This window comes from Podarcis erhardii (genome assembly GCF_964252035.2).
Source record: "Podarcis erhardii genome assembly, chromosome: 8".
Classification (NCBI taxonomy): domain Eukaryota; kingdom Metazoa; phylum Chordata; class Lepidosauria; order Squamata; family Lacertidae; genus Podarcis; species Podarcis erhardii.
The window spans coordinates 171367-237965 of record NC_138499.1 but is presented as its reverse complement, the minus strand read 5'-3'; the positions used below and the strand labels follow the sequence as shown (position 1 = coordinate 237965).

Here is a 66599-nt window from a genome sequence, read left to right as displayed (position 1 = left end):
ACATTAGTGATGAATAAAGTGAGGGTGGAATGCAGGAAGGCCTCACCCCCCCCCCCATTGGAGCAGTCATCTAGTCCAACCCCCTGCAATGCAGGAATCTCCACCAAAGCAGCCATGACAGGTGGCTCCCCCCCCAAACTCTGCTTTAAAACCTCCACGGAAGGAGAGTCCACCACCTCCCTCTGGAGACAGGAGGAAAGCACGGATGTCCCTGATGTGAAATCCAGATACAGAGAGGGAAATATGGGGATCAGAAGGCAAGAGAGACTAAGGGACGGATCCTGGCAGCAGTTGCTCACTGGATCAAGTTGTGGGAGACCAGCATGGACAAGCTGCCCCTGTCGCTGCTGACCAGTTCCCAGCATGCAGCACTGCAGAATCGATGATGGGAGAAGCCATGAAAGGATGAGCAGCAGCACAGCCACACGGAGCCTCCCAGGGGGTTTCATGTGGGTCATTTGCTGATGGCCCCACAGAGTTCCTTCTTCCATTTTAGTCCCTGCCAATAAAGATATTTCTGGACCTTCTACTGGTAGCCTGATTCTGTACCCCTGCCTGGGTCCCAGAGGTGCTTGGAGCCAGGCCCAGTTCCAAAGGGCTTCCTTTCACCCCACAGATTTCAATTTCTCTTGAGGCCAGTTATGCAAATGTTTCATTTTTGTAAAGGACGTTTCTGGGATTTCTACCAGCTGTCCCTGTTGAGCAAGGACTCAGCAACACAGCTGCAAATAAAATGTTTAAAATGTGCTATATACAAATGTGACACTAGATGACGACAATAAGCTATGCAAAATTCAATGTATTTTCCAAAAACATTTTTTTTTTAAAAAAAGCATTTCACAGCGTTTTTTATATGTGTGTAGATCCCACCCAAGAGTGATTCCTATTCTGAGTCACCTGCCCTTCTGTCCAGACCTGTCCCTTTGCCTTCTGCAAAAGCATTAGGCCTTGTTAAGATGTTGCTGACGTGCGACTCCCCAGAGTGTGAAGTGTGGAGTCATCCTGCCTCTCTTGGCTATGCACATAAATTCTTGCGCATAAACCACACAGTGCTGACTCTTTCAGACAGCAGCTGCAGACTAGAGTATGAATGTGGGGCAAATGACACAGTGCTAGATGGAGCAATGCCCCAGTTCTCTGAGTGGCGAGATCTCCAGGGCTTCTGTTTCCTTGGAAGGAGGAAACTAGAGGCAGAATGGGTGTTTTGTGATGTGGGTAATTTCCATGTATCTGCAGGCTGAGCACAGGTGCCCTAAATTCCCTGCTGCTCATCAGGTACCAAGGGGCACCCATAGATCCTCCAGAGAGCAGCTCAGCCCTCGGCCTTCTCCCCTCGGCCTCACCACCCTTTCTGGTTGCCATACCTCAGGCAGCTTCCTTCCTCCACAGCTTCCCTTTCACAGGCGAGAGTCAGCACCTGACCCAGCTGAGAGAAGAGGTGGGCAGGTGGGCTTGCTCCTTCCAGGCTTGGAAAGAGCCATCATCAGTATAGGGCAAAGTACTTGATCATCTCTGGCCACCCTGCTAGCTCCAAAAGCCCCCTCCTCAACCAACCCCAGTTCTAGAAGCATGGGCAGGAGGTCCATGGGAGACTGCTCAGAACTATCTTCCCATCTCATGACAATTGCACAGGAAGTTGCCTCCTATCAACTCAGACCGTTTACCTGTAGAAGCAGAGATGAGTAGAGTTGGAAGGGACCCTGATAAATGGCCTCCCAACCTCTAGTTAACAACCACCAAGGAAGGGGAATCCACCAACTCCAAGGGAGTCTGTTCCACTGTCCAAACAGCTCTTACCTTCAGAAAGGTCTTTCTGGTGTTCAGTTGGAATCTCTCTTTTTGCCACTTGAATCCATTGGTTCCGGATCTTCCCTCTGGAGCAGCAGAAGACAAGCTTGCCCCACCTTCCATTGAGAGGCCTTCAGATGTTTGGAGATGGCTCTCAGGTCATCTCTGGGTCTCCTCTTCTCCAGTCCACTCTGCCTGGTAGGTCTTTCCATCCCTGCCTTCCCCCCCTCCCCTCCCCCCCCCCAGAGGGGCCTGGGGACTGAACAGGGACCCTCTGCCTGCCAAGGAAGGGCTCTGCCACCGCCGCAGGCACTGAGCCAGATTCAGCAACATTTGGCGATGCGGGTGCTCAGGGCCTGAGCCTTCCTGTGAGAAGAGGGGGGTGTCCTGAGTGGGATTTGTGAGACGCTGGAGCGCACGTGCGCAACCAGGCGCCCCCTACTTCCGTCGGGGCAGGGGGCGCAACTCCTCGAGGGGACCCACACCTCCAACCCGACCCTTCCCTCGCTCTTGCCGGGCGGAGGGGGCCGCGGGCGGGGGGCTCCTGGGCGGGCTCGGGGTCCCCGCGGCTCCCGTCAGGGTTGCTTCACTCGAGGGTTTCCCAGAAGGGTCGGCGCCTTGGGGAAACCAGGAGCGCTGCCCTGTGGGGGGAAGGAGTCCGGCCCAGGCGCTGAGCCACGCCGCGCTCCGCTTCGGCCGCCGAGCTGCCTCGCTGGCCCAGGACGGCCTCGCCTGGCCGGCAGGGAGCCCGAGGGGCCCGTCGACCCTCCCCGCGGGGTCGCCTTTCCTGCGCCCGGTGCGCTGCAAAGCGCGCCTGGCCGGAGAAGACGCGGCGCCTGCTGCGCGCCAGACTCAGCCCGCATCCGGCAACCCCGGGAGGAGCGCGGAGGCCCGCGATTGGCCCCCCTCCGCCTCCCCGAACCCTAAACGTCTGGGGCGGCTCCGGAGCGAAGAGGGCGCCGCAGCGGTTGCGCCTCGGCTGAGCCCAGAATACCAGCGGCCGCAGCGGATTGACTCCGCACAGGTTGCAAGTTAGAAACCAGGCAGTCCTGCCTGCAAGTTTACCATCTGAAAGACAACACAAAATCAGAGTTAAAAAAATCCTTCCAGTAGCACCTTAGAGACCAACTGATTTCGTTATTGGTATGAGCTTTCGTCTGCATGCACGAAACTTTGTTGGTCTCTAAGGTGCTACTGGAAGGAATTTTTTATATTTGTTTTGTTAACGGAGAAATCTGAGGGCTCCCTTGGACAAAAAACAAGGACACCGGCCAGGAAGACCAGAGCAAAACAGCAGCCAGTAGGCTTGGTCTTTATTGAAGACTGTCGCGACAGGACTCCCACCTGCCACCAGGGGGAATGCACTGGGACAACCGATCTCAGTGATCACGGGTAGGAGGAGGAGTTACGCTAAGACCAGACCATGTCATTACAGAGGAGGCAGGTTTAGTCGTTGTCTGAGGACTATCCCTGCCTCTGGGTCTGGTCCTGACCGGATGAATACTAGAATCAGCAAGGGATACCCACATGACCTGAAAGTGTTGCTGTGCAATGCCAGGTCAATGATTCATAAGACCACTGCCATCCATGACTTGATCATGGATGGAGGACTTGACCTGGCATGTGTAACAGAGACTTGGTTGGATGAAGCAGATGGGCCTGTCCTTGCCGCTGCTTGTCCACCAGGTTTCTCTTACGCACAGCAACCCAGGTCATGTGGGCGGGGAGGGGGGGTTGCAGTGATTTTTAGGAAGTCATTAGTTTGCACCAGGCGTCCTATTGGGAAGACCCAGTTTTCTGAGTGCATGTTCTGGAAGTTGGGCAATAGGGGCAGTACAGGATTCCTTTTGGTGTACCGACCTCCCCGCTGCACCAAGGATTCCCTGCCCGAGCTGCTTCAGGTCGTGGCGGATGTTCTCCTGGAGACACCTAGCTTGGTCGTCCTAGGGGATTTTAACATCCATGCCGACACGACCTTACAAGGGGCCGCTCGGGACTTCGTGGAAAGCATGGCCTCCATGGGGCTGTCCCTGAATAAGTCTGGCCCAACCCATAGCCGCGGACATGCCTTGGACCTGGTGTTTACCTCTACGGATGTTGGTGATCTGACACTAAGTAAAAGCGAAACGAAAGAAGTGCCATGGTCAGATCACTTCCTGGTGCAACTGGACTTCTCCGCGACCCATCCCCTCTGCAGGGAGGTGGGACCGATTCGGATGGTCCGCCCCCGCCACTTAATGGATCCAAATGGTTTCCAGAGAGTGGTTGGGGATGCTTTATCCCATGTTGATGGCCTTTCAGCCGATTCCCTGGTGGCCCGCTGGAATGTGGAGTTAACCAGGGCTATTGACTGTTTGGCTCCGAAGCGCCCTCTCCGATTGCATGAAGCCCGGAGAGCCCCGTGGTTTTCCACGGATCTGAGGGCAATGAAACAATCGTTGAGACGGCTAGAGCGCCGGTGGCGGATAACTCATTCTGAATCTGACCGGACACGGATTAGAGCTCAACGTCGAGCCTACCAAGTGGCGATAGCGACGGCGAAGAAGACTTTCTTCACCGCCTCTATTGCATCTGCAGAAAACAGCAGCAGGAGACTCTTTCAGGTGGTTCGCAATTTAGCGGAACCACCTGTAACATCGGGGCCCAGTACGGGCCACATGTTCTCCTGCAATGATTTTGCAAATTTTTTGCAGATAAAATCGCTCAGATTCGGGAAGAAGTAGACTCCACCGTGGGAGCAGGGCCGGGGCGGGAGAGTGCTAGAGTCCTGTCTGGTCAAGTTGTGTGGGATCAATTTCAATCTGTTACCTCCGAGGATGTGGACAGGCTGCTTGGACGAGTGAAGCCAACCACCTGTCTCCTGGATCCTTGCCCATCCTGGCTTATAAAAGCTAGCCGGGAAGGACTGGGCGATGGGCTTCGTGGGGTGGTGAATGCTTCCCTCCGTGAGGGAGCCTCCCCAGACCCGCTGAAAGAGGCGGTTATTAAACCGCTTCTTAAAAAACCATCTTTAGATGCGGCCACGATGGCCAATTATCGCCCAGTCTCAAACCTCCCATTCTTGGGCAAGGTGATTGAGCGAGTGGTTGCTGAACAACTCCAGGCACGCCTGGAAGAAGCGGACCATTTGGATCCCTTCCAGTCGGGATTCAGGCCTCATCATGGGACTGAAACTGCCTTGGTCGCACTGGTTGATGATCTCCGGCGGGCTAGGGACAAAGGTGAGAGCTGTTTCCTAGTTCTGCTGGATCTCTCAGCGGCGTTTGATACCATCGACCATGACATCCTTCTGGACCGTCTTGAGGGGCTGGGAGCTGGGGGCACTGTCATACAGTGGTTCCGCTCCTTCCTCCTGGGCCGTGTTCAGAAAGTGGTGGTGGGGGATGAGTGCTCAGACCCCTGGCCGCTCACTTGTGGGGTGCCTCAGGGTTCTGTCCTCTCCCCCATACTTTTCAACATCTACATGCAGCCGCTGGGAGGGATCATCAGGAGGTTTGGGCTGGGTGTTCATCAGTATGCAGATGATACCCAGCTCTACCTCTCTTTTAAATCAGAACCAGTGAAGGCGGTAAAGGTCCTGTGTGAGTGTCTGGAAGCGGTTGGAGGATGGATGGCGGCTAACAGATTGAGGTTGAATCCTGACAAGACAGAAGTACTGTTTTTGGGGGACAGGAGGCGGGCAGGTGTGGAGGATTCCCTGGTCCTGAATGGGGTAACTGTGCCCCTGAAGGACCAGGTGCGCAGCCTGGGAGTCATTTTGGACTCACAGCTGTCCATGGAGGCACAGGTCAAATCTGTATCCAGGGCAGCTGTTTACCAGCTCCATCTGGTACGTAGGCTGAGACCCTATCTGCCTGCGGACTGTCTCGCCAGAGTGGTACATGCTCTGGTTATCTCCCGCTTGGACTACTGCAATGCGCTCTACGTGGGGCTACCTTTGAAGGTGACCCGGAAACTACAACTAATACAGAATGCGGCAGCTAGACTGGTGACTGGGAGCGGCCGCCGAGACCATATAACACCGGTCTTGAAAGACCTACATTGGCTCCCAGTACGTTTCCGAGCACAATTCAAAGTGTTGGTGCTGACCTTTAAAGCCCTAAATGGCCTCGGTCCAGTATATCTGAAGGAGCGGCTCCGCCCCCATCGTTCTGCCTGGACACTGAGGTCCAGCTCCGAGGGCCTTCTGGCGGTTCCCTCACTGCGAGAGGCCAAGTTGCAGGGAACCAGGCAGAGGGCCTTCTCGGTGGTGGCGCCCGCCCTGTGGAATGCCCTCCCATCGGATGTCAAGGCGATGGACAACTACCTGACATTCAGAAGACATCTGAAGGCAACCCTGTTCAGGGAAGTTTTTAATATGTGACATTTTAGTGTATTTTTTATCTCTGTTGGAAGCCGCCCAGAGTGGCTGGGGAAACCCAGCCAGATGGGCGGGGTACAAATAATAAATTATTATTATTATTATTATTATTATAAGATGGGAGCCCCGAACAAAAGAGAACCCCAACTTTTATTAGCTGCTAACCCCCATGTTGTTGTTGTTTAGTCGTGTCCGACTCTTCGTGACCCTATGGACCAAAGCACGCCAGGCACTCCTGTCTTTCACTGCCTCCCGCAACACCACACTGGACTTGTACATTGACTGCTTCCGCCACAGAATCCAAACAGATGTGACCAGAAAACACCATCGCTTACAACAAAATCTAAACCATGCCGAAAGGAGAGCCATAGATAATCTCAGAAACAACCCAGACATTATAATTAAAGAAGCGGACAAAGGTGGAGCGGTCGTCATCATGAACAAAACTGACTACATTCAGGAGGCTCACAGACAACTTTCCAATACCGCCTTTTACATAAAATTGGACTCAGACCCCACACAAGAATACAAAAAAGAACTGAACAAGATTGTTAAGGAGCTACCCCCACACATCCAAGAACAGATCCTCACAAACACACCAACAGAACCTCGACCAGGAACTTTCTATCTTCTACCTAAAATACACAAACCAGGAAATCCAGGACGCCCCATCATTTCAGGTATTGGCACTATTACAGTGGGTGTCTCCGGTTATATGGACTCTGTTCTGAAACCATATGCCATCAGTGCTCCCAGCTATGTACGTGACACCACAGATTTTCTGAGGAAAATACAATCTTTAAATAATCTTCCCAACAATACTATACTAGCTACTATGGATGTGGAATCTCTGTATACCAATATCCCACACAACGATGGTTTACAAGCTATAAGGAATACCATTTCAGATAAAACCACAGCGGACTTTGCTACCAAACTCTGCCAATTTGTCCTTACCCACAACAACTTCAAATTCGGTGATGACCTGTTCCTTCAGATCAGCGGCACAGCAATGGGCACCCGCATGGCCCCACAGTATGCCAACATCTTCATGGCGGATTTAGAACAACGTTTCCTAAACTCCTACCCACTCAAACCTCTCTTGTACCTGCGATACATTGATGATATTTTTATCATATGGACACATGGTCAACAGACCCTGGACACCTTCCACCAGAAATTCAATGATTTTCACCCCACCATCAACCTAACAATGAATCAATCTATGCAAGAAATACATTTTTTGGACACTACTATAAAAATACAGGATGGGCGCATAGACACCACCTTATACCGTAAACCAACTGACCGACAAACATATCTACATGCCTCTAGCTACCATCCCAAACATACCAAACAGTCTATTGTATATAGCCAGGCACTACGTTACAGCCGCATCTGCTCCAATTCTACAGACAGAGACTCTCACCTAAGAGATCTACAGCAAACCTTTTTAGAACTAAAATACCCAGCAGATGAAGTTAGACAACAGATCAACAGAGCCAGACTGATACCCAGAGAGAACTTGCTGCAAGACAGACCCAAAAAAGAAAATAACAGAACACCTCTAGTCATCACATACAGCTCCCAAGTTAAAACAGTACAACGCATCATCAGAGATCTACAACCTCTCCTGGACAATGACAGTTCTCTTTCTCAAGCTCTGGGAGGAAGACCTTTCATTGCCTCCAGACAGCCCCCCAATCTTAAACAACTCCTAACCCACAATAATACTATAACCAGACTTAACACGGACACTGGCACCAGAGCCTGCAATAAACCCAGATGCCAACTTTGCTGCCACATACACCCGGACAACACCATTACTGGCCCCAACAACATCACACATACCATCTCGGGACTATTTAATTGCTCATCGTCTAACATTGTGTATGCCATAAAATGCCAACAGTGTCCTTCAGCTCTCTATATTGGACAAACAGGCCAGACCTTACGCCAAAGAATAAATGGACATAAATCCGACATCAGGAACCACAAGACAGAAAAACCAGTAGGAGAACACTTCAATCTCCCAGGACATTCTATACAAGATCTCAAAGTAGCTGTTCTATTACAAAGGAATTTCAGAAATAGACTGGAAAGAGAAGCTGCTGAATTGCAACTTATCACCAAACTTAAAACTATGGAGAGACCTGGTTTGAATAAAGACATTGGATTCTTATCTCATTATACATGACAAAGCCATTTTTCACCTTCTCACCCCTTGCTTTTTCCTGTTAGACCTATTGCAGTCGTTAAGAGTCGTCAACAGGCTCATCGCAGCTATCTGCCAATCACCCATTCCCACCACCCTTCTGAGTAATACCCCTCCCCACCTTCTCACTATATAGAAAGGTCCGGTGACTTCTGTTTCAGTGTATCTGAAGAAGTGTGCATGCACACGAAAGCTCATACCTAGAACTAACTCAGTTGGTCTTTAAGGTGCTACTGGAAGGAATTTTTTTATTTTGTTTTGTCCCGCAGTTTGGTCAGACTCATGTTTGTAGCTTCGAGAACACTATCCAACTATCTCCTCCTCTGTCGTCCCCTTCTCCTTGTGCCCTCCATATTACACCCATGTTACACCCCCCAAAACTACATCACGGTTACATCATGAAAGGGGAGGTCTGGTGGCAGGAATCTGAGCATCCTGCCCCATGGTTCCCCTTGCCCTCCACCAAACACCCATCAAGTGAAACAATAGAGATGTTTACATTTCCCTGTTTCCCAGCCAAGTTCATCCCACCCTTTTGTCTTCATCTGGGTTTGTTATTTCTGGAATGGCTACCTGTCTGGCACTCCCGGTATCAGGATGCCAGGGATTATCACTCAGGCAGAGGGGCTGCTGAGGAGCTGAGCTCACGTCTAGATGAATTTCTGAAGTTTTCCCAGTCAGCCAGTACATAGATACATTTATCATTTGGTATCGTGCAGCAGAGGCCCTTTGAATAGATAGGAAGAAACTGTGATGAAGTGTTTTGTGGGGACAAGTCACAAAAGTGATTGTGCTGATTTTGGTAGTGGGCTGCATGTGCATGATATCTGCTGGAGGGGCAACCCCCCAACCTATACATAAATTCCTGCAACTGTTTCTACTACTACAGACCAACACTGCTACCTCCCTGTAAACAAAATGAGAAGGGGAGGGGGAGGGGGAGGGAGAAGGAAAAACCCAGACCTTGCCTGGGAAAGTTCCACAGCTGTTCTCAGGGTCAGATTTAGGTTTGATGAGCCCCTGAGCTACTGAAGGTAATGGGGCCCTTTATATGTCCAGCTGTCCTTTGTCAACAACAAATTGTCGCTGTTTTTTTTTTGGTGTGTGTGTGTACCATATGCTATATGGTAATTTATGGTACATGGTAATTTATGTTGCCATGCAACCAGTCCATGCAGAATGTAAAGTAAAGTAAAGGTACCCCTGCCCGTACGGGCCAGTCTTGACAGACTCTAGGGTTGTGCGCTCATCTCACTCTAGAGGCCGGGAGCCAGCGCTGTCCGCAGACACTTCCGGGTCACGTGGCCAGCGCGACAAGCTGCATCTGGCGAGCCAGCGCAGCACACGGAAATGCTGTTTACCTTCCCGCTGGTAAGCGGTCCCTATTTATCTACTTGCACCTGGGGGTGCTTTCGAACTGCTAGGTTGGCAGGCGCTGGGACCGAACGCCGGGAGCGCACCCCGCCGCGGGGATTCGAACCGCCGACCATGCGATCGGCAAGTCCTAGGCACTGAGGTTTTACCCACAGCGCCACCAGCGTCCCCCACAGCGCCACCTGCAGAATGTAGGCACCCTATATATAGAAATGAGCAAACCAGTGATATTTTAGGGAGCATGCTAGCAGGTGGGGCCCATGACGTACATCATAGGAGCCTACACAACACAAAACACTGTTGCTGTGTGTAGGTTTTTTTTATTTTTTTTATTCTGGCAGTTCCCTCACTGTGAGAAGTGAGGTTACAGGGAACCAGGCAGAGGGCCTTCTCAGTAGTGGCACCTGCCCTGTGGAACACCCTCCCACCAGAGGTGAAAGCAATAAGCAACTATCTTACTTTTAAAATACATCTGAAGGCAGTCCTGTTTAGGGAAGTTTTAATGTATAATGCTGTATTGTGGTTTTTAATATTTGGTTGGGAGTCGCCTAAAGTGGCTGGGGAAATCCAGCCAGATGGGCAGGGTATATTATTATTATTATTATTATTATTATTATTATTATTATTATTATTATTATTTCTTATATTTGGGAAATGGACATCCAGGTTTTTTCCCCCTTTGATTTTTTGGGGGTCCCCAAGAGTGTGGGGCCCTAAGCTATAGCTTGTTTAGCTTCTACGTAAATCTGACACTGGCTGTTCTTGCAGTGAGCAGCTGTGCTGTAAATAGGAGCGGGAGGAACCTGCTTCTCCCTCCTCCCGGGGTGAATGGCAGCGGCTGCTCTTTCTCCTGCACCTGACATGCAGCTTTCTCAATCAAAAGTAGCAGGAGTATTTCTGATGTTTTGCCTAGTGGAGGTTTGAAACGTGCCACATCCTTGGGCTTCGAAATACCATACCGTGTGGCTGGTGGGGGTGAAATGGGGGCTGGACTGAGAAGTAGGGTGGGTGTGGCTGTGCCTGGGCACCAGTGCCGGTGCCCAGTCACTGTGGGTGCCAGTCAGTCAGCTCCCCCCACCTGTGGGCTGCTGCAGCTTCTGCCAGCTTCTGCCAGGAGAAGAAGAAGCCCTCCCCCAGCCCCACTTTCTCTTCTGGGCCTTTGATGTGTCCCATGTGGGGCTCGGCCAGAGGGGGACAGGAGAGATTCTGCTGCCTTTCTACTTAGACTCTGCTATTTTAAAACTACTAAGCATTTGCTGGAATTGCATTATTTGTTCACCTGCCTATAAGGTGCCTTGTGAGAGTCTTTGTCTAAAAGGCAGAATATAAATTAAATATAAAAATAAAACAAGGGCTGCTTTCCTGGGCACGCCCAGCTGGAGGGGAGGGGCAGATGTAGGAACGTGCGTCTTTTGCATGGTTGGGATGGAGCTATGCTTTCTGCCCCCCCCCCTGGCCTTGGCCATCCTTGCTTCCTGAGGGAGTGAGTTCCATAGTTTAACTGCAGTCTGTCTCTTCCACCTTGCCTGCTTCTGGCTGCAGCCTCCAGCTCATCCTGCCTGGTGCTCAGTGCCTGGCCAAACGCTTCTGCCCCAGGATCCTGAAAACTGGTTTGGTCCCGTCTGTGTTATGACTCCTGATGGCATTTACCCCAATAAGTGCCTTGTGCATAACACAAGTCACACTCTTTTAGGCTGGCCAATTAGCCTAATTGCAAGCTGGTGGCTTCCTGATCTCAGCCTGACATGAACCAGGATCATCCTTCTGCAAATTCCTTTCTATTGTATGTAAACGCCCCTTCTAGGCCTTTGCTTGTGTGTAAACTTAGCAATTGCTTGAAGGGAATTGAGGCAAGGGGGGTGGGTGGGTGCTCAGCCTGCAGCAAGGATTCTGCTCAGATCCTGGAGGAGTCCCTTTCTGCTCCTTCCCTTTGCAGAACAGAGGACTGCTGCCGGCCTGTGATGGTGTCAGGGTGGACTTGCTCTTGCCCATAGCCCCCCCCCCTTCTTGCCAGCTGCTCAAAGGGCCCAAGGTAGGCTTAAAAGAGGAAGAACCAGAATAAGGCAGGTACATGTAGCAAAACAGCCCAGATGAAACGAAAGAGTTCAAAAGCATTGGCTTGAAAAGAGGCTTCAACAAATTCATAGGTTCCACAGTCAGAGACTGGAAGCCACAGGAGAGAAGATTGTCCTGGTGTTCAAGTCCTGCTTTTGGGCTTCCCATAATGGTCACCTGGTTGGCCACTGTGAGAACAGGATGCTGGACTAGATGGACTTGGGCCTGAGGCAGCAGCCTCTTCTGAGCTGCTGCTGCTGCTGCTGCCCCCTGCAGGAGGAACAGGCACTTTGCCAAGGCTGCTTCAGCCCATCCTAGAAATCAAAGGCTCCTTCATGGATCACTGCCTTGCCATGGCAAAGGGGCTAGGATAACTCAGAGAAGCTATGAGCTCTGCTGTCCAGGGCCACCCAAGATGGACAGGTCATAGTGGAGAGTTTTGAGCAAATGTGATCCACCTGGAGCAGGAACCGGCAAGCCGCTCCAGTATCCCTGCCAAGAAAACTCCATGGACAAAGACAGATGGTGGGACAGTGTTCTCGAAGCGACCAGCATGAGGGAGGCAGTGGAAGACAGGAGTGCCTGGTGTGCTCTGGTCCAGGGGGTCATGAAGAGGCGGACGCGACTAAACGACTCAACAACAACAGAGATCAAAGGAGCAGAGAGGCAAGCAAAGGACTCCTCTGGGCTCCTTCCAGGGCCTCCCACTGAGCAGGTACTGCCTTAGTTTGGGGCTCCCGTGGGGCAAATGCAGCTGGACCCAAAGTCTACAAGGCAGCTGCCATCACCCTTTAAGGTGACACAGCCATGCATTTCTCTGGGGGAGGAAGTGCACAGTCTCCCCACACACACCCCAGGCAGGCCTCATATTGACACCAGTGGTGGTGGTGGTGTGGTGTTTCTCACATAAAGGGAGGGTTTATTTCTGTTGTGGAGAAGATGTTTCAAACCTGAGTTAAACATACGTTATATAAACATTTTGGGGTTGGCTTTTACAGCCTGTTATGGAAAAAAATCCAGGGTGAGAGACTACGCAACAGCCCAGTTCATCGGAGTGCAAGTCCCCTGTGGGTCCACGCAGTCAGTAAAAGAAGGAAGTTCCAGCCAAGTAATTTGGGGCAAAACAGAGGTCTGTAGACCACAATCTGTATTGTTGCACAACAGGTCCCCACAGGAGTAAGAACCACAAGCATGGGGTGACATTGAAATAAAAAATTCAAGGTCTTATATATATATAATAAATGTTCATGAATATACCAACCAAGCATATGTGGACCACATGTCTGGAGCAGCACAGGAAGACCGTTCTGAAACCATTTTGACTCCCAAACTGACCAAATGTTTCCTCTGCAAGGAGGGAGGGGGTGAGGGAACCTTCCCATTGTCTCAGGAATTGGGTAATCACCATCTCAAAGGAATGGCCAGATTACCAGGAAAGGCAATCAGATAAGACATTATCAGATAACCTGGCAGACAGGAAAAACAACAACATTCAAATTTCTGTTACAGATAGGTAGCCGTGTTGGTCTGCCATAGTCAAAACAAAACAAATTCCTTCCAGTAGCACCTTAAAGACCAACTAAGTCAGTTCTTGGTATGAGCTTTCATGTGCATGCACACTTCTTCAGATACCTGTGTGTATCTGAAGAAGTGTGTGTATCAGATACACACAGATACCTGTGTGTATCAGATACACACAGATACCTGTGTGTATCTGAAGAAGTGTGCATGCACACGAAAGCTCATACCAAGAACTGACTTAGTTGGTCTTTAAGGTGCTACTGGAAGGAATTTGTTTTGTTTTTATTCAAATTTCTGTTGTAGACCACCTTTTCTGTGATGTAGGTATGATGTATCTGGGGGGTGGTCTTGGGTTACACCCCTTCTGTGATGCATGCATGATGTATGGAGGGGTGGTCTGGAGCTCCAGGGCAGGGCATTTAAAATGTCTATATAAGGGCAGGCACACCTTGGCTCTGGGTCCTCCTCCGTCCTCCTGTGTGTAAGGGGAGCACCCTGTTGCAACAGATCAATAAAGATCAGGCTTATGAGCTGCTTTGCTTCTCAATATTTTCTGGTTGGCCTCTGTTATTTTCTCCTACCGATAGGGAACCCACTTAAGGCTCTTGGATATACAGGCTCTTGGATACTCCATAAGGGGGAAAAGGCAGATTTTGTTTACAACAATAACCTAGTTTCTGAAACCATTGTCACAGGCCTCCCCAAATTGTGCTCTTTTGACTGTTTTGGAAAGGATTGCCCAGAGTGGTTGAGCTTTTTGAGAGGAGGATTGCCACCTCTCCTCTGTCACCTCACCAACAAAAGTCACAAATCACCCGCCCAATTACTGCAGCAACAGCCAATCAACACCTTATCTTGCTGCAGCAGCCAATAACACGATCAATAGCAGCTGACAATCTCCGGCTCGCAGCAGCAACCAATCACACGTTCCTAGAATCCTAGAATCATAGAGTTGGAAGAGACCACAAGGGCCATGGAGTCCAACCCCCTGCCAAGCAGGAAACACCATCAGAGCACTCCTGACATATGGTTGTCAAGCCTCTGCTTAAAGACCTCCAAAGAAGGAGACTCCACCACACTCCTTGGCAGCAAATTCCACTGTCGAACAGCTCTTACTGTCAGGAAGTTCTTCCTAATGTTTAGGTGGAATCTTCTTTCTTGTAGTTTGGATCCATTGCTCCGTGTCCGCTTCTCTGGAGCAGCAGAAAACAACCTTTCTCCCTCCTCTATGTGACATCCTTTCATATATTTGAACATGACTATCATATCACCCCTTAACCTCCTCTTCTCCAGGCTAAACATGCCCAGCTCCCTTAGCCATTCCTCATAAGGCATCGTTCCCAGGCCTTTGACCATTTTGGTTGCCCTCCTCTGGACACGTCCCAGTTTGTCAGTGTCCTTCTTGAACTGTGGTGCCCAGAACTGGACACAGTAGTCCAGGTGAGGTCTGACCAGAGCAGAATACAGTGGCACTATTACTTCCCTTGATCTAGATGCTATACTCCTATTGATGCAGCCCAGAATTGCATTGGCTTTTTTAGCTCCCGCGTCACACTGTTGGCTCATGTCAAGTTTGTGGTCAACCAAGACTCCTAGATCCTTTTCACATGTACTGCTCTCAAGCCAGGTGTCACCCATCTTGTATTTGTGCCTCTCATTTTTTTTTGCCCAAGTGCAATACTTTACATTTCTCCCTGTTAAAATTCATCTTGTTTGTTTTGGCCCCGTTCTCTAATCTGTCAAGGTCGTTTTGAAGTGTGATCCTGTCCTCTGGGGTGTTAGCCACCCCTCCCAGTTTGGTGTCTTCTGCAAATTTGATCAGGATGCCCTTGAGTCCATCATCCAAGTCGTTGATAAAGATGTTGAATAAGACCGGGCCCAAGACAGAACCCTGTGGCACCCCACTAGTCACTCTTCTCCAGGATGAAGAGGAACCATTGATGAGCACCCTTTGGGTTCAGTCAGTCAGCCAGTTACAAATCCACTGAGTGGTAGCATAGTCAAGACCGCATTTTACCAGCTTCTTTACAAGAATATCATGGGGCACCTTGTCAAATGCCTTGCTGAAATCAAGGTAGGCTACATCCACTGTGTTCCCTTCATCTACCAGGCTTGTAATTCTGTCAAAAAACGAGATCAGGTTAGTCTGACATGACTTATTTTTCAGAAATCCATGCTGACTATTGGTGATCACAGCATTCCTTTCTAGGTGCTCACAGACTGTTTGCTTAATGATCTGCTCCAGAATCTTCCCTGGTATTGATGTCAGACTGACTGGGCGGTAATTATTTGGGTCCTCTCTTTTCCCCTTTTTGAAAATAGGGACAACATTTGCCCTCCTCCAGTCTGCCGGGACTTCGCCTGTTCTCCAGGAATTCTCAAAGATGACTGCCAGTGGTTCTGAGATCACATCTGCCAGTTCTTTTAATACTCTTGGATACAGTTCATCTGGCCCTGGAGACTTGAATACATCTAAACTAGCCAAGTATTCTTGTACTATCTCCTTAGTTATTCTGGGCTGTGTTTCCTCTGTTGAATCATCTGCTCCAAATTCTTCAGGTCGGGCATTGTTTTCTTTATTGGAGAAGACTGAGGCAAAGAAGGCATTGAGGAGTTCAGCCCTTTCTGTGTCCCCTGTTTGCATTTCGCCATCTTCTCCTCTGAGTGACCCCACTGTTTCTTTGTTCTTCCTTTTGCTACGAACATACCCATAAAAGCCTTTTTTGTTGCTTTTAACCTCTCTAGCAAGCCTGAGTTCATTCTGTGCTTTAGCTTTTCTGACTTTGTGTCTACACGTGCTGGCTATTTGTTTGAATTCCTCTTTGGTGGTTTCCCCCCTTTTCCATTTTTTGTACAAATCCTTTTTTAATCTTAACTCAGTTAAAAGTTCTTTAGATAGCCACCCTGGCTTCTTTAGGCACCTTCCATGTTTCCGTCTTATTGGTGTTGCCTGAAGTTGTGCTTTTACTATCTCCCTCTTAACAAACTCCCAGCCATCATGAACTCCCTTTCCTTTTAGTATTACTGTCCATGGGATCTCACCCAGCACTTCCCTAAGTTTTATGAAGTCGGCTTTCTTAAAGTCAAGAAATTGAGTCCTAGTATGCTTGGCTGCTCCTTTCCGCTGTATAGTAAACTTCAGAAGAGCATGATCACTCGCGCCTAATGATCCTTCCACTTCTACCCCACTACCCAGGTCATCAACATTGGTTAGGACCAGATCTAAAATGGCTGTTCTAAGAGAGTTTGTGTACTGGTCCAGTAAACGCTTCCGCTGCGCAACCAGCAACAGTTCTCTTTGCAGAGCATTAATTAAGTCCAGTGCAGAGATTCTTGTTGCAGTACAAGCTTCAGAGTCTCAGCAGCAAAGAAATAACGACACAGGGAAGCCTGTCTTTCCAAAGACAGGTTTATTGCAGAAAGATAACAGAAACACCTCCGGAGCTTTCAGACATTTTTGCTTCACGCCCCACAGGCAGAGAAAACAAACACTCTTTATATACTGAGCAACTTAACAACTTAACGAGCTTGACTACTTAAAGTCACATGACATTGCTAACTTGCCAGCGTCTTAGGTTTCACACCCTAACACCCCCTCTCGCTGGCAATACAAAAACAAAATTACTTCAGACCCATTTCTTCACAAAAGTTTTCATGCCGCTGAAACCCAAGCGGTTTTGTAAAACCATCAGCTTGATTTTCATGACTGGGACAGTAATTTAATTTAACAATTCCTGCTTTTACCGTTTGACAAACATTTTGAAAACGAATATCCAAATGTTTTGTACGACCTTTAAACTGCCCATTTTGTGCTAACTTAAGACACGGTTGATTATCACCCCATACAGTGATTGGAGTGATGGCCTTTTCATACATCTCTTGTGCCAAGCATTTGTAAAATTCCAGATCTCTACATAACTCAGATAAGGCACAGAACTCAGCTTCTGTTGACGACAAAGCAATCAGGTTCTGTTTCTTGGATCTCCACCCAATCAGAGAGTTACCAAATTTTATTACACACCCAGACACTGATTTTCTATCCTTTAAATTTGCCCAATCACTATCTGCCCAACAAGTAATCTGTGCTTGTCCTTCAGAAGATAATTCAAGGCAAAAATCTTTGGTGTATTATAAATATCTTAACACTCTTTGAATTCCTTTCCATGCATTTACACTAGGTTTTGAAGCTTCTCTGCTGAGTAAGTTAACAGCGTAAGCAATGTCTGGTCTACTCCATTGCGAAAGATGAAGTAAGCTTCCCAGTGCTGACTGAAAGATTTCAGCACGCTTGAATTCAGCACTATCCTTGAACTCATTGTCTTTTACAAAACCCATTTCCATTGGTGTTCTAACACCTGCACACTCCGTCATGCCAAACTTTTTCAACATTTGCAATATCTTGCCTTTTTGATTCAGTAGAAAACTGCCATTTTTGGTCCTATCTATCTGAACACCTAGATAGACCTTTACATCACCAAGATTCTTAACTTTGAAGTGTTTATTTAACTCTTTGGCTAGTTTTTTTACTTGTTCTTGTGTCTTTGAAGTATAAATCAGGTCATCTACATAAACAAGCAAAGATTCTTGAGCATCTCCTGAACCTCTGAAATATAAGCAATTGTCAGCCTTGCTCCTGCTAAAACCAATGCCTACCAAAACGTCATTCAAACACTCATTCCAATTATGAGCAGATTGCTTGAGTCCATAAATAGATTTATGTAGTTTCCATACCTGATTTGATTTACCAACTTTCAATCCTGGCGGTAGCTCCATATAGAGCTCTTCAGCCAAGTCTGAATGAAGATAAGCTGTAGAGACATCAAATTGATTCACTTTGAACCCTTTCTGAGCAGCAACTGCTAATAGTGCCCGTAGGGTTTCACTCCTTGAAGTGGGTGCATAGACTTCGGAATAATGTAACCCCTCTCTTTGCGTAAAACCTCGAGCTACAAGCCTTGCTTTGTATTCTGGTTTCCCTGTCGCTGTTGTCTTTATCCTGTACACCCACCTACAACTTACTGCCTTGGTACCTTCTGGCAGTTTGGTGATGGAAAACACACCCAGTTCTTTCATAGAATTCAACTCTTTTTGCATGGCCTCACGCCACCTACTGGCCTCCTCCTGGGGTAATTGCTCAACCTCCTCAAAACTTTCAGGTTCGCAATTTGCCAAACCAGCCCAAACACTAATAGCTTGGTACCTTTCAGGAGGTATACCTTTGTTGGCACGCTTGGAACGCCTTAACAGTTCCTGCGATGTTCCTTCAGTTTCCCCCTCTGACCCAGAATCACTAGTCGTCACCTGTTTGTCACTAGTAGTTGAAGAACTTTCTGATTCTGACTTTACACGTCTCTCTTGCTGTACGGGTGAACTGTCACTAGTAGTTGAAGAACTTTCTGATTCTGACTTTACACATCTCTCTTGCTGTACAGGTGAACTTTTAGAGCTAGAAGATTCTGACTTTACAGACTTGGGTGAACTAGACGATTTCTCACCCTCGTCCTCAGACTCAAATTCCTCAGCCTGTTCTGGAACTAATACCTGCCCTGGGGCCTGAGTTTCATTGTTACTGTTCACCACATCAAATAGTATGTCAGGATTTCCATGAATTTTATTCCAGCCATCCTGTTCACAAAATTCCGCACTTCTGCTGATTGTGATTTTTGTTTGATTGCCTTCTACATTCACAAATCTCCAACCTTTTGTGTTTGCTTGATAACCACAGAAAAACATTTCTTTAGATCTAGGATCGCCTTTCCTACGTTGTGCCCTAGGCACCAGCACATAAGCACGACATCCAAAAACTCTTAGATGATCAATTTTTGGTTTTTTCCCAAATAGCATGAAGTAAGGAGTGTTGCCTACTGTGCTATTGTACACTCTGTTAAAAGTATAATTTGCATACAGTGCAGCTTCAGCCCAAAACCGCTGTGGAAGTCCAGAATCAAACAGCAAAGCAGCAATGGCTTCCTGTAACGTTCGAAATTTTCTTTCGGCAACTGCATTCTCCTGTGGTGAATAGGGATTGGTAAGTCTATGAACTATACCTTTCCTTTTTAACCACGTCTCCAGCGTGTGGTTCACATATTCCCCACCACGATCTGATTGTATTTTACGCACCCTGGTGTCAAATTTACATTCGACTTCTTCAATCCAATCCATCAGGATGGAAGCTGCTTGTGATTTTTCTTTCAGAAAGAAAACCCAACTAGCCCTTGAAAAATCATCCACCAAAATTTGCATAAATCTCGCACCTCCAAGCGATTTGACTGGCATAGGGCCACACACGTCTGTGTGCACAAGTTCAAAGGGTTTCTTGCTTACTCTATCAGATCTAGGATAGTTACATGTCTTAACCTTAGCATGTTTACAAGCACAACAATCCAGAAAATTTGGACAGGGTTTAATGTTACACTCCTCAGCTAAATCTGGCATCTTGCTTACATACTTAAAGCATATATGAGCTAACCTTCTGTGTAGTAGATGTACACAACCTGTATGAGGAGCCTTATTTACACACTTAGCTTGCGCTTCACCTGTTGAACATCTACCTGCTGCTAACTGCTCTTCATCCAAAACAAAAAGCCCATCCTCACAGGGAATTTTAACTAGCTCCTTCCCCTGTTTTGAAATGGTGCACACATCATTTTCAAACTTAACCTTAAAACCACTTTTTACCAGGCATGACACACTCAAAAGTCCATTCTTCATTCCTGGAAGAACGAAAACAGGAAGGTTAGTTTGCAAACAGTTAACATAAATTGTGCCTTTAAGGTTCATTTCTCGTTTACTATTGTCTGCTATAGTCACAGTTTTTGCAACTGGCAATGTCTTGCAGTTCATCAAGCTGCCACTAGATGTCGCTGGAACTAAACTGTGACTGGCTCCACTATCAATTATCCACTTCAAGGTTTGTTGGCTCCTTTTAGGACTCTGTTGTGCTGCCATTGCAGATAGTCCCTTATCAGCACCTCCTCCCCCTCTGGATCGTTGATTCTTGTAGTTCTCACTTCGTCTTCCCCTGTAGCTCCGGAAACTGACCTTGGACTGTTGAAATTCCTGTTGCTTTTCTGGACACTTTGCTATCAAATGAAACCTGCTGCCACATCGAAAACATAACTTGCTGGCCATAGCAGACACTTGTGAGGCTTCCTTACAGCTCTGCCTGCTAGTTCCCCCACGCTCTATGGTGGCTCTATGGTGAATTCGCCTAAGAGCTTCCCAAATTTCAAATGCAGACCTTAAATTTTCCACATGAGGTAATTGGGAATCGTCTATCGATACCATCAACATGCATCTAGCTTTAGTGTCCATTTTATCATATTCCCTGTTCTGAGCATGTGCAGCAGCCTGTTGCTCTGCTGTGGCATCTGCTGCAACAGCCACAAACGGCTTTCGCCTCTGGACATAGTCAGCCCACACTTCTTTGGCTTCCAACCAGACTTGAGCCCTCTTAGACCACTGCACGTAATTAGCAGAGTTCAACTTTGTAAAGGGAACCTGGAAATTTTCCACTGCCATTCTTGGGGTCGGCTGCTACTCTCTCTGTGTGCCCTTGCTTCTCTTTCCCCTTGGGATTTGTCTTACTCACTTTTCAGACGCCTCTCAGTTCCTTCTCTGAAGCCTTTAAGAGCTGGATTTACGACCAAGCTGGTCTTCTCTCATCCGAAAGCTGCTTTCACTTTCTCTGCACACAATACAGCTGTAGAAACGTAGAAGGAGCCATAACCTAAGAGAGTTTGTGTACTGGTCCAGTAAACGCTTCCGCTGCGCAACCAGCAACAGTTCTCTTTGCAGAGCATTAATTAAGTCCAGTGCAGAGATTCTTGTTGCAGTACAAGCTTCAGAGTCTCAGCAGCAAAGAAATAACGACACAGGGAAGCCTGTCTTTCCAAAGACAGGTTTATTGCAGAAAGATAACAGAAACACCTCCGGAGCTTTCAGACATTTTTGCTTCACGCCCCACAGGCAGAGAAAACAAACACTCTTTATATACTGAGCAACTTAACAACTTAACGAGCTTGACTACTTAAAGTCACATGACATTGCTAACTTGCCAGCGTCTTAGGTTTCACACCCTAACATGTTCCTCTTGTTGCTTCTCCCACTTTCTGGACAATGAAGTTGTCTGCAAGGCCAGTGAGGAATCTGTTTGACCTTATGCTCTTGGCTGAGTTTGACATCCAACAAATATCCGGGTAATTGAAGTCCCCCATTACTACTATCTCCCTTCCTTTTGCATGCTTGGCCATCTGTTCCAGGAAGGCATCATCTATGTCCTCCGTTTGGCTTGGGGATCTATAGTAAACTCCCACAATGAGGTCACTGTTATTCTTCTCTCCCTCAATTTTGACCCAAATGCTCTCACTTTGGCATTTCCTCCATGTACTATCCGTGTATAAGACTACCCGCCCCCCTTTAACATTCTTTCTTAGTAAAATAAACCTACTCTTATACTTGGTGTTGCAGGAATTTATGTATGGGGGGCGTGTCCCTCCAGCAGATATTGGTGCACATGCAGCCCACTACCAGAATCAGCACAATCACTTTTGTGACTTTTGTGATTTCTCCTCACAAAACACTTCATCACAGTTTCTTCCTATCTATGCACAATACCAAATGTAAGAATTCACTGATCAATGTATCTGTGTACTGGCTGACTGGGAAAACTTCAGAAATTCCTATAGACATGTGAGCTCAGCTCCTCAGCAGCCCCTCTGCCTGAGTGATAATCCCTGGCATCCTGAGTGCCAGACAGGTAGCCATTCCAGAAATAACAAACCCAGATGAAGACAAAAGGATGTGATGAACTTGGCTGGGAAACAGGGAAATGTAATCTCTATTGTTACACTTGATGGGTGTTTGGCGGAGGGCAAGGAGAACCATGGGGCAGGGTCCAGGATGCTCAGATTACTGCCACCAGACCTCCCCTTTCATGATGTAACCGTGATGTATGAGTGATGTAGTTTGGGGAGGGTGTAATATGGGGATTAGCAGCTAATAAAAGTTGGGGTTCTCTTTTGTTTGGGGCTCCCATCTTGTTCCACCTTGAGGCAGGTGAGAGTCCTGTCACGACAGTCTTCAATAAAGACCAAGCCTACTGGCTGTTTTGCTCTGGTATTCCTGGCTGGTGTCCTTGTTTTTTGTCCAAGGGAGCCCTCAGATTTCTCTGCTAACAATGGAAAAGTAAGGTATTTCCTTCTGCAAAGGAAATGTTTGGAGCCATTAAGAGTCAAGATGGCTTCAATATTGCTCTCCTCTACTATTTCAGACATGTGGTTTGTGTACGTATTTATGTGTGTTTACCTTGTTCACTTACATTTTATTTCTGACACCATAGAATTATTATAACATAGAGATGGGGGGAGAGAGGAACAGCTGAAGAGTCCATCAGGGGCACAGAGTCTCACACAGGGGCACAGAGTCTAGGGTGGAGCGGGCTTTAGCCCCCTTAATATTTTGGGGCAGGGGGCTCAGCCTCCCCAGTGTTGAGGGGGCTGCCACACCTTGCAACTGCCAAGCCCATCCTGCTGCCCCTCTACCCCTTGGTTCAGGCTTGACCCAGGGATGGAGCAGCCGTGGCCAGCAGCCTCTCTCCGCTGCGGTGGAGCTATGCGCAGGGCAGCCCAGTTGAGGAGAAGGGCAGCCACTCTCTGCCGCCGACCCTCCACTCCGAGGAAGCTGCCTCTAGAAAATGTGCCTGGTGCATAACTGCTCCCAGTCAGCAAACATAATATCATGACCAATATCCTGTGCCCACTTAATCATGGCTGATTTAACCGTTTCATCCTGTGTATTCCATTTTAGCAGCAGATTATACATTCTAGACAAATTCTTAGTATTGGGTTCTAGCAATTCTGTTTCTAACTTTGACCTCTCCTTCTGAAATCCTAGTTTTCTGTCCTGCTTAAAAGTTTCATTGATCTGGAAATAATGTAACCAATCTCGGACTTTAGGTTTCAATTTCTCAAAACTCTGTAGTTTCAACTTTTCACCATCATATTCTATAATTTCACAATATTTTGGCCAATCTGTATCCATGTTCAGTCTTTTTACCGCCTTGGCTTCCATTGGTGACAACCACCTGGGGGTTTTACTTTCAAGCAAGTCTTTATATCGATTCCATACATTATACAATGCTTTCCTAACAATATGGTTTTTAAAATTTCTATGTACCTTTACCTTATCGTACCATAAATATGCATGCCAACCAAAACTATTATCATAACCTTCCAGGTCCAGAATGTCTGTATTCTCAAGAAGTAGCCATGGTTTCAGCCAGCAAAAAGCTGCTGCTTCATAATAAAGTTTTAAGTCCGGCAGGGCAAAGCCCCCTCTATCCTTTGCATCAGTCAAAATCTTAAATTTTATTCTGGTTTTTTTGCCCTGCCAGACAAATTTAGATATGTCTTTCTGCCACTTCTTGAAACAGTCCATCTTATCTAGAATTTGCAATGTCTGGAACAGAAACAACAATCTCGGCAATACATTCATCTTGATAACAGCAATTCGGCCTAACAAGGAAAGTCTCAATCTTGACCATATATCGAAATCTTTCTTCACTTCGGCCCAGCATTTCTCATAATTGTCTTTAAATAGGTTCACATTCTTAGATGTTAAATTCACCCCCAGATATTTTACCTTTTTAGTAATTTCCAAACCAGTTTCTCTTTGAAAACTATCTTTTTCCCCCACCGTAAGATTTTTTTCCAACACCTTTGTCTTATGTTTATTTAATTTAAATCCTGCTACCTGACCAAATATTTCAATAAGTTCCAGAACTCTTTTTGTACTGGTTTCTGGCTGTTGTAATGTCAAGACTAGATCATCTGCAAATGCTCTTAGCTTATAATGTTTAGTTCCGACCTGTATACCTTTAACCAGCTGGTCTCTTCTAATCATATTTAGGAAAACCTCCAGTACCGATATAAACAATAGAGGGGAAATTGGGCATCCCTGTCGTGTCCCTTTCTCTATTGGAATTTCGTCCATAACCATACCATTTACAATTAGTTTGGCCTTTTGCTCAGAGTAAATTGCACTTATACCATTTTCAAAGTTCTTGCCTACCCCCATCCCTTGGAGATTCCTCTTCATAAAGCTCCAACAAATGTTGTCAAAGGCTTTCTCTGCATCCACAAAAATCAAAACAGCTTTTCTATTTATGTCAGTTTCCAGAAGTTCTAAAATGTCTATAATATTCCTCACATTGTCTGACAATTGCCTGCCTGGTAGAAAGCCAGTTTGGTCCCTGTGAATCTCCTCTAACAAAACTTTTTTGAATCTTTTTGCTAAAATGTCTGCAAAGATTTTATAATCCACATTCAAGAGTGATATAGGGCGGTAATTCTTAACTTGATGTTTCTCAGTTTCTGTCTTCGGTATAAGTGAGATGAATGCTTCCTTCCACGATTCGGGAGCCTTTTTCCCTTCCAAAATTTGAGTGCAAACTTCTTTCAATGGTTGTATTAACCAATCCTTCAGTACTTTATAGTATCTCGCGGTTAGTCCATCTGGTCCTGGTGATTTTCCCAGCTGCATATCCTGAATGGCGCTCTCTATTTCTTGATCTGTAATTTTCTCATTCAAACTCCTTCTATTATTTTCAGAGATTTTTGGTAAGCCGTATTTTCCAATAAATTCTTCTATCTCCTGTTCGTTTTTTGGCCCTTGTTTGTATAATTTCTTGAAGAAACTTTGAAAACAATTACTTATCTCATTTGGTTTATTAATAGACTTCCCATCTACTTCGAGTGATGTCACTGTATTCAATTTTTGCCTCTTTTTCAATTGCCAAGACAGTAGCTTCCCACATTTGTCTGCGGACTCAAAAGTCTTTTGTCTCATTTGTTTAATTTTCCATTCTATTTCCTGATTCATCAATTCCATATATTGTGTTTGATAGAATTTTATTTCTCTTAATATCTCTTGAGATTTAGGCTTAGATCTCAATTTCTTCTCCCCTTCTTTTATTAGATTCCAAATTTTCTCTTTCTTCTCATTCTGTTTTTTCCTCTTTATTGAATTCTGTTGTATTAGGAAGCCACGCATCACGGCTTTACTTGCATCCCAAATAACTCTTTTTTCGGTGTCTGATCTCATGTTAATCTCGAAGTAGTCTTTAAGTGTTTTTTGGGCCTTTTTGCAAATTTCCTCATCTCCAAAGAGGGTGTCATTCATTCTCCATCTAAAGGTTCCAGCTGTTGTCAGTTTCATTTCCATCTTGACAGCATTGTGGTCAGAACAGGTCTTTGGGCAGATTTCTATTTTTTTAACTTTTGATGCCAGATTACTAGAAGTCCATATTTGATCAATTCTAGTCCATGTCATTTTTGCTTCAGAGAAGAAGGTCCCCTCCCTTTCCAGAGGGTTCCTAGTTCTCCAAATGTCAATCAGGTCCATAGTGTCAGTCAGTTCAAAGAATGTCTTTGGTAGTCTTCCATCATTAGATATTGTTTGTCTTTGGGCCTTGTCCATGTTTGTGGAGACGACTCCATTCATATCACCCATCATTATAATTTTAAAATCCAAAAAGTCCATTAAAGTCTCGTGCAACTTCTTGAAGAATTCAGCCTTCCCCTCATTTGGTGCATAAACTCCAACAATCAAAATCTTTTCTCCATGAATTTGAATTTCCACTGCCAGGTATCTTCCTTGGTCATCCTTAAAGATCAGTTTTGGTTCAAATTTTTCCTTGACATAGATCACAACTCCTCTTTTCTTAACTCTATCTGATGAAATAAATTCTTGTCCTAATCTCTTATTTGTTAAAAGTTTTCTATGTATCCTGGCAATGTGAGTTTCTTGTAGACAGATTACATCTAGATGTTCCTTCTTTAATAGATGAAATACTTGGCCCCTTTTTCGAGGGTGGTTCAAACCATTACAGTTCCAGCTGAAGAGTTGCAGAGACATTTTTGTTACTGGGTAGCTCTTCCACCGACTGCACCAAGTTGTTGTTCCTCCTCGGTCGGTGCTCGGTTCAGTCCAAATGATAGATTTGAAATGTCCGGTACTTCCCCCTCACTAACAGTTCCTTTCTGAAGATCCTCTTGATTTCTTTCCAAAAAGAGTTCTTTATCCTGGTTTGTTTTTATTTTAATTTTCTTCCCTTTAAAGTTAAAGGACAGCCCTTGTGGAAATTCCCACCTGAATGGGATATTATTCTGTTTAAGTAGATCAACTAATTCTTTAAATTGAGATCTAACCTCCAAAAAATATTTAGGAATATCCTTGAAAATCTGGATCTGAGAATTTTTAATGACCAAGGCCTTCTGGAAATGTAGGTTTAGTATTTTGTCTCTTTGTTCCTTTGATCCCAGGGTAATTAAACAGTCTCTTGGCTTCTTCCCTTGCTTTCTGCCAATCCGAAAGGCTGAGGTTATCACAAATTCATCTTCTTCTCCATCTAACTCATCATTCCAAAAGTCTTGAAATTTATCTGTGAGGAATTCCCCAAGCTTGTCCTCTTCCTCTTCTGGAACCAGTCTTAATTTCAGGTTCTTGCTTTTCCTTTCCAGTTCTAGTAGGGCTAATGCTGTATCATGTTCATGTACTTTTTTTGCAATAGGCGCAAATTTTCCTTTGGTTTCTTCGGCAGTAGACCTAGCACTCTCAGCTATTCTCCTTGTTTCCGTAGACTCTTGAACCAAACGGTTTATAGAATCTGTATTAGATGAGATTGTTGTTGTGTTCAGGTCTAGTCTTGTTGTCAACTCCGTCAGTTTCTTAGAGTTCTCTGTAGACTGTTTAGTAAGTTCTGCAGATTGCTTGGTGAGTACTTCTAATGACTGATTTATTTTGAGCAGAGCCTGTGTCATTGACTCCATTGATGCTGCTGTTATTTTTTCTTGTGCAGCTGCTGCTCCTGATAAAGAGCCTCTTTTTTGAGCTTGTTTTTGAGCCTGCTTTGTTTTACTTCTTGTTGAAATCTCTTCTGGCGGGTTGCTCATAACTCAAGGTCATTCACACAGGAAAGTTGCAAGTGGAAAATCCCGCTGGATACACCGTAATACAACTAAAGCCCTCTAGAGGAGGAAATTGTAACCATCCAAAGGCACCCACAACAAAAAAACAGAAAGTCCAAAGGCAAAAGTCCCACTAAGAGTCTTTAATTTGTAGCACTTTACTGTTAAAATTGTAATCCACCAAAGTCCCGTTAATATGTTTCAAATAAGTCTTATTTTGTAGCCACTGTCTTTTGACAGCTCACTTGACAGTTCCTTTTTCAGGCGATCGCTGCTCCGGCAGCCTGACCAGAAGTGTCAGCAGCAGAGGTTTTTTATTCCTTATCCCTTTCTTTTGCAGGTTAAATTAATTCTGTTTCCTCCCCCCCTTCTCCTGCACTACAGGGGGGAGATCCTTTCGATGTCTGGTTTAATAAGAGTTAAAAAGAAAGTCCGTTTAAACACAGCTCAGTCTTTTCATTGCTCCGTTAATCATGCAGATCCGGGAGGCTGACTTCCTTAATTTTTGCCTTCCCGTTTTCAGCCAAATCTTCTAAATTTTTAAGTTCCGTTTTAATTTTGCGTTCTTACTTACGGGTATTGTTGTTGCCAATCTTTAGTTTCAGAAAGGAATCGGCGCTCTCCGTTAATGGCGACGCGGCTTCACTCCGTAAGCTGGGTAGCGATCCTCAGCACCGCGCTCACCCCGATGCCGCTCCGGAGCCTTTAAAAAGGCTCTTTCACGATGCCGGGGGGGCGCAAAGGTGCCCACCGAATCTCCTTGCTCACAGGCTTCAGCGCCTGTGATTTTAGGGGTCCCCCGCTTGCCGTAGCGGGTAAGACCCGAACTTACGGAGCAGTCCTGCCTCGGAGCTCGAGGCTAGGACCGCCATCAAACGCTGGCGCCGACCGGAAGTATTAAATTTACGGCATGCAGTGCCCTGAAAGAGAACATAATGAAAATGATCTATAGGTGGTACTTGACCCCAGTCAAGCTTGCAAAGATATATCATTTGCCCAATAATAATTGTTGGAAGTGTAATGAATGTGAAGGAACTTTTTATCACCTTTGGTGGACCTGCCCAAAGATTAAGGCCTACTGGGAAATGATCTATAATGAAATTAAGAAAATCCTTAAGTGGACATTTGTAAAGAAACCGGAGGCTTTTCTCCTGGGCATGGTCGGCCAATTGGTACCAAAGAAAGATAGGACCTTTTTTATGTATGCAACAACAGCAGCAAGAATCCTTTTGGCGAAGTATTGGAAGACTAAAGAATTACCTACTCTGGAAGAATGGCAGACCAAGGTGACTGAATTTATGGGACTGGCAGAGATGACCGGCAGAATCCGTGACCAGAGGAAAGAGACAGTGGAGGAGGACTGGAAAAAATTTAAAATCTATCTTAAAAATTGTTGTAAAATTTCGGAATGTTAAGATGTCAAGGGATTGGATACAAAGAATTACAGCTATAAATTGAAATTTATAAAATAGAATTTTTTTAAAGAGAATTAAATATAAAAATGGGATGAAGAATTGCTAAAAATTTTAAAATATGGATGCAGTGAAGGGGAGGTTTGGGGAAGTCGTGTTATGTTTATTTGTTTTTTGTTTATGTTGTAAAATCAATAAAAATTATTTAAAAAAAAAAAATAGAAAATGTGCCTGGTGGATGGCAGGCAGAGAGGGTCTGGGCAGCTTGGGAGGGCGTCATGCATGGTCCCACAAAGCACAACTTGGAGAAACCTTGAGTCGATCCTGTCCAAAATATCAAGAACTGAAAAATGCACAGATTGGGAACAGCATTCATTCATCTGGAATATCAACACAAAACACTGTTGAAGATCCTCACCTCAAGATGGGGGATGTATCCAGAAAAGGTGCAGAAAAGGCATCTGGAATAGCTGCCTTGGCCAATGGAACTTGGAGCTGTTGGCATGACTGACGGTTCTTGCCAGAGCTAAGGCGCCAGAAGGTCTCCAGCAGGAGGTGGCCCTCTGGACCCCAGAGCATTTAGGGACATCACACCAGACCTTCCTCCTTCAGTGTAGGATGCTGCAGCCTGGAGCTCTGGACAGTCTTATTTGAGTGCCTGACAAGAGTCAGCCCTTGTCCATCAAATCTCATGTCAGTGGAAACCAGGCCGCGTTCGTACCAAGGCATGAGTGGCTGGCTCAAGGCAGACTGGAACACTACAGAGTTTCAAAGAACACTGGAGGGACTGTGAAGTAGGGAGCAAGAATTCAGCTGGCTTTGGGGTCCATGGCGCGAGGTAGCAAGCACAGTGTAATATTGGAGAGGGGGGCAGGGAGGTGCCCAGGACCAGGCTGCTGAGCTTGGAATGGCTTTGCTCCTCATAAGGACAGGAGCGGCTTTGCTTCCAGTCTCCTCCTGCAAACTGTTTGCTTTCCCCAGAAACCTTGTGGGGTGGGTGGAGGAGGAGGAGGAGACCCGTCTCCTCTCTCCATTGGTGGGACAGGGAGCTATTCCAGGCCTGAAAGCAAAGTGTGGGGGTGGGGAGGAGAAACAAGGATGTGGGGAGGATGAAAGCCTTTCCAGGAATCAGCTCTGGACAAGATGCACGCACAAAGAGGCAGGTTCTGCCAAGGAGCAGAGAGAGGTGTTCCTGGCACAGGAGCGGCCCCCTCCTGTTGCAAACACAGCTCCTGTCATGGGACAGAGCCTGCTTCTTCAAGGGGGGGGGGAGAGTGCCAGTGCTTCCACAGAAGTGGAATGCACAATGAAGAATGCACAATGAAGCACCTTTTCACCCACAGAAACACCCCCTTCTCTCCTTCACGCTTAGGAGAGGGGTGTGTGAATGTGCTTTAAACGTGTGGGGCGTGTGCAGCCTCAGTGGCACCATAAAGCCAAGGAGACGGATTGTGGCCGGCAGCTCCAGAGCCTGTGTCCGCTGCACCAAAACCACAAAGTGGTCCCCTGAGTGGCAGGGCTGATACACTCCTGAGGACCAAGAGAGGTGTGTGAGACCGGCTGCATGGGCCCTGGAGGCAACTGACGCAGGACCTGAGGTGGCCACAGTCCCTGGCAGAGCCCAGGCAAACAGAGGACTGAAGGAAGGCCAAGCTCCTAGTCCTTGTGGGGTGCTCTGCTCCCATCCAGCAGCCGCCAGAAATGAGGAGACTCAGCAGGAGGATGGAGCCACGCATGACAGGGCCTCAAAAGGCACCCTTCCTCTCCTCAAGGAGCTGGAGAGGCCCAGGACTTGCCAAGACCAAATTCCTGGCTGTCGCTGACGAGTCCCAGAAGAGGAGGGGGAGGGGCAGCTGCCTCCTTCGCTGAGTTGCAGCAGAGTCTGGCCTTCCAACAGAAGAGGCTGCCAGGAACATAGGAAGCTGCCTTATACCGAGTCAGACCATTGATCTGTCCAGCTCAGGACTGTCTACTCTGGCTGGCAGCACCGGCTCTTCAGGGTTTCAGGCAGGAGCCTCCCCAGCCCTACTGGGAGACGCCAGGAGGGGCTGAGCCTGGGACCTTCTGCTTGCAGACACTCTACTCACTGAGTTACGGCCCTTCGGCAGTGGATTTGTGCCCGGGGAGGGGGGTGGCTTCTGCAGGCTGAGCAAGCGCCTCTCCCTGAGCTACCTGGCCCCCTCCCCCATTCACAATGCTCCAAAGAACAGGCCAAACATCCGAGGATCCCATGACCCTCAACCCAGTTGCACAATCCTGGCGCTGTTGTTTCTGACCAGAAGAAAGCGCCTAGGGCTTATCTGCACATTTAAGATTTGGGGGCTGTGCCCTCCATGTTGCGGAGCCTTTTCAGAGATTGTCTTGCCGCTGCCTGGATGGGCCAAGGGACTTAGAATCCCACCCAGCCTGTTCCTGGTCAAGCCGCAGGCAGCTTTGTGGAGTTAGCCACACCCTGGGCTCCCGGTTAAAGCAGCAACAGAACCTAGGGCCCTCTCCAAAGGAACTTCTGGCTGAAGGGCACCCCCAACCCTGCTCCCCAGACAGGCCCCAAGCCCCCCAAGCAGGCACCTTCCCGAGGGAGCGGCTCTGCAATGGGGAGTCTCGCTGCCTCTGTCTCTCTTATTGATTGCATTCATTACAATTACCGGTATTCTCTGCCCTTCACTCAAAGGTTCCAGGGTAGAAACCTGCAGGGCAGCTCTCTGCCCCCTTGCAGACCAGTGGTGCAGCTGGCAGAGGGAGGGCTGGTGGCTCCCTGGCTGGTCAGAGGGCAGCCCCTTTGGGTCCAGGGGGGCAACACACAGCAAGGCTCCTCCTCCCTGCAGCTTCTGCTACCAACTGAACTCCAGCCATTCTGGGGACTTGTTCTCCAAGACAGATGTTTCTACAAAAGACAAACTAGCCAGTCAGAATTGTAGCAGGACATGGAAGGAGCACTTGCCAAGCAACAGGCAGATTTCAAGACCCAGGTCCTCCTGCCTCGGCCACTGGACATCTCGCTCGGCCTGCCTTCCTGAGTCGCATCCAGCAGCATCCTTCCCCACACAAAAGGGGGGCCACGTTTGACTTTGTCCCAGCGCACATCACAGAACATCCCCCCACATTTCTCTGCCTGACCAATTCACCCTCTTCCACAGACAGACTTGGGGAGGGGGCATGCACTATGGGAATTCTGTCATGGGTGCTGTTTGGGGGCACAATTTCATTCTGCACGGGCTCAGATGGGCACAGTGCCGGATTTAAGTATAAGCTAAAAAGGCTATAGCTTAGGACCCCACTCTCTTGGGCCCCCCAAAAATTTAAAGTGTAAAAACTGGGTGTACATTTCCAAAAGATAAGATAAAAAACAACTAAAATAAAACCTACATACAGCAACAGTGTTTTGTGTTGTGTAGGCTCCTGTGATGTAAGTCATGGCCCCTGCCTGCTTGCCTGCTCCCTCAAATATCACTGGTTTGGCTCCTTTCTATATATAGGGTGCCTCCATTCTGCATGGACTGCTTGCACGGCAACATGTGCAAATGGCTTGAGATACCTATGATGTCCATACATTACCATATAGCATATATTCAGCACAAAAAACAGCGACAATTTGTTGTTGACAAAGGACTGCTGGACATAGAAAGGGCCCCATTACCTTCAGTAGCTGAGGACCACATCAAACCTCAATCCGGCCCTGGTCGGACACCAGCAGCCGCCCCCCCCCCGGGGTGACAGATGCCCCCTCTCCCTGCTCCGCAGCCGGGTTCGTGCAAAGCCCACCGATTGCGCGCACCCAGAATCTGCGTCTTGCTCCTCGGACTTTTGGAGGCTGGCGAAGGGGACTGAAGCTGCGCGGGCCCGGAGCCCGGAGGTGGGGGGCTCGCTCTGCTTGGCCCCCGCGGCTGCCCTCCCCTCCGCCCGCAGGCAGCGCGCCTCGCCCGCCCACTTGCCAGGAGACCGGCCGGCCGGGTCCCCTCTGGCCACGGAGGGCGGCGGCGCCTCGGCTCCCCTCTCGGGGGATCCGCGGCAGAAGAGGGCAGACGAGCCCCGGGCCCCCTTCTCCGGCGGGCCGGGCCGGCTTCTGCCGCCGCCAGGACCCGGAGGCCTCGGTGGGGCGCCCGAGGGCAGCGCAGATCGCGGCGGCCGAGGCCGGCGCTCGGACCCGGGGCGGCTTCCCCAGCCGCCGCGACAGCCGCGCCTTCCGCGCCGGGAGCGGCGGCGGGGAGGCGGAGCGGCGGGCGGAGCGGAGCCGGGCCCGCCCCGGCAGCGGGGGCTCGGGCGGCGGAGCGGCAGCCGGGCAGCGGCGGGACGGAGGTTGCAGCTGCGCCAGCGGCGCGTCCGTGCCCCGGGCGGCATGTCGGGCGCGGCGGAGCCGGAGGCGGCGGCGCCGGTGTCGGCGGCGTCGCAGGAGGAGAGCGAGGACGAGAGCGAGGTGCTGGAGGAGAGTCCCTGCGGCCGCTGGCAGAAGCGCAAGGAGCAGGTAGCGGCGGCGGCGGCGGCGGCGGCGACGGAGACACCGGGCCGCGGGCTCCCCTGGCCGCCGGCCGCCCCCACGAGCGGCAGGAGGGGCGCCCCGAGGGTCTGCGCTGCGCTTCCGGCGCGCCCGGGCTGCCCCCCATCCTGCAGCGGGAACCGGGCAGGGCGCAGGCCGAGCAGGGCTTCCTCGGTGCCGGGCGGGCGAGCGGGTCTGCAGCCGCGCCGGTGCCTCCCTGCCCGACTCCCCCCTGGCCTCGGCGGGCGTCGCTGTGCTGGCTTGCTCGGTCTCCGCGCCCACCCGGCGAGGTGGGCGCACGAGGGGCGGCAGCAGAGCGGGGCTCCCGGGACCCGTCGGAGCACCTCGCCGTCGCCTCCCCTCCCTGCCCCCCGCCTCGAGGGGGAGCCGCGGGGTTCCTGCAAAACAGGGGAGCGGGGCAGCCCCGGTGCGGAGCCGGGGAGGGGGGGGGGTCCCAGGCAAGCCCGTTGCTTTCGCTCGGGCGCTTGTCCCGGCCTCTCGTGGGCTGCTTATCTGGATGTGGCGCCCCAGAAGAGAAGTGGGGCCGGGAGGCAGCCCAGCTCAGCCCTCCTCCGCTAGGGCGAGGCAGAGCCCTGGAGGCGGCAGTGGGCTCTGCCCTCTTGGCTCTTGCGCCCCCCTTAGCCAGCCCCGCACTCTGCACTCGCCCAGAGACACACCTGAGATTTTGTCTGTGTTTCTGCTGGCCAGCTGACCAGGACTGAGCTCTCTCTCCTCTTCCGGGGTCTCCTTTCTGCCCTCCCACATTGCCATTGCCACGCTCTCCGAGTGCCAGGGAAGAGGATCCTGCCCAGGTGGCCTCGCTGCCGCTCTGAGGCACAGGGTGAGGCTCCTGCTCTTGGCTCTGCCCAGTGCCAGAGAGGCTCTTGCCCCCCTGGTCACTCGTTCCCGGGCCTCTGCGCACAGAGGGGCTGCATCGCAGTCCAAAGGGTCTCAGGAGCCAAGGCCTTTGCTGGCAGAATGCAAACACAGGCTGGCACATCCCAGGCAAGGCAGGGCAATTTCTTCTGTGCTGACCTCCCCACCTCCACTGTTTGCAAAGCCTTGGCAGCTTCAGGCTTCCATTGGCACAAAACGGGTTTATGGAACCGCCTGCCCCTGGCACCAAGAGCTGAAGTGCCCACAGTCCCTGCTATGACCCACCTCCTGCCCAGGGGGGCTTCTCCCCCATGGGGGTGACCACCATTGCCAAAGCTGCCTCAGGAGCCTGGCCCACTCATTGGGCCCCTCGCTCTGGCTTCTGGGGACAAGCCTAGATGTGCTGGTGTCCCTCTGGGGCTGGGGCAGACTTCTGGAGCCCCACAGGGCCAAATTTGTGACCCCTGTCTTCTGAAAGAAAATGTCAATGTAGAGAATGGGAAGCTTGGAGGGTTTTTTTTTTTAAAAAAAAATTATACTCAAGCAATATATGCCATTCATGAAAAAAATGCCTAGAACAAGCTGTGGGTCTGGCCTGCCCCTCTCTCCCTCTCCGCTTTGCCTCCTGCCAGCCGCCCTCCACTTCTGCTCCTCGGTGGAGGATCCTAGAATAAGCATGGGTGGGGTGCCATGGGTGGGGGGAGTGGGTGCTTGTGCAAGCCAGGAGGCCCACAGGTGACCTCTGCAGAACAGCTGCTTATCTTGCAGCAGACCTGGGCTCTGGGCTAGCTTATCAGGGCCTCCTGCTGTGCCAGGCTTAGAGGAGGGGGGAGGGGGCTTTGGCCTTCAGTTCGGCCTTCAGCCCCTCCAGACCTGCTGCCTGCCTGCCCAGCCTGCTCCACTTTGCTCTGGAATGAGGCCTGTTGAGGAATTATTATTATTATTATTATTATTATTATTATTATTATTATTATTATTATTGCCTTCTTCCCCTACAGGGTCTCAGGGCATATTACAGATAAAATACAAGCAGCTAAAATATAGGGGGTAAAGCAATAATTTAAAAACAATTAAACATTAGTACAATTAAACAATATGAACATAAAAAGAACCACTAAAGCATCATTAGAATATGAATACCGCAGGACCAGCCCTTTCCTTAAAGAACAGTCAAAATAAAACCGTCTTCATCTCCTGTGGAAGGAGTGCAAGGAGGGTGCCCCTCTGGCTTCCAAGGTCCCAAAGTGGTGGGAGAGCAGCCACCCCCGAGAAGGCCCTCCCCCATGTTCCCACCCAAGGTGCCTGGCTGGGTGGTGGGACCCAGGGAGGGCCTCCTTGGCAGCTTTGGGTGCAGGCTCTGCTTCCTGGATTGTGGCCTGACTGCGTGTCTGAGGAGGGCAGGCAGAAGTAGAGAGGAGGGAAATGGAGTCGTGGTGCGGAGGCCCTCGTGGTCTCATGCAGCCTGGGGGGGGGGATCTCCAGCGCCTTTTGCAAAAGGGACTTCAAGGGACTTTCTTTGCAATAGTGTCCCCTCACAAAATGACCCTTAAAGGCCCAGGAGCAGCCCCCCCCTTGGCAGCTGCCTCTCTTGCAGCTCGATCTTATGCTGTTGCAAGGCTTCCACATGCCTGGTTCTGTTTGCCTCCTGGGTCTCGCAATGCAGTTGCCATGGCTACAGCTTCTCCAGAGCAGCTGTGGTACCCAGCCAGATGGCCCTGCAGCATCTTGTTGGCTGATGAGCCAAGCCCTCTCGCTCCTCATTGGCTGCCTGGGATGGGGGGGGGAGCAGAAAGGAAGCACCTCCAGCCTCTGAAGAAGCCAGAGACTATCTTGGTTGTGAGTTTTGGTGAATCTGCTCCCAGCCTTGCTGGCTGTTTCTCCACCTGGCCTGGGAGGATGGAGTTGAGACTGACTCCAACTACGAAAGCGGAGGCTGCTGAACAGACTCAGGGGCTGGGGTGCTGTTTGGGTTTCTGCTGTGTCAGGGTTGTTGCTCTTGGTTTTCTGTATCTTTATTTTGTATCTTGTGATTTATGTGGAAACTGTTCAGTTTGGTTATGTACTTTTTAGTATTTCGTTTATTGTTTATGACCACTTTTGTTATGTTGTTGTTAGTATTTTTTCTTCCTGTAAGCTGCCTTGAGTCAGGGCTTTTGCCTGAGGAATTTCTCAGCAGCATCAGCACGATGTTCTTGTAGCAGTTGTCAGGCATCCTTCCCCCAGAGAGGGTGGTTGTTAAGGACATTTATCTCACGCCTTCCCAACAGAATGTTGCTCAAGGCAATCAATGATAAAAAAAAATGAAGCTCATTAAAATTCAAATTAAAACATTTATAAACTGCACACCAAAGTTATACGCAGGGCTGGAAACCAAAATGGCTTCAATTATATCAACAGCCAACGCAAAGCCAGCCGCTGAAAGTCAGCTGCAGAGCCAGTGGGAAAGAGCTGTTGCCTCTCCCCTCCCCCCCCTTGCCTCCTGGAAGGCTGTCAAAGAGGAGGTTGAGCTTCCCAGAGGGTCTCCCAAAACCTGCCTCTGGCCACTGACCCTCCTCCCCCCCCCCCCGCTGCAGCTGCCCCCCAGGGTGTCTGTGTGATGCTGCCTGCCTCCTTTCCAATCCCTCCCTGAAACGTCAGGCTCCCGTCTGGACCCCGCCATCCTCCCCCCCCCCCCAGGAAATGAATTTGCCCAGCTTGCCCAGGTTCTGTCCTCGCTGTGCCTCCCCACCCTTCATTCATTTAAAACGGTTGTCCTCTGCCTTTCCTCATCAAAAGCTCAAGATGGCTGCAACAAAATCAAACCACCATTCAACCCTTTCAAGTCCCCTTTCCATAAACATTAATAATAACAACAATTTTATTATTTGTACCCTGCCCATCTGGCTGGGTTTCTTCAGCCACTCTGGGCCACTTACAGTACATATATTTTTTTTTGTATCAGACATTAAAAAGTTCCCGATACAGGGCTGCCTTCAGATGTCTTCTAAAAGTCATATAGTTGTTTATTTCCTTGACATCTGATGGGAGGGCGTTTTACAGGGCGGGCACCACCACCGAGAAGTCCCTCTGCCTGGTTCCCTGTAACTTGGCTTCTCGCAGGGAGGGAACCACCAGAAGGCCCTCGGAGCTGGACCTCAGTGTCCGGGCAGAACAATGGGAGTGGAGACGCTCCTTCGGGTCTACTGGGCTGAGGCCATTTAGGGCTTTCCTGGGAGCCAATGTTGGTTTTTCAGGACCAATAAAAAGAGCAGTTAATGCAGCAATCGAGTACCAGCAGCTGAAGTTATTCCAAATCAGCAGAGTAAAAGGTATGCAATAAATCAACCACTTGCAAACCCAAAAACCTTCTGCAAAAGGAAGGTTTTTACTTGCTTAAGGGGAGGGGGGCACAAAAGGGTGGTCTTCCTTTAGCAGGAGCTCCAGAGCCAGAGGAAAGACCGGCTCCTTCCTGCTTCCTAGCAGAGAGCATTTCAGGGGCGGTTCAGGGGATACACAGGGCGGGTGGCAAGAATAATTATAATAGTAATAATAAATTTTATTTATATCCCACCCTCCCCAGCCGAAGCCGGGCTCAGGGCGGCTAACAACAATAAAACAGTACAAAAGTACAGCACAAACAACACTCTAAAATCATTCATTATAAAATTAATTAATTCAAGCCACTGGCAACCATTGGGCCAGAGCTCCGCGAAGATTGCCGAGGGAGGGAGTCAGGCTGTGCCCTGGCCAAAGGCCTGGTGGAACAGCTCTGTCTTGCAGGCCCTGCGGAAAGATGTCAAGTCCCGCAGGGCCCTGGTCTCTTGTGACAGAGTGTTCCACTAGATCGGAGCCATGGCCAAAAAAGCCCTGGCTCTAGTTGAGGCCAGCCTAACTTCTCTGTGGCCTGGGACCTTCAAGATGTTTTTATTTGAAGACCGTAAGTTTCTCTGTGGGGCATACCAGGAGAGGCGGTCCCGTAGGTACGAGGGTCCTAGGCCGTATAGGGCTTTAAAGGTTAAAACCAGCACCTTAAACCTGATCCTGTACTCCACTGGGAGCCAGTGCAGCTGGTATAGCACCGGGTGAATGTGATCTCGCAACAAAGACCCCGTAAGGAGTCTCGCTGCGGCATTCTGCACCCGCTGGAGTTTCTGGGTCAGTCTCAAGGGCAGCCCCACGTAGAGTGAGTTACAATAATTCAGTCTGGAGGTGACGGTCGCGTGGATCACAGTGGCTAGGTCGGGGCGAGAGAGGTAAGGAGCCAACTGCTTAGCCGGGCGGAGATGGGAAAATGCCGCCTTTGTTGTAGCTGCAATCTGCGCCTCCATGGAAAGGGAGGTGTCGAAGATTACACCCAAACTCTTAACGGACTGTGCTGGCACTAATTGCGCCCCCGCAAGAGATGGGAGTTGCCCCCCCAATCCCATATCGTCCCGTCCCAGCCACAGGACCTCTGTCTTCGAAGGATTTAGCTTCAACCGGCTCCCACGTAACCATCCAGCCACAGCTTCCAAACATCTGGTCAGTGTGTCTGGGGCCAAGTCAGGATGGCCATCCATCAACAGATAGAGTTGGGTGTCATCAGCATACTGATGGCAACCCAGCCCAAAAATCCAGACAAGCTGGGCGAGGGGGCACATAAAGATGTTAAAAAGCATCGGGGAGAGTATCACACCCTGAGGCACTCCACACACCAAGGAGTGGCGTGATGACAATTCCCCCCCAAGCACCACCCTCTGTCCCTGACCAGAGAGAAGTGAGCGCAGCCATTGAAGGACTGCGCCCTGGATCCCCACGTCAGCAGGGCTTTATGGGATGTGTGGGGAGAGTGCCCTTGCACTCAGGTCTTGCATTTGGGGCTCCAACTGGAGCATCTGACTGGCCACTGAGAGAACAAGATGCTGGACAGTGGCCAGATCCAGCAGCCAGGCTCTTCTCATGACCTGTGGGCCAATGTGCTCCTCTGGCCTCTCTCTGGCTCTGGACCCTCTTCCCAGGCCATGCCCTTCATGGGGCTCCTGCAGTGCCTTTGCCCAGCTGAGCTGGGTCCTTGGGCTGCGCCAGTGCTGCTTGCCTGCCAGGAGGGAGATGTCATTGTGCAGAAACGCCGAACCTTAGTGTGGCTGCTGCTCCATCTGTTGCTCCACCCCCATTTACATGTGGCCCCTGGAAGGTTGCCAGGAGGGAATGTCGCCCCCAGACATAAAGTTGCCCCACCCTGGTCAAGAGAAATCCTCAAGGGTGTGTACCTGTGGTTCCTGGGGAGGGGAAGCCTCATCCAGTACAGGTGGGGTCCCCATTCCTGCTCCACCAGCACCTGTGCCAGGTCTGTGTTGGCTTTTGGCTTATTTGCCACCTCCCAATGTCAGATCAGGACCTCCCCAGATGCCTTAGCACAGGCATCCCCAACCTTCGGCCCTCCAGATGTTTTGAACTACAATTCCCATCAACCCTGATCACTGGTCCTGTTAGCTAGGGATTATGGCACTTGTGGGCCAAAACATCTGGAGAGCCGCAGGTTGGGGATGCCTGCCTTAGCACGACAATGAAAGAAGAGACAGAGTTGGGTGCCACCTGCTCATTGAGACCACAGAACTGCAAATCCCTGGGTGACCCCCTCAGCCTGTAACCCCAACCCAGGGCAGCAGCTCAGGTGCCCAGCAGGAACCCCCAGTGTCTGGAAGTGGCCTCCCCACAGGGACCAGGACACCCTCTTTCCAGGCCCCTCTCTTCTCAGGGAGCTAGTCCAGGAGGCTGTCATATTTCTCTGCCCCATTGAAATTTAGACTGTAAACTTCTGGGGACAGGGACCTGCCCTGCCTTAAAAAACCTTTGACCCCTATTGCACCTGTTTCTCTGCAAAGTGTGCTTCCTCTGCTTTGAGCTGTCCCCTCTCTCTGCCCTGATTTCTTTCTCTCTCCCCCCCTTGCCCTTTGCTCCCCCTCTTCTCAGCGATGCCACCTGTGTCCTGGCATGCCCGCCCCCCCTGGCCACAGAGCCAGAGGCGAAAGAGCAATGAACCCTTTTGCACCAGCAAAGCAGCCTCAGCCTTTTCCGCACAACAATGGTGGGGGCTGTTGGATGAAGAAATGCCTGTGTGTTGCTCCCCCCCCCAGTCCTTTTTGGGCTTCTGCTCCCAGGGACCCTGCCCTGGGTTTGCTTAATAAAAAGGTGCCACAAAGACTGGCTCTGGCGTGAGTCACTCCCCCTTGGCCTCTTGTGGGGGGACACAGACATTCAATAAGACTTTTTTTTGGGGGGGGAGTTAGTCTCACATCCACTTTGGCTGCCCCTTTTGCAGTCCCATCTAAGAGACTGGCAAGAGGGTGGCGCCTGTGGGGAAGGTGGGCAGATTGCGACCTGTTTCAGTGGCAGTGGGCAGTGGGGTCCGAGGCCTTCCCTGGTTGGGCTTGGCTTCCTCTGCACCTTGGCCAGGGGGCAGGCAGGGTCCTTCCTGGCAGACGCTGCCTCTGGGACCCCTCTCCCTCTTGGTGGGTCTCCTTGGCACGGTGCCCATGTGAGGGGTGCCCTGTTCTTGCAAGTTGCCCCAGTGTGTCATCCCAGGCACACCTTTCTGGGCCTTTGACAGAGGGGGTCCCCCTGCCAGCTAGCCGGGCAGCCAGCAGCGGAGCCACCCCAGGGTGAAGGCGGCTGGTTTCTGGCCCTGGCAACCCCACTCCTTGGCCTGGGGGGAGGCAGGTGGCCAGGCGTGGGGGGGGGGAGGATGGGGACAATGGGGCCTCTTTGTTCCCCTGGCAGGAACTGGGTCATGAGGCGCGGCTGCCAGGACGGCTCCATCTTCCCCTCTTAATGAACTCGGGCTGGCGCTGTGGCTGGAGGCCTTTGTCCCTCCTGGCCTGCCAAGGCAGATGTCTGCTGATGCCCCAAGGCCTGGCAGGCGGACGGGACAGGGTGTCCTCTCTGGGCCACAAACAATCCTGCCTTTCAGCAGGTGCTGGGCCAGCTCTTGCCTCCCCCTCCCTTGCCAGCGCCTGGTGCTGTCCGAGGCCCCACAGCAAGGGGGCAGGTGCCCAAGGGCCGAGGGGTTGGCACAGCCCCCCTGCAGGGCATACCCTCGGTCCCATGTCCAGGCGCCAGCCCTCTGCCTCAACTTCCCCTGAGGCAGGAGTGGCCAGCCAGGCAGGAGAGCAGGACAGAGCCCAGGGCTGTGCTAACAGGCTGCCTTTTGCCCTAGCAACAGCCGGGGCCTTGTTTTTTCCGCCCATTTCTGCCAAGGAGATGTGCTGGGTCTGGGCGCAGGTAGCTTGGCCAATTGGGGGGCCATGGCGATCTCTCTTCCCCCCAGGGAACCACTGGCTACATCCCCCCGCCCAGCATCCTGGGGATCTCAGTGTTTGTTTACTAAAAGATATCCCACATTCCTTTGCCTGCCCTGGATGCCACCCCCAGAGAGGCTGGGAAAGTGTGCCTCCTGCCCCATCCCCATCAGCCTCTGTGCCCCCCACAGAGGCTGAGTAGCAGGACAGGAGCCCAATAGACCCCCCCCACACACACACATGCACACCCTTCCTTGTATTCGGAAATATACTGCCTTTGATCATGGGGGTTAGCTTAGCAAATTTATTAATAGCTTCCCACAACAGATGGTCCCACAACGATTTAGAAGAATAAAATACAACGAAGCAGAAGAAAATACATGAACATATTAAGACATAACCAAAATAAAAGCATCCAGTCGCTGGTGCTGCCCAGAAAGGCAAAGACAGATTTGCATGGTACTGAAAATAAGACAAGCTGGAGGCAGCTGGGTCTCCTGGGGACAGGGCATTTTCTAGCTGGGAAGCTGCTGCAGAAAAGGCCCATTCTCTCCTCACCAGCCCTGAGGACAGAAACAGCCAGCAGGATCAGGCCAGTGGCCCATCTAGTCCAGCATCCTGTTCTCACAGTGGCCAACCAAATGCTTGTTGTAGGAAACCTGCAGGCAGGATTTCCTGTCTTATTCAACATCTTTATCAATGACTTGGATGATGGACTCAAGGGCATCCTGATCAAATTTGCAGATGACACCAAACTGGGAGGGGTGGCTAACACCCCAGAGGACAGGATCACACTTCAAAACGACCTTGACAGATTAGAGAACTGGGCCAAAACAAACAAGATGAATTTTAATAGGGAGAAATGTAAAGTATTGCACTTGGGCAAAAAAAATGAGAGGCACAAATACAAGATGGGTGACACCTGGCTTGAGAGCAGTACATGTGAAAAGGATCTAGGAGTCTTGGTTGACCACAGACTTGACATGAGCCAACAGTGTGACGCGGCAGCTAAAAAAGCCAATGCAATTCTGGGCTGCATCAATAGGAGTATAGCATCTAGATCAAGGCAAGTAATAGTGCCACTGTATTCTGCTCTGGTCTGACCTCACCTGGAGTACTGTGTCCAGTTCTGGGCACCACAGTTCAAGAAGGACACTGACAAACTGGAACGTGTCCAGAGGAGGGCAACCAAAATGGTCAAAGGCCTGGAAACGATGCCTTATGAGGAACGGCTAAGGGAGCTGGGCATGTTTAGCCTGGAGAAGAGGAGGTTAAGGGGTGATATGATAGCCATGTTCAAATATATAAAAGGATGTCACATAGAGGAGGGAGAAAGGTTGTTTTCTGCTGCTCCAGAGAAGCGGACACGGAGCAATGGTTCCAAACTACAAGAAAGAAGATTCCACCTAAACATTAGGAAGAACTTCCTGACAGTAAGAGCTGTTCGACAGTGGAATTTGCTGCCCAGGAGTGTGGTGGAGTCTCCTTCTTTGGAGGTCTTTAAGCAGAGGCTTGACAACCATATGTCAGGAGTGCTCTGATGGTGTTTCCTGCTTGGCAGGGGGTTGGACTCTCTCTCCTGTTGCGCTTTCCCGCAAGGGGCATTCAGAAGAATTGCAGAGCTTGGCTGTTAGGACTGGGGGCCTCCACTAGCCCTGTCCTCTGGGGGGTGGTCTAATCCTGTTTTGAAGGCCTTCAAGTTGGTGGCCATGCCAGCCTCCCGTGGGAGAGAGTTCCACAGCTGGACTCTGGGCTGCATGAAGGAAGACTTTCTTTGATCTGTCCTAAATCTTCCAGCATTCAGCCTCACTGAATGTCCCGGAGTTCCAGCGCTGCGACGGGGAGCAACACCTTTCCTCTCTCCACTTCCTTTGTGCCAGGCATCCTTTCAGAGGCTGCTCTCATGCTGCCCCTTCCTCGCCTTTTCTCTAAACTTAAAAGTCCCAAATACTTCAACCTTCTTTCATGGGGGAGTCGATCCACCCCAGATCACTTTGCTGCTCCTTTAGCTCTCCCAGGAGATGGCACACCCAAAAGGGGCTCAGGTGAGGATCTCTGGGGCTAGGCAGATAAATGTGCAGAGAGACAGTCCTCTGGGGTTAGGAGTCAGCCGTGGGAGGTTTAAAGGGCTGAAAACCTCACTTTGAATTAGGCCAGAGCAGTTTCCACAAGAAACAGTGTTAAATGTTGTTGTTGTTGTTGTTGTTGTTGTTGTTGTTGTTGTTGTTGTTGTTGTTCACCACCATTCATAGATAACAGGGCAGTTCACAACATAAAAAGACAAGATAAATAACACAGAATACAAAACAAAAACAAAAATGAAGCAATAGCCCACATCCCTGCTGCAAACAGATCTGCTCCTCCTTGTTCCCGTTGGCCACGGAGCCCTGCCTTCTGCACTAGCCAGATTCCAAACCGTCTCCAAAGGGAGCCGCATACGCAACGCATTGCAGCCCTCTCCTGGTGCTTGCTTGGGGCCATGACTCCGCTGTGCTCTGGGGGGGGGGCAGGGCCCACGTCCCGCAGCCACTCTGAGCCTCTTGCGCGCTGAAGCTGCGTCTCTCCCCGCAGGTCAACCAGGGCAACATGCCTGGACTGCAGAGCACCTTCCTGGCCATGGACACAGAGGAAGGCGTGGAGGTCGTGTGGAACGAGCTGCAGTTCACAGACAAGGCGGCCTTCAAAGCTCATGAGGTGAGGCTGGCAACCCCCTAGACCTTGGGGGTGGTGCACACCAAGCACTCTTCCCCAAAGAAGGCAGTGCTTCCCCCTGCCCAGCTCCAGACCCCCAGCTTGTTCCCCATGGCTGAGTCTCCCCTCCCTGCCCACTTCCTCTGGCAACAGGAGAAGATCAAGACCATGTTTGAGCAGCTGGTTGTCGTTGACCACCCCAACATCGTGAAGGTCCACAAGTATTGGCTGGATGTGAAGGAAATCAAGGCCCAGGTGAGGCAGGGGCCCCCCATGGAGGCTTGGCAGGGCTGCCCCCAGCCCCAGGGATACGCCCCCTCCACGATACGGGCCCAGATCTAACCCTGAGTGGGGAAACGGGTTGAGGGTGACCACCATTGGGGAGGTGGGCTTGTGTAGGGGTCTCAGGGGCAGAGGAACTGCTTTCCAGATGGGAACCCTTGGGTTCAATCCTGGCAGTGTCTCCTATCTCAGCTGGAGTGGCAGCAGCTGCTGAGGCTGCCAGCGCAGGGCTGACTTGGCAAGACCCTCCTGCCAGGTGACCGAGAGCCTGACTTGGTCATCCCAGAGTGGAGGGGAGCCCCACACATCCAAAGTCTGGTGCCCATTCCCTGGTTTCGGCAAAGCCATTGTGTACGAAAGAGCCACCTGGCTGGTGCCCAGAAAGAAAGGTAGCAGGTCCAGGGCAGGATCCTAAGGATAGTAAGAGCCCGGCGGAAGGGAGGATTCCTAGAACCCTCTTTCTGTTGGGGGCTGGGTTTGTCTTTGGGTGCCCATTTCCAGACCTTGCCGATGGAGGAGCCTCTCTCCCTTGGGGCTACTGTGCCTGAGATGCTTCCTGGGGCATCAGGTCAAGCCCTCAGGTTCACCCACCTGGTCCCCCCCCCACCAGGTGATCTTCATCACAGAGTACGTCTCCTCCGGAAGCCTGAAGCAGTTCCTCAAGAAGACCAAGAAGAACCACAAGGCTATGAATGCCCGGGTAGGACCCCTGCCCTGCCCCCCAGGCCCCTGCAGGGATGCTCCAGTTTGTCCCCCAGGGCGACAGGTGTGGTACAAGGGCGGGGGGGGGGCTGGGGCTGGGGGGAAGCCAGAGGAACCCTTGCAGCAGGAGCAGCAGGTAGGCAAGACAGATCTTCCTCTGAAGGAAGCTACTCCCCGCAGGCTGACTGGGGCCCCCCGACGGGTGGGTGAAGGTGGATTCAGGGCAGGCGGCGGCTGCCCTGTCCAGGGGGAAGCTGCTCCTATTGAGCGAAAAAGGCACTGAGTCGATGTGGTGGCGGGGGGGGGTGTCTCCTGAGCTGACTTGATCTCTCATTGCTCCCCCTACCAAAAAACAAAACAGGCTTGGAAGCGCTGGTGCACTCAGATTCTCTCGGCCCTCAGGTGAGCCTCCACTGCTGCTGCTCCCCCCGCAGTGCCTCAGCCCCACCATCTCTGTGGGGAGAAGCGGTCCAATGCCCCTCGACTCTCTTCCTCTTGCAGCTACCTGCACTCTTGCGACCCCCCCATCATCCACGGGAATCTCACCAGTGACACCATCTTCATCCAGCACAATGGGCTCATCAAGATCGGGTCAGGTACGGAGCAGGTCCTGGGCCTTGGCAGGTGGGACCCCCCTGGGGGGGGGGTAAAGAACCGCTTTTGCTACCCGTGGAGCAAATTGACATGGGAGGACCTAGTCCGGCCCCCACAGCTCCCCCCAGTGGCCAGGCAGGGGCCTGAAGGCTACATTTGAAAGCCTTGCTTTTCAGTAACTCTCCCTCCCTGTTCTCTCCCTGCAGTTTGGCACAGAGTCTTTGCGAAGGGTAAGTGCTGCCTCTTCCTCTTGCCCCCCAAATGTATTCCCTGCCCTGTTTCATAGGGGGCGGCAGGCGGGTTTTCCTCCGCATTCTTCAGGGCTCCAGGTCTTGTGTTTGACCAGAGGCAGCACAGCCACCTTAAGTTCCAGGAGTGCTGGATTGCTTCCTCATGAGGACCTTCTCTGGGTCACTTGGGTTTCGGGGGCAATGGAGTGTGTGTGTGTTGGGGGGGTCCCCGACCTCTGTTCTGGCCCCAGTCCATTCCTGGAGGCTGCGGGATCTCTTGCAACCTGCTGCCTGGGGGAGGATGGGCCCCTCTTGACACTCCATGTGCTGTCACTTACGGTAAGCCCTTCAGAAGCATCGCTGCCTCTGACTGTGGAAGGCAGAGCCGAGCCGTGGTGGCTGCAGCCATCGATGGCCCTCTTCTCCGTGAAGTTGTGCAACCCTCTTTTCAAGGCCTCCACGCTGGTGGCTGCCACTGGCTCCTGCAGGAGGGAGTTCCATAGTTTAATCCTTGTATCCGCCCTGGATGCTCCAGCCTTCCTCTCCCTTCTCGCCCTCCTGCAGCCATCCCGCCTGAGCTCCGCAGCCCCATCCGTGCAGAGAGAGAGGAGCAGCGCAACCTGCACTTCTTCCCCCCGGAGTACGGGCGTGAGTAGTGGTGCAAGAGCCGGCTGGAGGGTGGGCGGGGCTTCCCTGGAGGCGGGGCTTTGGCCAGCTGGGTCTGGTTGTGCTTGCTTTTTCAGACGTGGCAGATGGGACGGCTGTGGACATCTTCTCCTTTGGGATGTGCGCTCTGGAGGTAGGGAAGCTGGGGCGTGCGGATGGCCACCCAGGGGTCCTGATGACCCTGCCCTCGGGGGGGGGGGTGGCTCCCTTCCCCACATCCACCACCTCTCCAGCAGGGGGCTCCTTCCCAGGGCCCGGGAACTGTCTTCTGGCAAAAGGGCTGCTGCCAGCTGTGCTGCCCCTTTCATTCTGCCCCAGCTGCACCCCCTTGCCCCCTCCCCTCTGCTTCTCCCCACAGATGGCGGTGCTGGAGATCCAGTCCAATGGGGACACCTACGTGTCGGAGGAGGCAATTGAGCGGGCGAGGCATTCTCTGGATGACCCCATCATGCGGGTGAGAAAAGCCGCTTGGCCACCTCCCCACACGGGTGGCACAGCAGGGGATCAGGCTGCCTGCCCGTCTGGTGGCTATGGCAACCCCTCTGCCCCCAGCCCCATTGTAGATGCCTGGAACACCCCACTGCCCTTTCTCTGAGGGTGAATGCTGCCAGGCGGCCTAGAGAGGATGAGCAGCATGACAGAGAGGCTGCCTCGCTCCTCCCCAAGTCCTGCTGCTGTGGCAAAGCCCAGACACCTCTGGACATTACAGGAGAATCTGGCTTCCCAAGAACCCACGAGTAGCAAAGGAGGAACAAGCCTTGGCTCCAGCTGGAGGGCTGTGTTGGGAGTCTGGGGCCTGTGCTGGCGGCACCAGGGTGGACGGACAGATGGACGGATGGAGCTTGCGCCTTCTCCCTGCCAAGCCATCGCTGGGCTTAGCGTGATGCATGAATTAGGTCAGGGACGTCCAACTCCCAATAGACTGCAATCTACTCACAGTATTAAAAAACTGGCAGTGATCTTCCCCATTGTCGTAAAAAGACTGGCAGTGATCTACCCAAAGTCGTGGGGCTTTTTTGTGGAAGCCAAAGTTGGGGTGGTTTTTTTTGCTTTTTTGTAATCACTGCCTTGATTACTGCCTTCATGGATCACTGCCTTGCCATGGCGAAGGGGCTTGAATAACTCAGAGAAGCTAAGGTCTATGCCGTGCAGGTCACAGTGGAGAGTTTTGGCCAAACGTGATCCACCTGGAGCAGGAACCAGCAAGCCACTCCAGTATCCCTGCCAAGAAAACTCCATGGACAAAGACAACAGGTATATAAAAGTTATGACACTGGAAGATGAGCCCCTCAGGTCGGAAGGCGTCCAACATGCTACTGAGGAAGAGTGGAGGACAAGTAGATTCAGAGCTGATGAAGCGGCTGGGCCAAAGCCGAAAGGTCGCTCAGTTGCGGATATGCCTGGAAACAAAAGGAAAGTCCAATGCTGTAAAGAAAAATATTGCATAGGAACCTGGAATGTAAGAACCATGAACCTGGGTAAGTTGGATGTGGTCAAAAATGAGATGGCAAGAATAAATATTGACATCCTGGGCATCAGTGAACTAAAATGGACGGGAATGGGCAAATTCAGTTCGGATGACCATCATATCTACTACTGTGGGCAAGAATCCCGTAAAAGAAATGGAGTGGCCCTCATAGTCAACAAAAGAGTGGCGAAAGCTGTACTGGGATGCAATCTCAAAAATGATAGAATGATCTTGTTACGAATCCAAGGCAGACCTTTTAACATCACAGTAATCCAAGTTTATGCACCAACCACTGGTGCTGAAGAAACTGAAATTGACCATTTCTATGAAGACTTACAATACCTTATAGAAAATGACATCAAAGAAGGATGTTCTTCTCATTATAGGGGATTGGAATTCTAAAGTAGGGAGTCAAGAGATAAAAGGAACAACTGGCAAGTTTGGCCTTGGAGTTCAAAACGAAGCAGGGCAAAGGCGAATAGAGTTCTGCCAAGAGAATCATAGAATCATAGAGTTGGAAGAGACCACAAGGGCCATCGAGTCCAACCCCCTGCCAAGCAGGAAACACCATCAGAGCACTCCTGACATATGGTTGTCAAGCCTCTGCTTAAAGACCTCCAAAGAAGGAGACTCCACCACACTCCTTGGCAGCAAATTCCACTGTCGAACAGCTCTTACTGTCAGGAAGTTCTTCCTAATGTTTAGGTGGAATCTTCTTTCTTGTAGTTTGAACAAGCTGGTCATCACAAACACTCTTTTCCAACAACACAAGAGACGACTCTACACATGGACATCACCAGATGGGCAGCATCAAAATCAGATTGATTATATTCTCTGCAGCCAAAGATGGAGAAGCTCTATACAGTCAGCAAAAACAAGACCTGGAGCTGACTGTGGCTCAGATCATCAGCTTCTTATAGCAAAATTCAAGCTTAAAATGAAGAAAGTAGGAAAAACCACTGGGCCGGTAAGATACAGTCTAAGTCAAATCCCTTATGACTACACAGTGGAAGTGAGGAACAGGTTTAAGGATTTAGATTTGATGGACAGAGTGCCTGAAGAACTATGGATGGAGGCTCGTAACATTATACAGGAGGCAGCAACTAAAACCATCCCAATGAAAAGGAAATGCAAGAAAGCAAAGTGGCTGTCCAACGAGGCCTTACAAATAGCGGGGGAGAGAAGGCAAGCAAAACGCGAGGGAGATAGTAAAAGATACAGGAAATTGAATGCAGATTTCCAAAAAATAGCAAGGAGAGATAAGAAGGCCTCCTTAAACGAGCAATGCAAAGAAATAGAGGAAAACAATAGAATGGGAAAAACCAGAGATCTGTTTAAGAAAATTGGAGATATGAAAGGAACATTTCGTACAAAGATTACCATAATAAAAGACAAAAGTGGAAAGGACCTAACAGAAGCAGAAGACACCAAGAAGAGGTGGCAAGAATACACAGAGAAACTATACCAGAAAGAAATGGATGTCTCGTACACTCCAGGTAGTGTGGTTGCTGACCTTGAGCCAGACATCCTGGAGAGTGAAGTCAAATGGGCCTTAGAAAGCACTGCTAATAACAAGGCCAGTGGAAGTGATGATATTCCAGCTGAACTATTTAAAATTTTAAAAGATGATGCTGTCAAGGTGCTACACTCAATATGCCAGCAAATTTGGAAAACTCAGCAGTGGCCAGAGGATTGGAGAAGATCAGTCTACATCCCAATCCCAAAGAAGGGCAGTGCCAAAGAATGCTCCAACTACCACACAATTGCACTCATTTCGCACGCTAGCAAGGTTATGCTTAAAATTCTACAAGGCAGGCTTAAGCAGTATGTGGACCGAGAACTCCCGGAAGTGCAAGCTGGATTTCGAAGGTGCAGAGGAACCAGAGACCAAATTGCAAACATGCGCTGGATTATGGAGAAAGCTAGAGAGTTCCAGAAAGACATCTACTTCTGCTTCATTGACTATGCAAAAGCCTTTGACTGTGTCGACCACAGCAAACTATGGCAAGTTCTTAAAGAAATGGGAGTGCCTGATCACCTCATCTGTCTCCTGAGAAATCTCTATGTGGGACAAGAAGCTACAGTTAGAACTGGATATGGAACAACTGATTGGTTCAAAATTGGGAAAGGAGTACGGCAAGGCTGTATATTGTCTCCCTGCTTATTTAACTTATATGCAGAATTCATCATGCGGAAGGCTGGGCTGGATGAATCCCAAGCCGGAATTAAGATTGCTGGAAGAAATATCAACAACCTCAGATATGCAGATGACACAACCTTGATGGCAGAAAGTGAGGAGGAATTAAAGAACCTTTTATTGAGGGTGAAAGAGGAAAGCACAAAATATGGTCTGAAGCTCAACATCAAAAAAACGAAGATCATGGCCACTGGTCCCATCACTTCCTGGCAAACAGAAGGGGAAGAAATGGAGGCAGTGAGAGATTTTACTTTTTTGGGCTCCATGATCACTGCGGATGGTGACAGCAGTCACAAAATTAAAAGACACCTGCTCCTTGGGAGAAAGGCGATGGCAAACCTAGACAGCATCTTAAAAAGCAGAGACATCACCTTACCAACAAAGGTCCGTATAGTTAAAGCCATGGTTTTCCCAGTAGTGATGTATGGAAGTGAGAGCTGGACCATAAAGAAGGCTGATTGCCGAAGAATTGATGCTTTTGAATTCTGGTGCTGGAGGAGACTCTTGAGAGTCCCATGGACTGCAAGAAGATCAAACCTATCCATTCTAAAGGAAATCAGCCCTGAGTGCTCACTGGAAGGACAGATCCTGAAGCTGAGGCTCCATCCAATACTTTGGCCACCTCATGAGAAGAGAAGACTCTCTGGAAAAGACCCTGATGTTGGGAAAGATGGAGGGCACAAGGAGAAGGGGACATCAGAGGACGAGATGGTTGGATAGCCTAAAGAAGCCAGGGTGGCTATCTAAAGAACTTTTAACTGAGTTAAGATTAAAAAAGGATGTGTACAAAAAATGGAAAAGGTGGGAAACCACCAAAGAGGAATTCAAACAAATAGCCAGCACGTGTAGACACAAAGTCAGAAAAGCTAAAGCACAGAATGAACTCAGGCTTGCTAGAGAGGTTAAAAGCAACAAAAAAGGCTTTTATGGGTATGTTCGTGGCAAAAGGAAGAACAAAGAAACAGTGGGGTCACTCAGAGGAGAAGATGGTGAAATGCAAACAGGGGACACAGAAAGGGCTGAACTCCTCAATGCCTTCTTTGCCTCAGTCTTCTCCGATAAAGAAAACAATGCCCGACCTGAAGAATTTGGAGCAAATGATTCAGCAGAGGAAACACAGCCCAGAATAACTAAGGAGATAGTACAAGAATACTTGGCTAGTTTAGATGTATTCAAGTCTCCAGGGCCAGATGAACTGCATCCAAGAGTATTAAAAGAACTGGCAGATGTGATCTCAGAACCACTGGCAGTCATCTTTGAGAATTCCTGGAGAACAGGCGAAGTCCCGGCAGACTGGAGGAGGGCTAATGTTGTCCCTATTTTCAAAAAGGGGAAAAGAGAGGACCCAAATAATTACCGCCCAGTCAGTCTGACATCAATACCAGGGAAGATTCTGGAGCAGATCATTAAGCAAACAGTTTGTGAGCACCTAGAAAGGAATGCTGTGATCACCAATAGTCAGCATGGATTTCTGAAAAATAAGTCATGTCAGACTAACCTGATCTCGTTTTTTGACAGAATTACAAGCCTGGTAGATGAAGGGAACACAGTGGATGTAGCCTACCTTGATTTCAGCAAGGCATTTGACAAGGTGCCCCATTATATTCTTGTAAAGAAGCTGGTAAAATGCGGACTTGACTATGCTACCACTCAGTGGATTTGTAACTGGCTGTCTGACCGAACCCAAAGGGTGCTCATCAATGGTTCCTCTTCATCCTGGAGAAGAGTGACTAGTGGGGTGCCACAGGGTTCTGTCTTGGGCCCCGTCTTATTCAACATCTTTATCAACGACTTGGATGATGGACTCAAGGGCATCCTGATCAAATTTGCAGATGACACCAAACTGGGAGGGGTGGCTAACACCCCAGAGGACAGGATCACACTTCAAAATGACCTTGACAGGTTAGAGAACTGGGCCAAAACAAACAAGATGAATTTTAACAGGGAGAAATGTAAAGTATTGCACTTGGGCAAAAAAAATGAGAGGCACAAATACAAGATGGGTGACACCTGGCTTGAGAGCAGTACATGTGAAAAGGATCTAGGAGTCTTGGTTGACCACAAACTTGACATGAGCCAACAGTGTGACGCGGCAGCTAAAAAAGCCAATGCAATTCTGGGCTGCATCAATAGGAGTATAGCATCTAGATCAAGGGAAGTAATAGTGCCACTGTATTCTGCTCTGGTCAGACCTCACCTGGAGTACTGTGTCCAGTTCTGGGCACCACAGTTCAAGAAAGACACTGACAAACTGGAACATGTCCAGAGGAGGGCAACCAAAATGGTCAAAGGCCTGGAAACGATGCCTTATGAGGAACGGCTAAGGGAGCTGGGCATGTTTAGCCTGGAGAAGAGGAGGTTAAGGGGTGATATGATAGCCATGTTCAAATATATGAAAGGATGTCACATAGAGGAGGGAGAAAGGTTGTTTTCTGCTGCTCCAGAGAAGCAGACACGGAGCAATGGTTCCAAACTACAAGAAAGAAGATTCCACCTAAACATTAGGAAGAACTTCCTGACAGTAAGAGCTGTTCGACAGTGGAATTTGCCGCCAAGGAGTGTGGTGGAGTCTCCTTCTTTGGAGGTCTTTAAGCAGAGGCTTGACAACCATATGTCAGGAGTGCTCTGATGGTGTTTCCTGCTTGGCAGGGGGTTGGACTCGATGGCCCTTGTGGTCTCTTCCAACTCTATGATTCATTGATTCTATGATTCTAGTGTTCTCGAAGCTACAAACATGAGCCTGACCAAACTGTGGGAGGCGGTGGAAGACAGGAGTGCCTGGCATGCTCTGATCCATGTGGTCACGAAGAGTCGGACACGACTAAACAACTAAACAACAACAACAAAGGAGATGGCTGAGGGGCCAGAGGTCAACCACAATCAACCAGGAACATGCCGTGATCTACCAGTAGATCATGATCTACCTGTTGGACACGCCTGAACCAGGCCATCGTGAAAGGATTGGGACGCCCCATGGCTGCGGGGGAGGTGGGCAGCTTTACTGCAGAGGAAGAGCCTGCTGGATCAGGCCAAAGGGGCTCATCTAGTTCAGCATCCTCTTCTCACGGTGGCCAACCTGGTGCCCATTGTGGGAAACCTGCAAGCAGGGTTCTGTCCCTCTATGGCATGGGGGGCCCAGAGGCTGGATCCAGCCCAATCACCTTCTAAATCCAGCCCGTGGACAGTCCAGGAATCAGCATGTTTTTACATGAGTAGAATGTGTCCTTTTATTTAAAATGCATCTCTGGGTTATTTGTGGGGCATAGGAATTCATTCCTCCCCCCCCCTTCAAAATATAGTCTGGCCCCCCACAAGGTCTGAGGGATGGTGGACCTGGCAGCGTCTCAGCTGCCCACCACTGCGCTCCCTGCCCTTTCTCCTGCTCTGCCTGGACACTGTGGCCACTGATCTGTGGCTTTTCCTGGCCGGCCTCTTGGCTGTGGTGCCCGGCTCTCCTGGCAGGAGGCTGGCGCTGAGCCCGGCTTCCCCTAAGACCCCGCCCCCCACTGCCCCTGTGTCCTTGCAGGAGTTCATCCTGGGCTGCCTCCTCCTGAACCCGGACCGGCGTCCTACGGCTCACAACCTCCTTTTCCACCGCGTCCTCTTTGAGGTCCACTCCCTGAAGCTCCTGGCCGCTCACTGCTTCATCAGCAACCAGTGTGAGTTGGGGAGGGGGTGGGAGTGGGGGCAGCTGGGAAGGGCGCCCCTCCCCCCGGCCAGGCCATCCTGCTTCAGCCTCAACCAGCCCTGCCTGCCTGATTCTTGCAGACCTGTGGCCTGAGAATGTGGTGGAAGAGAAAACCAAGCAGCTGGACCTCAGCATCGTCATGGCAGAGATCCAGCGAGAGGGTCGCCCGCCTGTGCAGTGGAGGTGGGCAGCCAGGGAAATGGGTGGGGCTGGGCAAGGGGAACCTCCCCCCACCCCCAGCCAGCCAGCCAGCCAGCAACTCATTCCTTTTCTTCCCTTTAGATACTCAGAAGTTTCCTTCCTGGAGCTGGACAAGTTCCTAGAGGATGTGAGGTGAGTCTGTGCATGGGCTGCACATGTGGGTTTCCAGGAATGGGGGGTGAGGCAGACGGATGGATGAAGAAGCCGAGCTGCTGCTCTCTTAGGGGGCTGAGCCCCAGAGCCCCCTCTCCCCCTCCCCTCTTGGGCTCTGGCTGCCAGTCTCCACCGGGCTGTGGGGTCCATGGGGCTGGTGCTCCTAGCGGGCCTGTCTTTCTCTCCTTTCACCCCAGGAATGGCATTTATCCCCTGATGAACTTTGCTGCTACCCGCCCCCACACGCTCCCCAGATCAACATCCCAGCCCCCCGAGGACCCTCAGAAGGCCAAGACGCCCACGCCAGAGCCCTTTGATGTGGAGACCAGAAAGGTAAGAGCAGCCCTTGCAGAGTCGAGGGTCTGCTCCACATGCACAATATCCTGACCTCAGCCCCCCAAGGGCATCTTTGGGGTGGGGGGCTTGGCCCCCACCCCCACGCTGGAGGGGAGGCTGGGGAAGGGGGTCCCCAGCCTGCATCCCTGGGGGAAACCAGTGTAGGCTCGGTGGAGCCCCCCAGGCTCTGGCCTCAGCACCCACAGGGGACCCCCTTCCCCAGCCTCCCCTCCAGCGTGGGGGTGGGGGCCAAGGAGCCCCCTCCTGAGGAGTGTCCCTGCCTCCCCCCCCCCAGGTGGTGCAGATGCAGTGCGGCATGGAGTGGAGCGAGGAGAAGAGGCAATGGCGGGTACGTCCCCCCCCTTCCTGGGCAGGGCTGGGAAGAGGGCAGGAGGGAGCCCTGGCTGTGGGGCAGAGGAGAGGCGGCAGCTCTGTGGGTGCCCTGCAGGTGCCGTCAGCCAGCCTCCCCTTCTCACACATGGGCGGGGGGAGGTTCTCCCTCAAGAGCTCCCCCCCCCCATACACTCCCCATGTGTGTCCTCCCAGCTCACGCTCCTTCTCGTCCTGGAAGACAAACTTCACCGCCAGCTGAGCTACGACCTGCTGCCAAGTGAGTGGACTCCCCATTCCCCCAGGGCAGGTGGGCCTCCCCGGTACCCACCCCTCACAGTTGCCTGGTTCTTGGACCCGAGACATTGGTGGAGGGCTCCCAGTGGCACAGCCATGGCCTTGGGGGGCTGCTTTGTTGGCCTGGGGTCAGCTGTGCCTCCCACGCTTTGTGGGGGTTAGGGTCTCACTCACTGCCACGAGGCTTGAAATACCAGCCAGCCCTCCGGCCCTTTAGTGCCCCCCCCTTCAGCAGCTCCTCCTCCTCCTCTCCTCCGCAGATGACAATCCCAAGGACTTGGCTGTGGAGCTTGTGCACTATGGATTCATCAGCCCGGTGAGTTTTTTCAGGGCCCACCCCCTGGTGAAAGGGGGGGGGGAGGGAAGCAAATGAGAGAGAAAAGGAAGGTTTGTTTGAGGCAAGAGATCTGGTCCTGCTCCTCCCAGGGATTAAGCAGGTGAAAAACAGGTGGGGCTGCATTTTTCAGCCAGTTCTGTCTGCCTAGGAAAATAATCCAAGCTGTCAAGTTCCACAAGCGCTTTCTCTTTCTTTCTTTCTTTCTTTCTTTCTTTCTTTCTTCTCCCCTTTCTCTTTGTATGCCTTTTTCTGCGTAGCCTCTGCCCCTCCCTACCCAGCGTGGCCAGTGGCTACAGTGGGAGTTGTGGATCAACAATTCCCGGAGGGCGACAGCCCCCACCTCCAGCCCCCCACCCCTGCTGGGCTGTGGGCACCTGCCTTCCTGACCCCCCTCAGTCAGCTGACATGGGGGCACCAAAAGGCCCTCCTCTTCCAGGGCTACCCTCTCAAACTCAGTTTACGATACGATACTGTCAGGGGTTCAGGAGCAGAGGCACAGGGGAGAGAGGAAACGGAGAGCGAAGGGGAAGAATCTGAGAGCAGCGTAGGGGAGTATGACAGTGGCCCAAGAGATTCCATGAGTTTCTCCAGCAATTCAGAAGATTCCCAGAGGGGGGCGCCGATGGCCAGGGCAAGGGGGGTCCCAGGGGGGACACACCAGAAGCAAGGGGCTAGCGGGGACTCCCAAAGCAGCAGCGGGAGATCAGGACCAGTTCCCCCACCAGAGCGTAGTGGGGGGAAGAGTCCCATGCGTCAGGGCCAGCGTCTCCTCCAGCAGGGAGAGAAGATGAGTCAGGGCTGACCACGCCTCTGTTGGAGAGTGAGGGAACGGAGGGGAGGTCAGGTCTAGCTAGCCCCCCCCCCCCCCGAAGGGGGAAGCAGTGACAGGAGCAGTGTAACGGTCAGGAGGAAGGTTGCCGGCTGGGCACGGGCGCCAAGTTCGAATGTACAGGCGCGCGGGACAGCAGAAAACCCGGATTGGGAACCAGGTCCTAAAGCCCGCCAGAGGCAGGGGGAAGACTCAGGGGACTCAGCGTCAGAAGAGTCCAGAAAGGGCAAGACCCCAGCGGACAGGCGGACCCAGAGGAGGAAAGAGCAAAGGAAGAGGTGGAGCAAGGCTAGAGTCTTAAACTGGTGTCTGGGGGGAGGAGATTCAGACGGAGCTTCGGCGGTCTAGAGTTTGAGACGTAGAGCTGCGCGCCGCGGCTTTGAAATCGAAACTGAACTTCAATAAAGACTTTTGTATATAACAACGAACTGGCGTTGGTCCTTTGTGAGCTGGGACCTCGGGCAGCTCTGACAGATACAATAATCTTTATTGTTATTGTCCCATAGAACAGAACAACGAAATTGAAAAAATCTACACCAGACATTCAAAAACCAACAAGCCTGCTATCACAGCTATCCCAGCCTGGTTAACCCCCTAAAAACTCTGATACCCCATAATTAAATACAATATACTCCCACAGAGACTACCTTACACTGTGTTTAAAACCAAAATCGCATTTGGATAAAAACTGTTTCTCAGGCGGCTGGTTTGCTGAGCCACATGCAAAGCTGCAGAGGCAGACTACCAATTCTCCACCCTCTTTTTCAAATCTATTTTGATTATTACATTTCTATCCCCCCCCTTTCCTGCCAAGAAGCTTAAAGTGGCACACACGGTGCTCCCCCTCCCCATTTCATCCTTGCATCAAGCCTGTCAGCCAGGCGAGGGATGGCAACTGGCCCAAGGTCACCTGGCAGGGGGACGAGAGCCAGCTCAGAGCCAGCCCTGTGTTCAATTTCTCGCTGGGTTCCCTGGAAGTTGGGGGCAGAGAGAAAGGGCATGGAAGAGCCGGGGCGGAAGGCAGTGGGGCAAATGCCCCAGGCTGCGCTGGGGCACAAGCCTCCCCCTAGGGACCACCTGGGAGGAGGAGGGGGGCTGCCACTGAGGCCCAGCATGGGGGAGCGGGAGGGGAGCCCCCGCTGACCCTGCCTCTTCTTCTCCCCCAGGACGACTGTGACAAGCTGGCCGCCTTCCTCGAAAGCGCCTTCCGCAAGCAGCACCCTCCTCCTTCCTGAGCCAAGGTGGTCCGGGGCAGGTGGGCCCCGTTGGAGAAGGGACAGGAGCCACCTTGGGCGTGGTGGGCCGGAGGGCTCCTCTGTGCCAAGGCTGGCTTGGAGGGCAGCAGCTGGGTGGGGGAGGCACCAACAGCCCTGAGGGTGCCCCACCGGAAGACCAGGAAGAGCTGGGCAGGGCTGAGAGTTGGAGCTGGCCAGGGCGAATCTCAGGAACAGTTGCATTTCCACCAGCCCCTCCATCTCCCTCTGCTGGTGGGGGTGGCAGAGGAAGTGCAGGCTTGCTCAGAGCCCCCGCTGGCCCCTCTTGCTCCGCAGCATCCCCTTACAATGGAGAGGGTGGCAGGCTCAGAGCCACAAGAAGGAAGCAGAGCTCCAGAGGCCTTAGCTGGGCTACCACACCCGCTGGATTTCCCCCTCTGCTCCTGTCCGTCCCAGATTGGGGGCGCCAAGAGGGAAGTCCTAGGACCTCGTTCTTCTCGGAAGGGTCGGGAGCCACGGGGCAGCTGAGCTGCTGGCATTTGGACTGGGAAGGAGCTGGGCCCCAGGAATCCCCTGCTTCAGAAGCTGCTTCTGCCACCGCCACTTTGAGCTGCTCAGCTGTGCCCTGCTGCTCTGGGCAGGCAATGTGTGCGGATTCTGCTCTCTTGTGATGTATGTTGTGTTTGCTGCTTGCAGCCTGCTGAGCTGCCTGCCTTGGGCACCTTGTGCTGGTGGTGCCAAACCTCTCCCCCCCCCCCCCGTTGCTTTGCCAGTGCCTGTGATGATAGCAATTAATATATTAAAATATAACGAGCCTCTTGGGGAACAGTTGCCTCCTCCATTTCTGAGAACTGGCCCTTTCCCAGCCATTCTTCTCTGGGCAAGAGGGCCGGGATCCTGCGCAGCCTCAGCTGCTCTGCCTGCCTCCCTTGGAGCCCAGCTTGGGTGCCTGCAGCCAGTGGCGTAGTGTGGGTTGTCAGCACCCGGGGCAAGGCAAGTAATTTGCGCCCCCTAACCCGTGGATTTTAGCAGGGGGCAGAGAGCTGCGAGTGCGAGCGCGAGCGTGCCCCCCCCAGATGTTGCGCCCGGTGCGGCCAGCCCCCCCTGCACCCCCCACGCTACGCCACTGCCTGCAGCTCCAGTCAGCTGGATGGTTTGTACCCTGGGAAGAGGCAAAGCAGCTCTCAGGAAAGGCAGACAGAGGCAGGAAGAGGGCCCTGTGGGGGACGCTCCTCTCTTCCCTGGACCAAAAAGCTGCTTCACCTGCACCCAACATCCTGCCCCAGCACGGAACCCGCAACCCAAATGCATGCCCTGCTTCAGCACCATCAGCCTTGCCGCTTGTGGGAAAGAGGGTGGGGAGCTAGCAGAAGCTGCTTCTCTGGTGCTGCCTCCATGGTTGGGCTGCCCCTCCCCCAAGCAAATCCCAAGGCAAGATTCAACTAGCAAGTCTTGCGAGCAGAACAGAGCCAGCATGAGGGCTCCTTTCTCCCGCTGTGCCCACAGAAATTGGCTGGCAGTTGCTGGGAGATCCCCCCAAACTGCACTTGGGAGGAAGAGAGAAGACCATCCCGCCTGGCAAGCTGAGAAGCTTGTGCTGATGAAACAAGTGGCCCTTGTACTACGTGGATTTCCTCAGCACAGGAATGCTGCCAGCCAGCGCCCTGGCCTTTGGCGAGCAAGGGGGTCCTTGCTTGCTGCTGCTCTTTGATAAGCCAGCTGTGATCCTCTCCGCAGGTGGGCTTGCTCAGGTGAATTATGTAATTATATTCTTCCACCCCCACTGCCCTTAGGCCTCCCTTGTCAAATAGCCAAAGCCCTATTTCCATCAAGACAGCTGGGCTAAATGAGCCTCAGGTTCTGCTGGTGTCCTTGCTCAAAGTCCGTCACCCAGCGCAGTCCCTCCCTTGCTGGGAGTGCAGATGCAGGCCTGCTGTGCTGTAAGAGGCTGAAAGGCTTTTCGGTAGTAAGATGCACATTCCAAAGGACACCCACGAGGTCCAGAGAGGAAGATCCAGAAGTGGGCCCAGGGGGCATGGATGCCATGTGCCCCCAGCAGCCCCAGACTCTGATTTCTTTCTATTTCTATTTTGAAAAAAGTAAGTCTCCAGTCCTCCTGGAAATAAAGTTAAGCAGCAAGATGTGCAGGTTCCCCTTCTACACACTGTCTGTAAGAAGAGCCAGTCTGGCTGCTTCTGCCTTTCAAGGTTTTTAGCCAGTGAGTGAAGTCAGAGCTGTGAATGATGAGTGAGTTGTTTAGGACCCCAGAGATTCCTATTGCCTGGTGTCTTAAAGAACTGCTGTTTCCCCCACTCCTTTAGCACACTTTTCTGGCTTGTGATTCTAATCCTTAGAAACTCTGTAGTTTGCCCACCCTTTTCTCCTGGTAGTTAGGATGCATCTTTCCTGCGGTGTTACTTTCTGCAAATACAGCAAGTATGCATGGATGTAAAAACAACAACAACAACCCATCTTTGCAAATGGCAAAATGTGAAAATTTTGCCAAGAGGCTTAGGTACGTCTCCTGTTGTGCACTCATTAAGAAGTCATCTATAGCTGACTTACAGTACAGTGGTATACATGTCTACTAAGAAGCCCATTTGTGATAAAAAGGGCTTACCCTATGGCTTTGGTTTAGGGCTGGCAGTGAGGGAAAGCAGGCTCCTTGTGCCTTGAACAACTGTGTGGCAGACAGAAGTTCTAGAAGTGAAGCCTTTTCAATTATGGAAATACAATGTTTCACTTGTTCACAATCTGTGTCCCAAGACATTTTATTATGTGTGTTTGCACTGATTCTTAATTAATTAATTTCATAAAATTTAAGCATTACTTGATTGTAAAAACAAAACTATTTGTATATGACACCAATAACAGGTAACGTTTTGCACTATTTTGCAAGAGGGTCAGAGGTCCCAATCCACAGTGCACTTTCCCTAGAAAATCCCACTGGCACCCCTGGTTGCAGGCAGACCAGATAAATCTTCCAGATTTGCATAATCAAATCAACTTCTAGCTGCAGTAAGAGGGGCCATAGGAACGCAAGTGGGCTGTTTTGTACACAGCTGGGCCCAGAAGCAAACTCCAGCAGCTCTTCACAAAGCCTCCTGGCCCTAGGCCTGGGAAAAGCCTCCCTCTGCTGCAGACCCTGGAGAGCTGAAATAGGAAAGCAATTCAGCCTCACCTACATGGTGCCCACTTCACTTGGGCCCTCCGTCCTTTCCCTGCTTATTTGACTCAGATACCTGAGCCTCATAACCCACAACTTCCAGCTTTTGGCACCAGGGAATATTCCACGTCTGCCGTGCATTCAGGATCTAGGCCAGATCCTGCCATTAATGCCAGTGTCAATTATTGGTCTCTGTTGCTCTTGTAGAACCCAGAAGGGGGAACGTGCTTCTTTAGGATGCGTTTCATGCAGATTTCTTCCTGCTAGACTAGTCAAGGAGCTCCTTTGCACCAAGAAGAGGCAGACAGTTCTCACTCAACCGCCTGACAGATGTTACCATGTACAGCCAATCTCTATAAGATGGCTGAGGAACTTCTGAAGGGAAACATTCATGGAGCACTCGTTCCTGGGAGTCATGGGTGATGGTAGTGGGGAGTGCTGTTGTGCTCATGTTTGGCTTGCAGGCTTCCCATACGCAGCCCGTGAGACATTGGGGGAGCAGGATTCCAGACTTGGTGGGTCCCGTCTGGCCTGAAGCAGCGGCAGCAGGGCTCTTCTGATGTTGCTATTGTGTATGTGTTAAAGTGAAGGGCAAAAATTCATGCAGGGGCCAGAACATATGAAACAGAGTCCAAAAGCCTTAAAACAAGAGCAAACAAGGCCAAAGTCTGAATGCCTGCACAACAGTCACTGCAGGGACTGTCATTCCTATGAGGAGATCTCCCAGGTCTGGAGGAAGAGTGCTTGGCTGCATTCACCAGCTGAATCTAACCAGTGTGATGTAGTGGGTATGGGGACGCAGGTGGCGCTACGGTCTAAATCACTGAGCCTCTTGGGCTTGGCGATTGGAAGCAACGGGGTGAGCTCCCATTGCTCTGTCCCAGCTTCTGCCAACCTAGCAGTTTGAAAGCACACCAATGCAAGTAGATAAATAGGTACCACTCCGGCGGGAAGGTAAATGGTGTTTCCGTGCACTCTGGTTTCCATCACGGTGTCCTGTTGTGCCAGAAAATTGCAGGAATATATATTCAAGTAATATATTCTGATCAAAAAGCCAAATCAATTGTAAACCAGGTGGTAGCAGATAACTGTAAGATACAGAAAGGAAAAGACAGGGATGTCCATTATCATCTCTATTATTTATTCTGACTCTAGAAGTCCTGATGAGAAACATCAGGGCAGATGAAACCATTAGAGGAATTACGGTGGGGGAAAAGACATACTGTATAAATTAAAGGCATATGCAGATGACCTTGTAATTACAGTTAAGGATCCTAAGAACTCTCTTCCAAAAGTTCTAGGAAAAAAACAGGAATTTGGGCAAGTGGCAGGCTTTAAGTTAAATAAAACTAAGACAAAGCTGTTAGTGAAAAAATTATCAGAGAAGGATAAAAAAGAACTACAGCAGAATACTGAAATAGAGATTCATAAAAAGTTAAATTTTTAGGAATTTGGTTGATAACCAAAAATATTATTATTAAAGATAATGTGATGGGATAGTGAGCTGCTTGTGCGTAAAAGCTTGATCCCTCTGGGGTTTGGCTGGTCATCCAAACCGATGCACTAACGGAGCCCCCAAAGCATGACTCCGTCAGTCGCTGGTAGAATCTGACAGTGGGCGTCTACGGAATTTACGCCAACATAAAAGCTCTTTGACAGACATGCGCTTTCGAGACTCTCTGCGTGACAGTTTCCGGCGAAGGGTGGGCGTTCCCAACGGGGGTCCCGTTACCTCTCCACTACTCTCACTGGAAGCATCCCAGAGCCTCCCCTCCGCTGTGACTCCTGCACTCCCCCTGCTGGTTCCCTCTTCTACTGCAGATTCTCTCCTATTCTCCTGTAGCCTGTCCACCACCTGTCTCTCCGATGGCAGTTCCCTGACATCCACCTCCCCCCCAGGGCCCCCTTCACCCCCTCCCGCCTCCTCTCCCACTGGCGGTGAGGGCGGAAAGCCCCTGTGTTCTCCTCTGTCCTCCGGAGCTCTCTGAGTTTCTCTTGGGCGTATTCATCTTTCTCCGTACCCTCTATCAGTTCCCTCTGCCCCACCAATGCCGCCCCACACACCCAGCGGTCTTCAGAGATTACATGCCTTGCCTCAGGCGCTCCCTCCCCCTCTAAGTACTCAGGTTTCCTGGAAAGAGCGTCCGCCCTCACGTTCTCGGAGCCGGGCACGTAACGAATCTCAAAGTGGAATTTGGAGAACTCCTGGGCCCATCTCACTTGTCTCTGGTTCAGCACTCGGGCTGTTCTCCAGTATTCCAGATTTTTGTGGTCAGTTCGGACTTGAACCTTGTGCTGCGCCCCAATCAGCAAGTGCCGCCATTTCCGGAATGCTTCATGAATGGCGAGCAGTTCTCGGTCGTACACTGTGTAGTTCCTCTCTGATTTGTTCAACTTCCGCGAGAAGAATGCACACGGTCTCCATTCAGACGTATCTTTTCCCGGCTGGAGAAGAACGGCCCCCACCGCTCGGTCTGACGCGTCAGTCTCCACTCTCATTGGTTGTTGTAGATCCACGTGCAAGAGTTGCTCTTCCGACGCAAACGCCTGCTTTAAGCGTTCGAACGCTTGTTGCGCTTCTCCCGTCCAAACAAATTTCTTTTTGCTACTAAGACAATCCGTGATGGGCGCTGTTAAATGGGCAAAGTTTTTGATGAACTTCCTATAGAAGTTTCCGAAGCCCAGGAACCTTTGCACGTCCTTCTTGGTCTTTGGTGTTTTCCATTCCAGTACCGCTTGAACCTTGCTGGGATCCATGGCCAATCCCTTGTCAGACAACCGGTACCCCAGGAATTCCACCTCCTTGGTATGAAACTGACACTTCTCCAGTTTCACCCACAGCCGGTTTTCTCGCAGCTTGCTCAGTACCTCTCTTACATCTCGCACATGCTGCTCCTCATTGTCTGAGTACACCAGAACGTCATCTAAGAACGCTACGCAGTTCTTGTAGAGCAGTGGCCCCAGGACGTGATTCATGAATGATTGAAAACAGGCGGAGCCCCCTTGTAATCCGAAAGGCATAACGGTGTACTCAAAGGCCCCCAAGGGGGTGAACATAGTGGTCTTCCACTCATCCCCCTTTCTCACACGTATCAAGTTATATGCCCCCCTAAGGTCCAGCTTGGTAAAAATTTTCCCTTTTCTCACCCGTGTTAGAATGTCATCAATTCTGGGCATAGGGAAAGTCACTGGTTCTGACACTGCATTTAGGGCCCTGAAATCACATACAAGCCTGGGCTTGCCTGTGTTTTTTTTGTCCACAAAGAACACTGGGCTGCCCCCCACCGCTCGTGACTCTCTGATGAAACCTCGCTTGAGATTCTTGTCAATGAACTCCCTTAACTCCTGCATCTCACTGTCTGACATTGCATACAGCTTGCCCACTGGCAATTGTGCTCCTGGGAGTAAGGTAATTTGACAATCAAAGGGTCTGTGCGGGGGCAGTTTATCTGCTTCTTTTTCGCTGAATACGTCAAGCAAGTCAGCGTATTGTGGTGGCACCCTCCCTTTGTCCATCACTTCCATCACTGCTAGAGTGCCCCTGGCGCCTGCCTGAGCCTCTCCCTCCTTGCAGTGTTCTAGGCAATGTGCTGATCCAAAGGAAACCACTCTCTGATGCCAGCCTACTAGCGGATCGTGTAGCGCCAGCCAGCTCATACCCAAGATAATAGGAGCTCCTCCCAAGGTGGCTACGTTAAACGCTATCAGTTCGGTGTGTCGTGCCACCCTCATTATCATTGGTACAGTCTGTTGGCTCACTTCTCCTCCCAACAGCTCCCTCCCATCAATCGTGGTAACCTGCAAAGGCTTACTCAATGGGATAGTCTGTATTTGGTGTGCAGCTGCAAACTCTTTGCTCATGAAATTACATGAGCTACCTGAATCCAATAGCGCCTTTATCTTCAGTGGGTGTCCGTTTGCCAGTTCCAGCAACACCTCTATCACAAGCGCTGGTCTTGGAGGTTCCGGCGTGGGCACATTCATTACTCCCTGGCCTGGCTGCTGTGCCCTGATGTTGGCAACCAGGCGTTGGCTTTTACTGGCTCCGTGATTTCTTCTTCCTCCTTCCCCCCAACAGTTCCCGCCATCCCTTGCCATTCCTTCCTTTGCGGACAGACTCTGGCAAAGTGACCTGGCTGTTGGCAGAGATAGCATCTCTTGCCGCTCTTTCCCTCCTTCTTCCGCCCTTCACTGGTGTTTGAAACTGCGCGCGCGCGTGCTGTTCCAAGTTCCATCGGCTCTGCTGGCGGGAAAGGCTGCTCCGGAATCTCTGGAATGCGGAAGTCCTTCCAACGTTCCCCCTTTCCTTCCCGCTTTTCCATAGCTCTAGCTTCCTGGCGTGCCCCAATGGACAGCGCTGATTTAGTCAGCTGATCCATAGACTCCGCCCTAGGCGCCCGGGAAAGTTCATCTTTCACTGCCGGAGAGAGACCTTCTTCAAACAGCATTTGAATAGGTTCACTAGCAAGGTCCCACCCAAGTCTATGAATCAGCATGGTGAACTCAGTCCAGTACTCACGTACAGATCGGCTCCCCTGTTTACACGCCATTAACTGCCTGCGCACCACTCCCTGCTCGATCTCGCTGGAAAACATCAAGTCCATGGCGCGGAAAAACTTCATTGTGTCCTTTAAGATTTCATTATTGGCTGCCATCAGGGGCCGAACCCAGTCCCTCGCCCCTCCCTCTAGATGGCCAATCACGTACGCCACTCTAGAGTTCTCGTCGGGGAAGTCATCAAACAGTAGATTGAGAGCATATTGCATCTCTGTCCTAAAGGCTTGATAGTTCCGGGGATCCCCCCCAAATTTCTGCACCAGTCCAGGCACCCGTCTGGCAAGTGGGGTGGTCTTCCCCTTATCTGCATCTTGAGCCCTCCTCTCCTCGAGCCTCGCCGTTTGCAGTGCCAGCTGGACCTCCAACGCCCTGTACCTTTGTTCCAGGCTTGGATCTGCGCCAGCTCCCGCTCCTGCTCCTCCGGTTCCGGATGGTTCGCTCATGATGCCTTCTGCTTGCACAAGCTGCTTTCAAAGACTGTCAGATTGCTGTGATGGGATAGTGAGCTGCTTGTGCGTAAAAGCTTGATCCCTCTGGGGTTTGGCTGGTCATCCAAACCGATGCACTAACGGAGCCCCCAAAGCATGACTCCGTCAGTCGCTGGTAGAATCTGACAGTGGGCGTCTACGGAATTTACGCCAACATAAAAGCTCTTTGACAGACATGCGCTTTCGAGACTCTCTGCGTGACAGTTTCCGGCGAAGGGTGGGCGTTCCCAACGGGGGTCCCGTTACCTCTCCACTACTCTCACTGGAAGCATCCCAGAGCCTCCCCTCCGCTGTGACTCCTGCACTCCCCCTGCTGGTTCCCTCTTCTACTGCAGATTCTCTCCTATTCTCCTGTAGCCTGTCCACCACCTGTCTCTCCGATGGCAGTTCCCTGACAGATAATTATGAAAAAATTGGAATGAAATAAAAAGGAATCTAGAAATATGGGAAAGAATGAATTTATCATTGCTAGGAAGAATCGCGGTGATTAAGATGAACATATTGCCAAAAGTGTTCTTTTTATTTCAGTCAGTACTGGTCATAAGTAGTGCAGCATGCTTCAAGAAATGGCAAAAGGATATTACAAAATTTATATGGAAAGGGAAGAAACCAAGAATAAAACATAAATTACTTATGGATATTAAAGACAGTGGAGGCTTCTCCCTCCCAGATTTTAAATTATATTATGAAGCCGCTTGCATTGCTTGGATCTGGGACTGGATCAAATTAGAAAATACAGATATATTAGAATTAAAAGGACATGACAACAGATTTGGATGCCATGCGTACTAGTGGTATGAGAAAGGAAAAGTGCATAAAGGATTATATAATCAGATCACTTTTAAAAGTTTGGGAAAGATACAAGGACTTATTAG

The 66599-nt window shown here is 50.7% G+C and overlaps 1 protein-coding gene and 1 long non-coding RNA gene across 3 annotated transcripts; one reads left to right on the top strand and one right to left on the bottom strand.

Moving 5' to 3' along the window:
• Positions 1-669: 669 nt before the first annotated feature.
• Positions 670-2121, bottom strand: LOC309347773. Its single transcript, XR_014159031.1, has 2 exons — positions 1798-2121; positions 670-1664 (listed from the first exon to the last, which is right to left on the bottom strand). It is a non-coding gene; the product is annotated as an uncharacterized lncRNA (long non-coding RNA).
• A 30872-nt stretch (positions 2122-32993) lies between these two features.
• Positions 32994-60266, top strand: NRBP2 (nuclear receptor binding protein 2). 2 transcript variants are annotated; one of them, XR_014159825.1, is made up of 19 exons: positions 32994-33154; positions 43870-43992; positions 44143-44244; positions 44882-44971; positions 45335-45375; positions 45475-45569; positions 45774-45797; positions 46362-46445; positions 46541-46596; positions 46822-46917; positions 53655-53787; positions 53897-53999; positions 54099-54149; positions 54368-54503; positions 54802-54855; positions 55053-55116; positions 55394-55449; positions 57466-60042; positions 60081-60266. XR_014159825.1 is itself a non-coding variant. In XM_081875049.1 (18 exons), exons 1-18 carry the CDS (start codon positions 33029-33031, stop codon positions 57532-57534), a joined length of 1503 nt encoding a protein of 500 aa, XP_081731175.1. In that variant the 5' UTR covers positions 32994-33028; the 3' UTR covers positions 57535-60266. The 2 variants fall into 2 exon arrangements, 1 of the variants encoding a protein (XP_081731175.1); XM_081875049.1 differs by having other exon boundaries at positions 57466-60266.
• The last annotated feature ends 6333 nt before the right edge of the window (positions 60267-66599 follow it).

Bases quoted from the DNA above. Each gene is read 5' to 3' on its own strand.
- NRBP2 (XM_081875049.1), top strand. From the start codon at position 33,029: ATGTCGGGCGCGGCGGAGCCGGAGGCGGCGGCGCCGGTGTCGGCGGCG. The intron at 45,798-46,361 runs GTAAGTGCTGCC...GCCCTCCTGCAG, and splicing joins GCACAGAGTCTTTGCGAAGG to CCATCCCGCCTGAGCTCCGC. The intron at 54,504-54,801 runs GTAAGAGCAGCC...CCCCCCCCCCAG, and splicing joins TTGATGTGGAGACCAGAAAG to GTGGTGCAGATGCAGTGCGG.